Raw genomic sequence first — 72,089 nt, 5'->3', positions numbered from 1 at the left:
CCCAGGAGAAATTAACAAGTGTTCATGAACCGTAAAAATGTCTATTCTATCAATGTGGAGGTGGTGTGTCTCACAGACCGAAGTATCTCACAAGTGACTGCCAAGTTCCCTGGTCCTGTGCATGACTCCTACAGTCTGCGGAACAGCAATGTTCCAAACATGATGGCACCACTACAGGCCTGGCTCATCGGTATGTATCCAATAGTATGTGGGCCCCTGTACACTCAACTCTCTTCACACCCTTCCCTATCTCCCTACCGGTCTTTACAGGGTGCCTACCTCTGTGCACACAGGTGACTCTGGATATCTCAACCTTCCCTGGCTACTGACACCTGTGAAACATCCGACCACAGAATATGGAAACTGTTTCAATGAGGCCCACGGTAGGACAAGGAGTGTGATTGAAAGAACCTTTGGCCTACTACACATCTCCGGAGGTGTGCTACTCTACAAACCACAGAAAGTGTGGCAGATCGTGGTTGCCTGCTGCATGCTACACAATCTGGCCCTGAAACGTCACATTCCATTGCTGGATGTAAAGGTGGTGGCAGCTGGACCAGTGGCTGATAAAGGGGACATGGAGAGTGAAGAAGATGAAGATGATGAGGATGCAGCTGACTCCAGAGCAGAGCTGATACGTCAATACTTCCACTGAGATACAGGTATGTGTCAGATGTATGTTATGTGCCCTCATACTCACGGCTGCCTTGTGACATAGATCTTCCTGGTGTCCATTAGCACTGGTGGAATTGGGTTCAGCTCTGCATCCGGGTGCGTTTAGGGGGGTCACATTTCATCATCAGTGGGGTTGTTACTGTGCACATTTCAGTTCAGTCATCTCCCTGCTGTTGTGTTACTTCACGTGTGACATGTTTGTGCTTTTCCATTGTACTCTGCACTGCCACTTCAACTGCAATATGTGTGCTACACATTGTGGTGTCAACAGTATCGCTACCTCTCCTGAGAGTACACATTGGGAGGCAGCGCAACATTACTGTATTGACTGTAGAACATGCCTTAAATTCAGCTGTGCCTGCTGTGATGGAAGGACCATTGGGGATGGTTGTTCTGGAAATGTGGGTCTAACATGGGCATATGGCCAGAGCTGACAGTTGCCATCTCACCCTTGGGACTTTGTTATTGTGGTGCATGTGTGCTGTGTGGGCATTTTTCAATCCTATAGTAAATGTTCCTGTCTTGTTCTACTTGCAGGGCATTTGTGTGGTGCACTCTGGTTCCTGCATCACCTGTTGCCTCCCTTGACACGTGTCCAGCCTCTGCCTGCCCCACTATCATCCATGCAGCATATTGCTTCCCCTTCTGTCACTTACACAAACTTTGGCAGGACTATGGCTTGACAGTTTAACACGTAATGCCACAGTAAATGGTACTTCTTGCAATAAAGCACGTATAAAGCTCAATAGTGTTTATTTGTGACTGACACGTGCAAGGGGGATTGGTGGGGTCATGGTGGATGAACTCATCAGAGTAGTCTGGCCATCTGTGCGGAGTCTGGGTCCTGTATAGGGGCCATGGGAGAACAGAGACAAGACAGTGGAGAGTCAACAGGGTGTATCAGTGGCACACAAGGGAGAATGTTCAGGAGAGAGTCACTTCCCGACGGTGGTGTTGGTCTTGACATCAGAACCTACAGGATGTCTGGGTGGATGTCCTCACTTGCGTGGGGTCCCTGAGCTTTAGGGGAAGGGGTGCTGGTGGTCTGCGTGTCCTCAGACAGGGCCTCCATTCCACTAGCTGTCGCTGTAGTGGAGGGCTCTGTTGAGATGTGGCTAGTGGAAGGGGTTTGCTGGTGGGGGAGTTCACGCAGGATGCTGGTCAGTTCCTAAAGCACCCCTGCAATGGTGGCCATGGTGGCATTGAGGGCCTGCCACTGCTACATGGCCTCCTGATGGTGTTCCCACTGAAGCCTCTGGTTCTCCTCCACGGTCGTGAGCATCTGGCCCATCGAATCCTGGGTTTGGTGGTATGCACCCACGACTTGGAAGAGAGCCGCCTGGGCAGTCTGTTGTTGTGTCTGCCCCGTCACTTGGATCACAGGTCCCCTCCCACTACTCCTAGCCCCCTGTGCCTGTGCCCCTGGCACAGTGTGCCCACTCCCATTAGCACCTGGACCTTCATTGTCTTGAGTGTGTGCCCTTGACTCTGGCCCCTGTACTGTGGGTCACACTTCTGATTCATCTGTCCCTCAGGCACTGGTTTGGGGAGGAAAGGCTGGTTGAGGTATGGCTGCCACATGGGAAGGGGAGGTGTGTGTGTTTAGGCTGGGGCTGCTGGGTATGGACTGACCAGTCGTCCCTGATGGGCCAGGCAAGTCGTCATTGTCCGGACATCCACTGGGACCTTCATCCTGGGGAGGGCTGTCTGACCCTGGCATCCACTGGCGGGTGGCAGTGGCAGCGGGACATGTGGATGGAAAAGGAGTGAGTTCAATTTTGTAAATGTCTTTGTTGGCCACATCATCTGATGCATGGTGTAGCCTGACTTGCTTCCCAGTGGTGGCAATGACAGCTGCAGTGATGCAGACATTGTTTGGGAGATGCAGATTGTGCCATTGTTTCCATGTGCCATTGAGGGTAGACGATAGTGGATTACATTGGTGTCATTGCCATGTGTTGGAACGCAGTCGAGGCTGCCAGTTAATCTGGCATGTGGTTTGGTTTTCCATGCAGGTGTTCCACGGTGAAGTCTGGCTGTGCTCCTCTGATGTGTAGAGAGTGTTGCATTGTGGGAGTTGTGGTGCTTGGCATTGTGCTTGGTATCCGTGCATTGGGGGGTGACTGTTTGGGGATGGTGGAAGTGGGGTTGGGTGGCATGCTGGGGAGGAGTGTGGGGTGCCTGGGGGTGCAGAGGTGTGAGATGGGGTGGATTGGGGAGTGATGGGTGGTAGGGACGCATGCTGGGCAGGAGTGGCTGATGCCTGGGTGGTGTTGTTGACTTACCAGAGTCGAGCCCTCCGATGATTCCAGATAGGCCCTCAGGATGCATGATGTCCAAGACCTTCTCCTCCCAGAATGTTTGTTCAAGGGGTGGAGGCCCACCGCTAGTCTTGTTCAGGGTGATCTGGTGCCCGGAGACCATGGAACGTACCTTCCCCCGTAGGTCATTCCACCTCTTCTTGATGTCCTCCCTTGTGTGTGGATGTGTGCCGACTGAGTTGACCATGTCAATAAGCCCCTGCCATAACTCAGTTTCCCTTGCCATCGATGTTTGCTGGACCTGGGCTCCAAAAAGGTGTGGCTCTACCCTGACGATATTATCTACCATGACCCTCAACTCATTGTCAGTGAAACGTGGATGCTTGCGACGTGCCATTTTGGTGGGGTGGGGTGTTTGGTCATAGGTGCAGGTGGGTTGTGGTGTTGGTATGTGAGTGTGATGTGTGCCTAGTGCAAAATGTGCAGTTGTGTGGTGTGTGCTGAGTGTGCAGTGTGAATATGGCTGTGGTGTAGGGGATCTGTGTAAATGGGTCGTCGCTATGTGTGCTGCTCTTAGGATTCGCAAGGGATTGTGTGTGTGCGTGGGGGGGGCTCTTTTCTAGTGCCGTGAGCAAGTGTGTGTGGTGTGTGTATGTGTCTCAGGTGTGGGGTATTCAAACTGTCCAATGTGGTGTTGTCTACTATTGGCGGTACCTTTTGGAACCGCGGCGGTGCACACTGCCAATCGTGTTCTGCCGTGCATGGACCACTGGGCAGGGAACAGACACATGGTACAGCGGACGGAATAGTGTCGGCATGGCGGGGCAGGGCTGGTGGTCGGACAGTCATTCTTTCACCGTGGTCGGCCTGGCGGTGTTGCATTTCTGGCTGTTTTGGGGCGTTTTTCACTTTGTGACTCGTAATACGGCCGTCATGGTACCACCAGCACTGACGGTATGGTGGTGGTATTCTGCTCGGTGGTCTTGTCCAAATACCACCAAAGTTGCCTTGGGGGCCTAAATGTCAAATGGTACCCACCATTTGACAGTTAATCTGTGAACCACACATCTCATATAAATGTACATCATACACCTTTCATGCATGGACAGATATATTCAAGGTACAGGACCAAAGTTATGGGGTCTCAAATGATCTTTGACTGGGGAGCACCAATAAGCAGTCTTTCTATAGCGTTACAAGTAACAAAAGGTCTACGCTGCTTCACTATGATCATGTTTTCACTACCAACAGTCACCACATGTTCTACATCAGCAACCTGGTCCCAGAAGATCCAAATAACTATAGAACAATTTCTAATGGACCCTTGCTTAGCAAACTCATTGAAAGAGTGGCATTCCTACTGATCTCAGTTCCTAGAAGACAATCACTTTCTCTCAGATTATCAAAGAGGATTGCAACTGGGATCAGGCACTTAATTTCCTCTAATTGCCATATATAGTATGGCTTAAAAACACAGAATCACTCCACAAACAAAAATGGTTTTGGATTTATTATCACAGAAAACCTACTATCCTCTGCATGCTCTGCTCTCCTTATTGCACTCCTCTTCCAAATTGTATATCTTTCCTCAAATCCTACACAAAGTTGCATGCCCTCCGGCTTACCTTGCCACGTGCACTTTTGTAAACTGCTCATGTTTGAACTATTAGCCCATAACCCCTTCCTTGGCACAAACTGGTAACTACCTGCCTGCAATCTATCAATCCTATAAGTTTCATCTACCTCATTTATTCATTCTGTTGTGCGGTTCCTAATCACATAATAGGTCTGCATATTTAGAATGGCAGAACTTCAGGATGTGGGAGACTGAGTCTGTCCACACCATCAGAACCCCTAAACCTACCAGGGAGGAAAGTGATTATGGCAACCTGAACATGTCACTCTGACTCCCCAGGGAAGTCGTGGGAACATATTGTAGCCTTTTGTTTAATTACTCATGCATGCCAAGGTGGGACACAAAAAGACGCGAGGTATGTTTTCAATGTATTTATTGAAACAATCACAATCTGGCATAAATATAATGAACTGCAATAATTAGGCAGATGAAACAAAACAATCAGCATTATAAACATGCTAAAGAAAATAAAAAAATCCAACTATGATGGATGTGGTTCTAGATGTTATAGAGGTTCCTAACTAACCTAATACTACGGTGAGAGCCTACCGGGTGTACCCTTCTACCTGGCCCGATCTAAGGGATTATGCCCCAAACCCATACCTGAAGACATGTGACAGCTGTGGTGTAGATGGCAATCCTCTCAGGAAGCTGGTAGATGAGTGCCAGCAAAGCTGCATGTCGAACACAGCTTTCGTACCAGGGTGGTTGTGGCTGGAATGCCCTCTGCCTCTTCCAGGTCAGTACACCATTTATATAATAAATCTATACTGTGTTGGAAGCACAGCTCTGATGCAATGCTATGTCTAGATGTAAGAAGCTGTCTCCTGAACAGACAACATAAGAGCAAGGATATCATGTACAGTGTACCTATTCTTGAACAAAAAGTACTGATTACATGTTGTGCAAAGGCTAACTAAACAAACAACTCGTTCCACATTCTCCTAGAAGAATATTATTCAAGAAATGCATGTAAATGTCATTGCTAAAAGCAGCTTAGTTAAAACGAATAAAATATGAAATGTAAAATGAGGCTCAAAACACGGGAGAACCAACTTGGGTCCAGGAGGTCCAAACGACACACTCCCCTTGACAGTAAAAAAGACAGATTTTAAAATATACTATATAAAATACCAAAAAGGAAATACAATGTTTACACCAACAATCAGAGCAAACAAGTAAAAATGAGGCAATTAAAATAAACAATGTGCGTAAAATGAAGGCCGATTTTTTTTTAAGTCAGCCAAGACACCCATATTGTATTTCAAAGCATCAACGGAGATAGTATCTAAAAGGGACCCCGCATTCAGAGATGACATCAAAGGAACAGACATGATTTAAAGCCTCTGCCTCCACTGGGAAAGCAGCATCCTTTGCAATGCTCACAGTTGAAAACACTCTTGGAGCTGTGCCATCCATATCCAATTCTTTCTTCTCTGTAATATTTTCTCAAACTAGATCCCCAAAGTTTGGAATCCTGCCTGTGGGTGCTGCTGTGTCCCTCATTCCCTCAGTAGCAGCATGCATAACAGAACACTTGTCTCAGAAGTGTTAGAGTTCCTATAAGTAAATGAGCTATTCATTTATGTCAAAGGGTGTTTCTGCCACCACTGTTCCAGGACCATCAAGATTTGGGACATACATCTGGATGCCAAACAAGACTTCATATGGGGTAGAGCCACCCAAAGAACTTCTAGGCAGATTATATAATGCTCTCTGGACTCCATCAAGGTGATGGATCCAACTACAACCTCAACCTAATACTCTAGCTGTTAAGGATTGCATTGTCTCAATTTTTCTTCTCAGATATCAAATTTCCCTGAGGATAATATGGAGAAGAATAATGCACAGCTGCACCAAGGATTTCCATGATAATCTTGTATGCTTTGGAGGCAATGGTAGGGCCCTGGTCCGAGTGGAATGCAGCTACTGCCTATGTCCCGATGAAAACTTTAATCATGGTGTGTCAGCCAATCGCTGTGATCACACCCAAAGAAACCTGGAACAAAAATATACAGCAAGTAGGATGTACTTGAATGTTCCATCCAAATTCAGAGGGCCGCAATGGTCTAGGTATACACACTGTACTGGCTTGTGGAAACTAAGAGGGGTGTCTGCAGTGGGCACTTAATGGTGGAATCTTTAATTTGTTGGCAAATGTCACAGCTAAGGACATATAGCTTTGTCTACTTGTGCAGACCATACCACCAGTGCTTTAAATGGGCCGGTACTCTCCGGTACTGAGTACCGGCACTTTTTTATTTTGCGAGGGAGAGTACCGGCATATCTCAAGAAAAACGTAATACTTTTAATTGGAGAGTACCGGAACTTCTCAGAAACAAGCAGGTACTCTGGTACAGAGTACCTGCACTTATATTTTTCCATTTAAAGCACTGCATACCACCAATAGCATCTGTAACAAGGAAACTATAACCGCCACACCAACATGGGCAGATACAACCCCCTCATGTGCTCCGTTAATTAATTCTACCCTATGGTTTTAGTTGGGGATCACCCAATCACGCACCTCTGGAATGGTTACATAAGGAATGTTTTGGGCACTTAAGTGGCAGGAATATTTTGCTGGGCATGCTTTTGGTAAAGAGGTGCTGTTAGCCAAAGCATTCACAGCAGCCAGTATTTATGCACCCCCACTTGGATGCCAACGAGTAATCACAGCCACAGTTGCAGTAATGACTGCAGATTTGGCTGCTTCATCAGCCAGTGAATTTCCTACAATGTCTATTCCAACATGTTTATGACCCAAAGTATGTATTGCATGAGCCAGTGTCATACTGTCTTTGAGTTCTGCCACCCTTCCCCAAAGAACTTCGGCCCTGATTTATACTTTTTGGTGCAAAACTGTACCAACTCAGTTTTGCACCAAAAAGTTTAGCACTGGCTTGCACCATTTCTGTGCACCAGCCGGGCACCATATTTATGGAATGGTGCAAGCCGGTGGAAAGGGTAGGCCAGCGGCAAAATAAAAGTCTTTAGTCGGGTTGGGCTGGCAGTAAGGAAGAAGGGGTTTTTGCACCAAAAAATGACATTAGGCAGGTTAGAGTAAAAAAAATGACTCTAACCTGCCTAGAGTCATTTTCTGATGCAAAACCATCCATACCACATGACTCCTGTCTTAGAAAAGGCAGGAGTCATGCCCACCACCCCAATGGCCAGCACAGGGGACCAGGTTCCCCTGGGCATGGCCAATACACCCAGTGCCATGTGGGGGAGCCCATTTCAGGGCCACCCAATGGCACTTTAAAAAATAAAATAAAATACTCTCCTGTGTACCATTTCTGCACAGGAGTATAAATGTGGCGTTAAGGCCATAGAGTCATTTTTTGCACAGGAACGCCTACCTTGCATCTCATTAAGGCAAGGTAGGTTTCCACTTCCAAAAAATGACTAACTCCATAAATTTGGCTCTAGACGGGTCTAGCACCAAAGTATAAATATGGAATTAGTTGTGCACCGAATTAGAGTTAAAAAAATGACGCTAATTCGATGCAAACAGAGTATAAATATGCCCCTTTGTGCTTAATAGTATTTCCTTTACAGTGTCTGAATTCACTGAGGCGCCAGTAATGTAAATTTTCATTGAAAGACTGGACACAACAATATGAATCACACACTGCAAGTGTTAGGAATTCAGGGTCCGTATATTCCAGTGCCAAGATCAATGCTTTTAGTTCAGCTGACTGTGCTGTGCAATCCCCAATGGACTGCATAAATGTGTGTAGAGGGTAGAACTCACCATCCCTTATTACTCCATAAACAGCTGTGCAAGCCGTGGAGTATTGATGTTTAGTACCTACAGTGGGTTGAGGTGAATCATCAGTGTAAATGATGATTCTTTATTGATCAAGAGGCAGAATGTTAGTGGGCATGGGGTATTCCAGTTTATACTGGAAAAACTCTTGAGTTTGCAATTTAGGGTCAAACACATGGGCCCTCATTATGACACTGGCGGTAAATCCCACTTACCGCCGCAGTGACAGCCGCCAACATACCGTCGCGGAGGCGAACATCTGTTCGCCATATTATGACACACACACACTTAACCGACAGAATACTGCCACAAACACATACCTGCCAGACCAAAGGTTAGTGTTAAACTGTCGGTACGAACCCCCATACCGTTACGCCAACAAAACAATGCCATCCACATTATGACCCACGAATCACCACAGCGGACATTCAACGGTGGTAAACCACTGGCGACGGCGTGGTCAGAATGGGCACCCAAATACAAAACAACACAACATTGGCCAATACTAAAAACACACATCTGACACTGATACACACACCACACCCACCCGCCCACAGCACTATAAAACACACACCCACATTACCCACAACCCTTTCCTAACACGAAACATAACCAAGAGATAGACACGCAAATCATTGATACAACTACACACACCACAAACACCCATTCATCTGTCACGCACCTCAAACCCCACCACATTACTCAACACCCTCTGCACAACAAACACCACACAACACCCATGTCCTCACAAAGGCACCCCGTTTCACTGATGAGGAGTTGTGAGTCATGGTGGAGGAAATAGTCAGGGTAGAGCCACGGCTGATTGAAGCAGAGGTACAGCACATCTCCATTGCAAGGAAGATGGAGCTCTGGTGGAGAATCGTGGACCGGGTGAACGCAATGGGACAGCATCCACAAACAAGGGACGACATCAGGAAGAGGTGGAACGACCTACGGGGAAAGGTACGTTCCATAGCAGCACGGCAGAAGCTTTCTATCCAGAGTGCTGGCAGTCGACCCCCACCGCCTCCCCCACACCTGACAGCATGGGAGGAGCAAGCCTTGGCAATATTGCATCCTGAGGGACTCAATGGATTTGCTGGAGGACTGGACACTGGTGAGTCAATATTTACTACCTATCACCCCCCATACCTGCATGCCACCGCCACCTCTCACCCTGACACAAATCACTCCTCTCCATCCCACACAGTGCGCCACCACAATTAACTAGCCTGAATGCCAAGCCCTACATGCAATACCCACTGCATGCACTTCCCTCCCAGCCCTGCATGTACACCCACCACCAATGCATGCACAGCATGGAGAACTAACAATCCCACAATACATCACCATACACAAAGGTGGCAGGGCAACAGCAACAATATAGGGGAAGCTAGGGATGCAGAATTTGTCTCAGACATGTAGCATAATATACCACTTACATCCCCACAGGTGCCCCAGCCAATCTCAGCGGGGAGGAGGTGCCACGGCTACCCAGTCCCCCACCAGAAGATGTACCCAGTGATGACAGCAACTCTAGACTTCTGGATCTGGATGAATTCCCTGATCCATCAGGGATTATTGGTCAGTCGGGTACCCCGGCCCACACCCAGTCCACCACAGAGCCTCTCCCGTCAGTATCCAACTCCACAGCAGCCACCCAACATTCCCACACCTCTGTCCCTAGGACACATCAATCAGCAGGTTGCCCACCTATACAGGGATCACAGTCCACACCTCACAGGCAAGACAATCAGGGTCCTGGCGTCAGTGGCAGGGGACACAGGCACAGGGGGCCAGGGACACACGGAGGACAGCTGTTTACCAGGGGGAGAACAGGCCCGCGAACCGACTGTCCAGGAGGCACTCACTAATGTCCTGGCGGCTTACCAACAATCCCAGGGCAAGATGGGTCAGGTGACAGACATCATGCAGGAGAACCAGCGGCTGCAGGAGGAACACCACCAAGAGTGTGTGCTGGCAGTGTGTAATTTGAGTGGGGGGGTATGGCTGGTGGTAGTAGTGTAGATGCAGGGCTCTGGGTGAAATGTGTGCCTGATGAGGGGAAATGCTTTTTGTGGGCCATATATATGACAGGCTGGATTGTATGGTTAATGGTGTCCTCCTGTCTGTGTTTCCTCTGCAGGTTAGCGCCCATCAGAAGAAGGGATTGTGGCGTGCCATCGCCAAGGAGTGTGGACCCTGGAGGTCTACAGCAGACAGAGCACCCACTGCAGGAAACGGTGGGAGGACCTGAGACGCTGGGCCCGGAAGACCGTGGAGGCCCAGCCGGGGATGGCCTCTGAACAAGGGAGGGGTGCCCGTCGGAACCTGACCTCCCTGATGGCCCAAATACTGGCAGGGGCCTGCCCAGAGCTGGATGGGTGCTTGAGGGCATCACAGCAGCCAGTCCGGTCCCTGCGACCCAGACAGATACCAGAGACACTTGCCAGGACCAAGACCACCACCAGGAAATGAGACCCTCCTGAATGTTCCCCTTGTGTTCCACTCTGTCACCTTGTCCACTTTCAACTGCCATTGCTTCCCTTCCTATGGCCCCTTGGACACTGGACCTCTGCTACAAACAGACTGGACCAATATCCTCTACCATCACCCCATTCCATTGCACTATTTCTTCATAATTTTCACTTCAATAAACACCCTTGAACACAACTTGAGTAACTTATCTGACAGAAATGTGCAATGTTTTGAACTGTATCATCTTGTGTAATTGTCCTGAACTTTGTGATTCAATCCAAAAAAAGGCCTGTAGCAGTTTGTAGTCATCACATCAGTACACAGCTGTAACCTCACCAACATCTGCAAAATGGGAAGGCATAGGTGACAGTCAGTTGGGATGCAAAGGAAATGACTGTCATCATGCTACAGCCAAACAGAAAAATAATTTATCAGAGCAATGGTCGGTTCTACTGTCTTACCTGTGTGTCATTGGAAGTACTGCTGTACAACTGATGTCCTGTTGTTCACATCCTTATCCTCTTCCTCCTCATCCTCACTGTCCTGAGGGTCCACTGCTGCCACAGGAGCATTTTCACCCTCCTCCTCCTGCACATAGGGCACGTCATCTGATGGCCAGGTTGTGCAGCATGCAGCATATAACAACTATCTAGCAGACCTTTTCAGGGGAGTAGAAGAGAGATAACCCTGTCAGATGGAGGCATCTAAACCTGGCTTTTAGGAGACCGAAGGTCCTTTCACTAATTCTCCTGGTTCAGCCATAAGCATCATTATACCTATTATCAGCCCCTGTCCTCGGATTCCTTACAGGGGTCAAGAGCCAGGACAGTGTTGGGTAGCCAGAGTCACCTGCAAGAGGTGAAGGACAAACATTAGCCTTGCACAATGGCATGGGGATGACTCTTGAAGGCATACACTGCCATGCGTTGGGTGGGGACTCAGGCTCATCTATAAGCCACACCCTGTGCCTCTGTAGTTGTACCATCACATGTGGGATGCTGCTATTCGTCAGGACAAAGGCGTCATGCACCAACCAAGGATACTTGGTACTGACGTGGGAGATGTACTGGTCAGCCAGGCACACTGTTTGAACATTGAATGAGTGGAAGCTCTTCTGATTCCTGAACACCAGCCCATTGGCCCGGGGGAGAGGACAAATGCTATATGTGTTCAATCAATGGCCCCAATAACATTTGGAATGTGTCCCATTGCATAGAAACCAGCCTTCACAGTGGCCAAATCTTCCACTTGGGGAAAGCGATGTAGCTGCACATGTGTTTGAGCAAGGCAGACAAAACCCTTGCCAGCACTATTGAGAACATTGGCAGTGACATTCCTGCAGCCAAGCCCACTGTCACTTGGAAAGAGCCAGTTGCCAGGAAATGGAGCACTGATAGGACCTAGAGAAGAGGGAGAATCCCATTGGGTTGACGGATATCAGATATCAGATCAGGCTCCAATTGTGCACAGAGCTCTGTGATTGTGGCCCCGTCCAATCTATAGGTTAGTATGATATGCCTGTCATCCAGTGTAGCCAAGTCCACAAGGGGTCTGTACACGGAGGGCTTGCCTCCTCCTCCTATTCCTCTGTAGTGGTAGGTACCTAAGGGACACAAGAGTGAGAAGAGAGTGACAAACTGAACAATGGAACCACCACTTCACAGTACATTGACCATGTATGTTACTGGACTATGTAAATGGCAATGTATGTACAATTGACAGTAATGACGCAGTTTTCAATTTAAGATTGTGTACCAGCACCATAAAACGGCAACCGCCAGTCCTGTATTTAAGGACAGGTGGAAGTGATGTAACTCCGCTGGCGTTGGGCGTCATGGCGGAAGGCAGTCTTGCACCGCCGTGCGATTCCTCATTGGCTAAAATGGGGATCCATTGGGTACAGTGTCCAATGAGGATCACCGGCGGAGGTGACGGTGTACACCGCCGCGGACGTGACTGCCATTTTCTGACTATAACCTCACTTGATTACTGACTTTCCACAGGACAACACCGCCACTGCATGTGCTGCAGTGACCTGTGTCTGGAACCTGCCATGGCTCATGTGACAGGGGAAAGGGCCCCTGCCTTCACTTTGGAGGAGTTGGAGCACCTGGTGGATGGGGTCCTACCGCTGTATGGACAGCTGTAAGGGCCTCCAGACCAACAGGTGAGTACACCATGGGAATGATGCATGTGAAAAGGCTGCATGGAGATGTGTGTGTGTGCTGGCAATGTGTAATTTGGTTGGAGGGTATGGCTGGTGGTAGTGCACATGCAGGGCTCCAGGTGATGTGTGTGCCTGATGAGGGGAAATGCTTTTTGTGGGCCATATGTGTGACAGGCTGGTTGTATGGTTAATTGTGTCCTCCTGTCTGTGTTTCCTCTGGCGGTCAGTGCCCATCGGAAGAAGGGATTGTAGTGTGCCATCGCCAAGGACGTGCGGAACCTGGGGGTCTATAGCAGGCAGAGCACCCACTGCAGGAAATGGTGGGAGGACCTGAGACGTTGGGCCCGGAAGACAGTGGAGGCCCAGCTGGGGATTTCCTCCCAGCAAGGGAGGGGTGCACGTCGGAACCTGGCCCCCCTGATGGCCTGCATACTGACTGTGGCCTATCCAGAGCTGGATGGGCGCTTGAGGGCATCACAGCAGCCAGAAGGGGGTGAGTACAGTGTGTGTAACAACCATATTTGTTGCCTGGCATAGGATCTTGGTGGTGGGTTTAAGTCAGTGGGTGCCCCTTAATGTCAGCTCATACATTGCTGCATGGTCCAGCTCAGGGTAAATGGGTGAATAGCAAAATCTGGATAGCCAGCTAGGTGACATTTATGTCAGACAGGGCTTAGTAGGTCCCAGGAGGGGAGCAGATGGCAGGGGTTGGCTCTCATCCTGCTGTGGTACCTAGCCAGGGAAATGCCAGTTGTAGGAATGTACCATCTTGCCTGGCATGTTACCCCCATTTTTACATGTATGTAAGTTTGTTTTTGCCTGTTTCACTGGGATCCTGCTAGCCAGGACCCCAGTGCTCATAGTGTGTGGCCTGAATGTGTATACCTGTGTAGTGACTAACTGTGGCACTGAGGCTCTGCTAACCAGAACCTCAGTGCTTATGCTCTCTCTGCCTTTAAATCTGTCACAATAGGCTAGTGACCACTTTTACCAATTACAATTGGCATACTGGATCACCCTTATAATTCCCTAGTATATGGTATCTAGGTACACAGGGTATTGGGGTTCCAGGAGATCCCTATGGGCTGCAGCATTTATTTTGTCACCCATAGAGAGACAAACCTTCACACAGGACTGCCATTACAGCCTGAGTGAAATAACGCACACAATATTTCACAGCCATTTTCACTGCACTTAAGTAACTTATAAGTCACCTATATGTCTAACCTTCACTTGCTGAACGTTAGGTGCAAAGTTACTAAGTGTGAGGGCACCCTTGCACTAGCAAAGATTCCCCCACATAGTTCAGAGCTATTTCCCCAGACTTTGTGAGTGCGGGGACACCATTACACGTGTGCACTACATATAGGTCAATAGCTTCACAATGGTAACTCGGAATATGGCCATGTAACATGTCTAAGATCATGGAATTGTCCCCCCATTCCAAATCTGGCTTTGGGGAGCCAATTCCATGCATCCCCAGGGCTCCACTATGGGCCCAGGTAATGCCAAACCAGCTCTCTGGTGTTTTCTCTGCAGCTACTGCTGCTGCCACCTCACAGACAGGGTTCTGCCCTCCTGGGGTCTGGGCAGCCCAGTCCCAGGAAGGCAGAACAAAGAATTTCCTCTGAGAGAGGGTGTTACACCCTCTCCCTTTGGAAATAGGTGTTAAAGGCTGGGGAGGGGTAGCCTCTACCAGCCTCTGGAAATGCTTTGAAGAGCACAGATGGTGCCCTCCTTGCATAAGCCAGTCTACACCGGTTCAGGGAACCACCAGTCCCTGCTCTGGTGCGAAACCGGACAAAGGAAAGGGGAGTGACTACTCCACTGTCCATCACCACCCCAGGGGTGGTGCCCAGAGCTCCTCCAGTGTGAGGGCACTCTGGAGGCCTCTGAATGGCCAGTGCCAGCAGGTGATGTCAGAGACCCCTCCTTATAGGTGCTTACCTGACTAGGTGGCCAATCCTCCTCTGAGGGCTATTTAGGGTCTCTCCAGTGGGCTCTTCCTCAGATAACAACTTGCAAGAATTCACCAGAGTTCCTCTGCACGTCTCTCTTCGAATTCTGCCAAGGATCGACCGCTGACTGCTCCAGGACGCCTGCAAAACTGCAACAAAGTAGCAAGAAGACTACCAGCGACATTGTAGCGCCTAATCCTGCTGGCTTTCTCGACTGTTTCCTGGTGGTGCATGCTTTGGGGCTGCCTGCCTTCATCCTGCACTGGAAGCCACGAAGAAATCTCCAGTGGGTCGACGGAATCTTCCCCCTGCTTCAGCAGGCACCAAACTTCAGGGTCACCAGTACTCTGGGACCCCTCTCATCCTGACAAGCGTGGCCCCTGGAACACAGGTGGTGGACCCAAGTGACCCAGACTGTCCAGTGGTCCAGTGGCAGTCAAGGAAGTGACCCCTTGTATTCACCTTGGATGCAAGGCTTTTGCATTTGGAATCCTAGCCATTGTGCCAGTCTCTAAGGCTGGGACGGGGGTGACAGCAATGATCTGCTTTCCCTGAGCCCGTGATCTTTCTTCGATGACAGCCACCTGAACTGCAGTCAGTATCTTTTTGGTGGATGCAAAACGCATTTCAGCATTAGAATATAAATGTGAATTATATGCAATTGGCACTGTGTCACCTTCATTGAATGTAACCTGGGTAAAGCCAATGGCACCTTGAATTCTATTTCAGGACCGGAGGCTCGGATTATGCTTTCTCTTTCTTTTGCTGAAAATCACAGCAGCCAATCAAATTACAATAAATGAAAAAACTATGGTCACTTTTATGAAAAAGTTCGCTAAAGACCCTAAAAAAGGTTTGGATAGGTCATGGAGACTTTGTCAAGACAAGCTTCTCAATTTATCGGGACCTCTTACTAAAATCCTGGATATGGCTATGAATGCGAAAGAGTCAGGGACTCCTGTTGACTGAACTTAATGGGTTGGACGCAACGAGCCATTTGCCAATTGGGTAACACCAATTGTGCCATATCCTCAGAGCGCAGGAAGTCTGTTCTGATGCGCATTGACCCTAAATTAGTGGACCTAGCAACTTCGGAACCTGGCCCTGCAGCTGACGGGATGCTCTTCGGCTCGTCAATCATACAAGAATTAGCAAAATTCTGTTCTACTTTTTCTTCCCTCGACAAAGCCCAGATATCTATCAAAAAAGTGTTCAGAAGGGGCCTTTTTGTCAGGGCCGGTCGTTTTGGTGGACGAATGCCCGGCCGAGGATCCTATTCTAGTCCCCAAAACTGTTACCCCAGAGGTAGAGGTGGATGGTATGGAGAACAAATGGAGCCTACCTTTTATCACACCCGCACCAGAAGTAACCGTCCCAGGTTCCGCAGAGGACAACGCAGAGGTCAACAGGGAGCCATCCAAGATGCTGGCTACTCAGGTAAACATTATCATCACACTCAAGTTCTTCTTGGGGGCAGAGTGGGTCTATTCTCAGACAACTGGAAGAAGATCTCTGGAGACCCCTGGATTCTTCAGACGGTCGCTGGGTTCCATCTAGAGTTTATCAGAACTCCAACCCAGTTCACTCACCCTATCAAAATGACTTTTTCCCGCAACATTCAGACTTTTATAGACGCAGAAGTTCATTCCTTGATAGACAATCTACCGCTCGGTAGAGTACTCTGTTCCTCACCCCTCCGGATTTCGCAGTCCTATTTTTGTAGTCGACAAAAAAGGAGGAGGTCATCGTCTAGTCCTCAATCTGAAAGATTTAAATTCTTGGATTGTTTACAGACATTTCAAGATGGAAGGGATCCACATGTTGAGGGACATTCTATCAGAAGGAGATTGGATGGTACGACTGGACCTGAAAGATGCTTATCTATCAGTCCCAATCTTTCCCCCCCCACAGACGATTTCTTCAGTTTCGGTGGAAAGGCCATTGTTTGGAATACAAAGCTCTCCCCTTTGGCCTGTCATCAGCCCCTTGGTGTTTCATGAAACTGTTGAGACCAGTTGTGGAGTCATTGAGAACCAAGGGGGTCAGACTGATCATATATCTGGATGACATTTTATTGATGGCTCAGGATCCTCGTTCTCTCCTGGTTCATCTGGACTGGACCATCAATTTATTACAAGATTTGGGTTTCTTGATCAATGCGCAGAAGTCGTCATTGAATCCATCTCAAGTGATGGAGTTTCTGGGCTTCAGGATAGACTCAGTACGAGCCCTTCTGGTTCTGCCATCAGCAAAAATTTGCAATATCAAGAGGGAGTTGAGAGCAGCGTTAGCAAACACAGTTATCTCTCTAAGGACCATTGCCAGATTAGTGGGTCTGTTGACCTCCTCTATTCAGGCAATTTTCCCAGCCCCCTTACACTATCGAGCTCTTCAGAGATTAAAGATAAGACACCTACAGCAGGGTCTGAGCTATTCTGAGTTGGTTCCCTTGATGACAGAGGTCAGAGAGGAAATTCATTGGTGGTTGCAACACATGGAGGCTTGGAATGGAAGAGCCATCTTTGGGACGCATCCGGAGGTAGTGATCGAATCGGATGCCAGTCAATGGGGTTGGGGAGCCCGATGCGGGTCCCTAGTGACAGGGGGCAGATGGTCACAGACGGAAAGTTCCCTTCATATCAATTGTCTGGAAATCCTAGCAGGCTCGTTTGCTATAAGGAGCCTTTCTCCTCAAAAGACGAATTGTTGCATACTACTGCAAATGTACAATATTTCAGCAGTTCGGTATGTCAACAAACTGGGAGGGACGAGATCCCGAGTTCTAGCGGAGATAGCCAAGGAATTTTGGCATTATTGTCTGGAACAGCGATGAGTAGTGGTGGCGGAGTACCTTCCGGGGACTCTGAACACTATTGCATACTGGAACTCCAGATACCTGATGGATTCCAGCAACTGGAAACTGGATCCAGTCATCTTTTCCCAGATAATCAAGGAATGGGGTCTTTACGATGTGGACCTCTTTGCATCCCGACTCAATACTCAGACGTCGAACTTCTTCAGTTGGCGTCCAGACCCTCTTGCTCTAGCAACGGATGCATTCCTACAGGATTGGTCCCTGTTTCAGAGTTATGCGTTTCTTCCGTTTCTATTAATATCCAGAGTATTAGCCCAAATACAGAGACAGAAAACAGATTTGATTCTAGTGACACCATGTTGGAGGTCACAACCCTGGTTCCCAATTGCTCTACAACTGGCGTGTTCCAGTCCCCTTCTCATTCCTCCTCGTCTGAATCTTCTCTTGAGCCCGGAGGGCCATCAACATCCACTGATACTTTCAGGGAAGTTGACGTTTATGGCGTGGTTAGTTTCAGGTCGAGATGGGATGTCTCAGGCCTTTCGCAACAAGCTACGAATTTTATCAAACAAGCTTGGGCCCCTAGCACTCACAAAAGATATACGTCAGCCTGGCGTAGATGGAATAGTTGGTGCAGTGGAAGAAATTGTTATCCTGTGGAGTCGAGTATTGACATGATAGTTAACTTTTTTGATGAATTGGCTTCATCAGATTTAGCTTACAGGACCATCAACAATTTTAGATCTGCTATTTCAGCTGGACATTCCAATGTTGATGGTAAACCAGTGGGATAACATCCATTAGTATGTAAGCTTCTGAGGGGTATTTGTTTAAGTAATCCTCCACAGGCTAAATATTCTCAATTGTGGGATGTGAGTATTATTTTGAAGTTCCTGGAAGACTGGCCATCCAATAGGTATTTATCCCGTAAATAGATTTCTGCAAAATTAACTATGCTACTTTGTCTGATATCTTGTAAGAGAGTCTCAGATGTCAAGGCCTTAGACCTTGCATGTAGAGTATATTCTCCAGACGGAGTATCATTTAACATTACCAAAAGAACGAAGACAAAATGCAGGTCAGTAACGTATCCTAAATTTCCAGAAAATTCTAAATTATGTGTTGTTCAATGCTTAAAAGATTATGAGGCAGTTACTGAAGAATTTAGACAGAATTTAAATGGTCAATTACTTATTTCCTTACAGAAACCCTTTAAACCTGTCTCCTCAGACACTCTTTCTAGGTGGATGAGATGGTTGATGAGTGAAGCGGGTATAGATATAAATCTCTTTGGAGCTCACTCTGTTAGAGGAGCGATGGCATCAAAAACCTTTGCTTTGGGTTTGAGACTAGAGGACAATATGAAAGCGGCATATTAATCTTCTGAGTCTACTTTTAAAATATTCTATCATAAACCAGTAGTAGATGTTGCTTCTGTTGTTATTGATCAGCTTTGAACGAGCATAATCCGAGCCTTCGGTCCTGAAATAGAATTAAAAAAATTATAGCTTACGCGTCAAGAATTTTCAATTCTATTAAGGACACGGAGGCGAGGATTATCCCACCCGGAAATGTTTTTCGACATGTTAGAGAAGAATCATAAATGTAAAGCTATTACAGACTTTAGTATTATGCCCACCCTGGGTTATTAAATAAGATGTTTATATTTGTATAAATGTATCAAAATTATAAGATATTACCTTTTATCATTGTTATGTTTTAGGTTCTGATCAGAAGAATACTTGATTATCTGAGTTCTTGGATATCGGTGAAGATATTTTTTCTGATGGATCTTAAAAATTGTTCATCTTCCAGTTTCCAGGGAGTTCGGTTATGTTGGAGAAGAATGGAAGGTGTTGAGTTCTTCAGTTCTTAAAGACGTTTTGATGCAGACGTTTCAAGGTTATCGTTTTATTTTCGCAAAGAAAGAGGAAGTGACGTTTGAGTTCATTCAGGTTGTGGGAAAGGTCACGAACAGTGATTGGTGCATGTGATACTGGACTTTAGCACCATGGGATATGTAGTTTTTTTGTTTATCGTAATTTGATTGGCTGCTGTGATTTTCAGTAAAAGAAAGGGAAAGCATAATCCTCGCCTCTGTGTCCTTAATAGAATTGAAAATTATTGATGCGTAAGCTAGAAAAAATGTTATTATCTGGATAAATAGGTTTGTTTTGTACAATAACCCCCAATATCTCCAGTTAGACTGGAATCTGCACCGGTACCTACATGGCATCTCCAACCAGTGGCCCCAGAAGCCCTGACATTCCGCATATCAGTCAGCCATGTGATAACAGACTATTTTGATAGAAACAAGGGTTCTGTGAGCACAACCGCCCTGGAGTGGATGTGTTTAAGGTGACTCTGCATGGTCATTGTATGGGACTAACCTGGAATATGAACAGGCAGTTAGATAGGGAGGTGACCCTGCTGGAACGGAGACTGATCCACCTAGAAAATGAGGCAATACATGACATTAGAACCGTGCACCACTTGCTGTGGCACAGACGGAGCAATTGTCTCTTCCAGAAAAATTACATTGCAGAAACTATGCAGCACATGCAGCTAGGACCCAGGCCACAGCAGATAGGACTGGTTCTCTTCTCACATGGCTAATAAACAAGACAAACCCCAGCGCCTAATCAAAGTATTATGTAATACCACTGGAGCATTATATTGCACCCAAAGCTAAATTCATACTGAGTTGTCCCATCACTTCACTGAACTATACCATAATACAGGGGCTCCCTCTACGAGTACTATTGACTCATTCTTGTTAGGTCCCCCATTGCCTCAAGCGACATTGGAACAGCATTGGACATTGGAAATAAATTAACCCTTTTCACTGTCTGAAATTCAAAATGCCATCAAAGCCCTGTCTACTAACAAAACCCCTGGCCCAGATTGGCTAACCCAGGAATTTTACAAGGCGTATTCTTCACAGTTAGCGCCCCGCCTACTTCTTCTCTATGAGGAGGCACTGGACATAGCACATCTTCCCACCTCGCTCCGAGACACCTTTTTATTTACCCTACCGAAACCACATAAAGACCCAACACAAACTCATTTGTACAAGCCACTAGCACTCCTAAATTCTGATTATCAGATATTGGCCAAGATCATAGCTAACCATCTGGCACCGCTGATACCCGACTTAGGCCCTGATTTATAATTTTTCACACAAAACTGTGCTAACACAGTTTTGCCTGAAAAAGTATACCGCTGGCTAGTGCCATTCCAAGACACCAGACGGCGTCATATTTATGGAATGACGGTAGCCAGCGGTAAGGCCTGGTGAGGTGTAGGGGGAACAGGAGGTTGTTCGTCAAAGGATGACACTAGTCTGGTTAGAGACATAAAAATGCCTCTAACTAGACTAGGGTCATTCTTTGATGCACAACCCCGATGGACATGACTCCTGCCTTAGTAAGGACATGAGTCATGCCCACCACCCTAATGGCCATGCCCACAGGGCCCAGTGCCATGTAGGGGGGCCCAAGTTAGGCCCCCTATGGCACTTTAAAAATAAAAAAAATACTCACCTGTATTTACCTTACTTACCTGGGATGGGGTCCCCCATCCTCTGGCGTCCCTCTGGTGTGGTTGGGGATGTCCCTGGGGCTAGGGAAGGGCACCTCTGGGACCATTCTATGGTCTCTGACCATGGAAATAGGCCCACAGGTCCCCTAATGCCTGCCCTGACCAAGGTGTTAAAGTAAGCTTAGCGTCATTATTTAAGGCCCCCTTCACCTTGCATTATTTTAGCACGGGGGAATAGATATGGCGCTAATGCCATATCATCATTTTTAGCACAGGAACGTCTATATTTCATCTCGTTGACGCAAGGTAGTTTCCCACAAGCAAAAAATGACTTTAACTCCAAAACTTTGGCATTAAATGGGTCTAGCCCCAAAGTATTAATATGGAGTTAGGTTTGCAACGAATTTGCGTTAAAAAAAAGACACAAATTTGGCGCAAACTACATCATTCAATATCTGCAGATTTTTTCGGCTTTTAAGACGCGCACTGATGCGGTGACCCCTGGCTGGTTGCCTGGTGCTTGCATTAGAGAGGACCCTCAACTCCCTGGAGTGGCCTTATCTCTTTCAGGTTTTACAATAGATGGGGTTGGGCACCCGATTCACGTATATGGTACAACTGCTTTATGCTTCACCAATGACTAGAGTACGCACGGGATCTCTGATTTCCTATTCCATCACCATATAGAGGGGCACGTGTCAGGGCTGCCCCCAAGCCCCCCTCCTTTTTGCCCTAATGGTTAAACCTTTAGCATTAACTCTTAGGGAGTGGGGACAGGAGTGGGGAATCCCTCTGGGGGACAGCATACATGTAGTATCACTTTACACGGATGACATCCTCATTTATTTACGCGATGTCACGCATTTATCCATCACTGCAACATTTCCTACATTTGATAAACTATCTGGATTCTGAGTTAATTGGACTAAGTCCTGTATATTTCCATTTTTGTCTACCACACCAAATCCTGGCCCTTTCCCAGCTGTGACACCACTGGTATGGCAACAGCAGACCTTTAGATATCTGGGGATCCAGATATACCGTACAGACAATCATTTGATGGATGGCAACATAACGTGGGCAGTGACCTCTTTAAAATCACAAATGACCTTCTGGAAAACCCTTCCAGTCTCTATGACAGGCCGGGTTGCAATAGTCGCATTACCTTGCTTATTATATTACTTGAAAAATCTTCCAATATATATACCAGCATCATTTTTTCGTTCAATAGAATGCATAATTCTGGAATTATTATGGCATGATTCTCATGCCGGGCAGAGCTCACTAAGTTTTACAGAGTCACTGATCAGGGCAGGCTTCCTAACATTGAACTCTACTACCATGCGTCCCAATTACAGTGGGTGTCATGTTGGTTTACCAGCCGCAGTATGGCAGAGATGGCCACCCTAGCCCTCGCATGGACACTTCCCGACTTACTCCAGTTATTCCACCCATGCACAAAGCATGCTGTACCTGAGGCCCCATTGCTGCGGACGGCGTATTGCTGCTATCGGTGATGTATATGATAGCCATGTTCTCCTTGCATATGATGTCTTAAGGGAAGACACTAATATATATCTCCTGGCTGCCTCTTGCACTGTTCCCTCACTGGTGCACTATGACAGGCTCGGGGGACATAACTCATGAACCTCCCACACACCTGACACTACAATATTTGCATGTGCTTGACACAGGAAGACATCTGATGCATTGGCTAGTGGAACCACTGAGACCCCCCCCCCACTAACGCGTCTACTGGAACACTGGGAGGCCTATAAAGGTACACCATACACAGATAAACAATGGTCTCACATACTGGAGAGTACACTGAAGGTGCAGCGTAATGCTAGATTCCACCTCATCCAATGCTATATCATTCACGAGGCTTATTTGACACCACAGCATATTAACAGTTTCGTTCATAGAACAGATGTAGACTGCCCTCAAAGTCACTTGCTGGACACTGACATTTTACACGTTATGGTCCTGCCCCACCCTGCAGGGCTACTGGGGAGCGATGGTGAACTGGCTGCTGCATTGCACGGGCCGCACAATCACTAGCACGTGGGAAACATGCATATTGAGACTTTTTCACAGAACTAAACATAACCGTGTCACCTCCAGGTTCCTAGATCTAGGACTTATACTAGCCAAACAATTAATTACTCGAAGGTGGAAGAGACCTGAAGCACCTTGTTATGAGGCGTGGTCCCAATCTGTAATGTTTTGGGCACAGGTGGAGAGCATAGCGCTCCACCGGGAAGATGTGCTGGGCCTCCACAAATACCCTATAGTAACCCAATGGGGCACCATACTAGCAAATTTACATACACCTCTAATGGACCATATAGCGTGGGGACAAGATGCTTCCATAAATAAAACACTGGGGCTGAGAGGGCTCTCATCTATGCTCACATAACCATATACAAAATACCAATGCGTGTAGTGTCAGATAATATAAGACAACACTGTCCCCATCTGCACATCAGACAAAGTAATAAATCAATAGAAGCAGAATTGGAGGACTTCACTATATTATCTCCACAGATGTAGCAAAAAGTCTATTAACTAACAGTTAATGTAGTCGCACACTTTCATATCTGGCAGATAATATGTTACATCTGAACTGGCTAGTTGTTTTTTTCTTTCCTTGTGTAATAATATAAATTATTGATCTGTTAACTGAAGACACAGAGTTGGTGGATGCTAAATACTGGCATAGCATGTAATTATACTTGCAGAATATTAATGCCATTGACGGTGAACTACTGCATCTTATTTATTGTGTTGTGCACAGTCCCGACCATTGAAAATGCATGTATCATATTGACAGTTATTAACTAAAACGTGTCATTATGTACACTCTATTGTTACTTTTTCAACCACAAACCTCAAATTCAATGAAAACAGATTCAAACAAAAAATGAATAGGTTTGTTTTGTTTACACCTTTGTGTAAATGTTTTTCTTCAAGCATGTTAATCTGTAGTGATCTGAGCATTTGTGTGAGTTAGGATGTCCAATGTTTGCTGGAATAATCTGGCTGAACTAAATCATATAGTGGTTTTATGCGTCATCTGGTATGCATGTTCTGCCAAAATGTAAAAATCCTAACAAGAATTGCAGTTTTTTTATGGTGTACGGTGGCCATAATTGAGCGCACTTCTGTAGGAAGTGTGCCAGGCTCTTCCCCGCGTTTGATAACTTGTATCCCAGAAACAGGACACTGGGAAAGGCAATTTTTGTTCTCTTAAAATTGAATTTATAGCAATGTTCTGCAAAACTGCGTCTACTCTGGCTAAAGGAGTGTTTAAGTCATCATCCTTCAGATATTTGTCATAGACACAGGACAATGCTCCTGGATCAATATTGTGTAATACTGATTTTACACGGGCAAAGGACAGCCTTGGAACCTATTTATACCCATGGAGGAGCTGGCAAAAATGGCGCTGGGAGCTGAGTGTGGAAAAAGCAGTAAGATCCCTGCTTTCGGGGGATATGTTTTATCAGAAAACCCTGTTGGAAATATCCAGGGTTGTTTTGTACTTTGTTCATTAGTGTTCATTAGTGCTGTACTATAAGCATTTTATTTTGCAAATGCTCCCTCTACGAGCACTATTGACTCATTCTTGTTAGGTCTCCCATTGCCTCAAGCGACATTGGAACAGCATTTGACATTGGTCATCCCTGGGTTGCATTTAGGTACCAGGCTAATTCCCATGGCCCTGAGTAGACAGTCTTCGGTGTCAATGCCCAAGTGGATGACGAATTTGACTGCATCCTGACCATCTTGAATGGTTTGGAGTATTGAAGCTTGAGTGTCTTCTGGGTCCGCAGTTTAGATCTCACCCACCATGTCCCAAAGTCAGTGGGTAAAAAGCCTCAGTACAGCAGCTCACAATGACAGACCTCATGATAAGACTGGCTGCCAAAAGTATCCACTCGTTTTGACTTCCTTATCGGGGGAATGGCTGGAAAAGTGTTGGGGGTCACTCTTCTGGTGGACGCCTATACCACCAAGCTCTTAAGTGTTGGATGCTGAATTTAAAAACCCAGATCAACTGGAGCAATTCTATAGCAACGGGCGACTTGTCGGTTGATTGATGGGGCCATAGAAGTGTTTTGCCCATGTGCCTAACAATGTGTCAGTAAGGGCTTCACTGAATGGTAAAAGAGGTTCTGTCAGACCATGGTCAGGCTGTAGGACCTCTGTGAGTATGTTTGTTGTAACCTCCATAGTGGGAAATTGTGGGTAAATGTCCTGTTACTACCCTTTTGCATACTGCAGTGAAGGAAGGACTCTTGTCTGTTGCTGGGCCTTGGAGGGGAACTAACACAGTGTCAGGTGAGGCGTTTAGTCCACTGGCTTATTGTAATTCTATGCACTGTGGTCTTCATCATAAGCAGAGGCAAATTCTTCTCTGTCCCCTCCAGGGTCATCTCCACATGCTTGGGTCTAATCAGGGCCCGAGCCAAAAATATGATGTAATGTATGTGCATGGCTATGTGGTAATGGAAGTGTGTCAGAGTTCAATGGGTTATGTTGAGGGTCAAGATGTGGATGTGGTCTTGGCACCAAGTAGGGAAAGCCTGGTCAGTTTTTTTCTTAGAATGGAAACCCTAGCGGGACCCAGAGACACAAGCCAACATGGCATAACAAACTGTACTATACTACACCTCCAGTGCGTCAGCCCTGTCACGCGGACACTTTGGGGGGTTACTCTAACTTTGGAGGAGGTGTTAATCCGTCCCAAAAGTGACGGAAAAGTGACGGATTTACCACCAGCCGTATTAAGAGTCCATTATATCCTATGGAACTCGTAATACGTTTGGTGGTATATCCGTCACTTTACCGTCACTTTTGGGACGGATTAACACTCCTCCAAAGTTAGAATAACCCCCTTTATGTACTGTGTCATTGATAGCCTTCATGAAAGAGAAGCAGTTTGGCATAGATAGTGTGTGGACTGAAAACAATAACAATAGATACATTGAACGCCATATTTTTCTAAATCCACGGAACTGCTGGGGACTGCAAAGTGCATCACAGTATGAATGGTTGTCGCACGTCTTCCGTTACCGCGACATGAAGTCAGCACAGTCGTTCTTTATGACAGTCTTGTATGTGCCCTATAAAGATATATGGCAGAAGCAGCCGCATTAGAGCTAGAAGCAGCGCCATTGTATTGTCCTCCGTTGTGATGGTTTCAGTTTAAGGGAAATTCGAGCATCCATGCGCGAGTGTCCACCCTCCAGTAACCGGAATCCGTTTATTCTGTACAGTAAAATTGTTAGGAATTCGCGTACCGAGGTCCGGAAAGCATTGATATCGTTCAGTTTGCGTAGACGAAGCATTAAGGACGAGTACATTGAGGTAAACATTTTGCAGCCCCCCCTTGGAGCTGCGCGCACGCGCAGTAGAGCCTACAACTGGTTTTGCAGGCAGCGGTAGTAGCCATTTTAGGACTGGCTTCAGTGACGCCAGTCCTAACATTTTCTGGAGGGTTGTGCGCATCCGCGGCCTCCATTTTAGCGGCCGAAGAGGCAGACGCAGAGTCTCGGACTTCTACCTGTGCCGCATATTTGCCGCACAAGTGGCACCGCCCGCGCACGTGAGAGTTAGTGGAACTTCTTGACAGGAATGGCACTCATCTGCTGTTGTTATTTAAAAGTCTTCTTACACAAACGTTTTATAAAATCATCTTCGGTACGTAAATAGTACAATTGAAGAAACGCCATATCAAAAAATGGTAACGAATACCGCCACAATTGAAATAAGTCATTTTAAAGTTCATATAGTACTCAGAATATCTGAGTCTGATTTTCAAAACAACAGGACAGTGTCTGCAGCGAGCCTCCGAAATATTCTATAACGCTAGGTTCAAACGTTTTCAGACCGTACACGGAGTGACATGTAAACTGCCCGTCATTATATGGTACGACTTTCACAGCATGCGTGCTCCCTAATAGCGAGCCGAGCAGTCATATGTTTAACTGCTTTCTGTCCTCTTCTTGCAATGTATCACTGCACCGAAAAGAACGTGCCCAGGCAGAGATATATTTTCTGTATCACTGCATGGAATAAAGAACACTCCGTTGATATCTGCCATTCTGTATCGCAGCGTGGCATAAAAATAATTCTCTCTAACTCGCTGCCTGGAAAACAGAACCGTCTACGGCTACACATTTCATTCATTGTGATTGTGTGGAACGAATCACAACGCCCCTTCGTTCTACCTTTCAGCCTGCAATAAAGAACAACCAAGACACGCCTGTCATCGTGTGGAATAAAATAAAATGTCCTGTTCTAACAGAATAAAGAACACCCCCGGGCGCATTGCCCTATTACAATGTACTTCTGCGTGGCATGGAGAGCCCTGCATATCTCTCCTGGGTTACAGTATCACTGCACACCATCGCTGCCGTCTCGATGAATGACTTTACATAATAAACGTGTGAGCCCTGCTATGTTGGCGTGTCACCTGCTGCAGGGAATAAAGAACACGCCGATAAAACTGCGAATAACGCACCCATTCTTCTCTCAGTGCATCACTACACAGGATGAACGGTATCCCAGACCTGTGCTGCTATCTCACTGAAAGTGCACTGGCTAAAGGTTGTCCTGTGGCACTGATGCACTTGTAATTCGCTGTTCCGCTGCACGTACCACAGAACATGCCCGGGCAGGGGTCAGGCGCATCTCAATGACTATCCAGGCTGGCTTCCATTTGCAGTTGGGTGTGAGCTGGCTACTGCCTTAGGCGGCGGAAGGGTTTGGGATGCAGGTGGCCCCATCAACAGTGTTGGAGATATCTCTAGGGAGTAAAGGCTTGTACTTTAGCGAGGTGTCTGCATTCACATCACAAGCACACGCTAGAAGCCCCGCCTTGGTCCCAACAGGCACTTTACTCGACTGTTTGTTTTTAATTGGCGGCAGTGTGGCGTACGGGGTCTTCGTGTGCATAGGTTTGTGCGCCAGGCATGGCAGCACGCAGTGCCCTGGTAATGTATGCACGGAGTACCACAGAGATGGCTGAGGTCATCCCGGGTGTGACTATACAAGGCCCGTCTCTGCACCCCAGATGTGGCTGCATAGTGACTGATTCCTGGAACACAAATATGTTGCCCCTGGCTCTTTGCTGACCCTAGACATATGTGTGTCCCTGAACCACAGGTATGCCAGCTCAGCGCCGTGTCCCTCCACTCCAGACTTGGCTGCACGTATCTTAGATAAGGGTACTCAGACTCCTTCTTCGAACCATACATAAGGCAGATGGGGGTCTGTCCCTTCACCACATATGTGGGTTCACATAGCATGTGTCTGAAACCTAGATCAGGCTTCCCCATTGAGTAGCTTGTGACATATCGGAAACTCTCCAGCTACCTGTTAGAAGCTCTCCTGCTGCAGCCCAATGAACTAGATTAGACGCTTTTGCTTATTTGAATTTGTATAGTTATACCAAGTTTGAAAAGAGTGAATTGGGAGAGAGTGACCAGACCAACACGCGTTCTTATGTGTTTAAAAGGCCGCTTTATTGGAACAGGTGCCCTTAAACCTACCCCGCCTGGCCTTTGCCTTACAAAACTAAAGCCTCACTATACATAAATTCACCTGTCCCCATCCCTCCCCCTCCCCTAACCCGGTCCCTCCCCCCTTTCTTCTCGTCCTGTCTCCTCCTTCCTCTTGTCTCCTTTCTTTCCCTGTCCCATCCGCTTCTTGAACCTGTCCTCTAATGTTCAGTCCCCTGCCTGTCCCTGTCTACTTAATACTCCTTCCCGTCCTAATACCTGACATGCCCTGCCAACTCCGTCCTCCACCCGAGTTTTAACTAGCTGCCCTGCAGCTGTCCCCACCACCAGAAAAGGCCCCCGACTTTTCTGCCCCCCCCAGGGCTCCTTGAACAACTTCGTCAACTGCTCTTTCACCTGCCAAAGGTACAACTCCATCCCTACAAACGATAAGTGGACCCCATCATCCCTAAAAAACTCGGCATCCTCAAACTTCAAATCTAAGTGCTCTAAAAATGTTATTCCTCGTCCGACGCAAAAGCCCTTCATCTCTTTATTCAACTTCCGTCTGGCTCTCTCAATCGCTCCGGGCTTCCTCGCCCCTCTCCATACCCGCCGCGGAACAAATGCTGTCAAAACTAAGTGACAACCTCTCCATTGCTCTAATACCACCTGTAAATCTCCCTTCATCCTTTTCAACAAGCTTAGTCCCGTTGATCGCACTAAATCATTCTCCCCCAAATGAATAAGCAACACATCCGGACAGTGTCCCCTACCCTTCACTATTTGCAGCCTTGGCAACAGCTCCTCCCATAACATGCCTCCTTTTCCTATCCACCTAATCCTATAACGCGACGAATCAAGCCCCAAATTGTCTCCCCTGGATGTCCTCTGTGCCTGCCGTTGGGCCCACTTTACAAATGAGTGTCCAATGACCCATATCTCCAGGTAATCCTCTTCGGGCCCCAGTACCACACCTGCAAAAGAAGAAACAAATATGAAAGCATTCCAATCCATGATAGACTTCAACCCTCCCATCCCCGCACATAGCGCCTAAAACAATCCGATTTCCACCTGCCCAGGGCCATCATCTCCTCCCTATTCCATCCCTTGTTCCCTGCCTCTGTGGCCACACCAATTCTAAAAGAGTGCGTGCCGAAATCCAATGGCTCCAGGCCGATCCTGGCCAGTCCCTTTCGCAAGACTGCTAAGAGTTGGGCTGCGGACACCCACCTGCCATCCGCATGACAGAAAACCGGGCCTTCTAAGGATGTAACCCTCTCCCGCAGCCGGCCCCCCAACGCGACCGGGCAAACACACTTGATCGGATAGGAGCGAAGGAATACCGTAGCCCCTGCACCTTTTTGATCCGTCTTCGACAGCCGTACGTGCAACTCCAGACTTCCTTGCCTTCGCTGCACATCCTTCCATCTAATCCCCGCTCTCCCTTGCAACCCCAGCAACTCTGACACCCGAAAGGCCCCAAAAAACAACCAAGCCATCAATGTTCTAAAAAGTAACGTCTCATAAACATCATAACATATCTCCCCCAACACCGGCAGCAATAACTTCAAAATTACTATAGAAATCGGTTGCCTTACACGTCCCGTCGCTCCCAACGACTTCTCCCAACCCTGTAGGATCCTCAAGCCAAGTTCTCCTGCTGAAGGTGGATAACCCCAGAATAATTTTCCCATGAATCCGAGAGCCGACAACTTACCCGAAATCGTAACCCTGGTCTGCCCTTTCCCAATCAACTCCATAATAAATTGGACCACATCCTCAACTATATCCTCCTGCCTTACCCGTCGACAGGCCCCCGATTGCAAGAACTCCCTCCAAGCTTTCGCATACGCCCGCCGTGTAGACGGGGTCAAGGAATTCATAACCAGCTGCAACATCCGTGATCGCCTACTGTCCAAAGCACCTCCGGCATGCGTATTCTTCTCAATGCGACACCCGTGGTCAATCCATGGAAACGCTGCCACTGCGAACGAGACAAAGCATCAGCTATGTCATTATTCGCCCCCGGCACATGACGCGCTCTAAAATGTATATCATATCGCAAGCACTGAAGAACGAATACCCGCAGCAACTGCAAAACCCCTGCTTCACGCGCCGACTGCCGATTCACCATCTGCACCACCGACATATTGTCAACCCGGAAAAGCACCCGCGAATGCCGAAGCTCCGCACCCCATAGCCAGACCGCCACTATCAGCGGGCAAAACTCCAAAAACGCAATGCTGCGACCCCCATGCTTCCATTCACTCGGCCATTCCTCCGCACACCACCTTCCCTCCCAATAGACTCCAAAACCATAAGCTCCCGCCGCATCTGAAAACAGCTGAACATCCCAGTCGCAATTCCGCCACACCTTCAAAGGAATACCGTTAAACGATTCCAGGAACTTTGCCCACATCCGCAAATCCTCGCGCACCCCCGCCTTCAAACGCACGTGATGATGCGGAAGTGCCTGCCCTGATAATGCCAACGAAAGTCTTCTGCAAAATGTCCGACCCGCGCGCACCACCCTACACGCAAAGTTTAAGTGTCCCAACAGCACCTGAACCTCCCTCACTGTCACCTTGCTCTTGTCCATCATTCCCCGAATCCGCTCCACCATGTCCGCTTTTTTATCAGCTGGCAATCTGGCCATGCCTTTAATCGTGTCCAGTTCTATACCCAAAAACGACAGTGCCGTAGCTGGCCCCACTGTCTTTTCGGGAGCCAGGGGCACTCCCAGGTCACCCATTATACCCACAAAGCCGTTCAGCACTGCCGCACAAAGCGTGCTGTCCGCCGGCGCAGCAAAGAAAAAATCATCCAAATAATGTGTCACCCACTGGTGACCCGTCATCCTCTGAAAAATCCATTGTAGAGCCGTGCTAAATTGCTCAAACAGCGCACACGAGCTGGAGCAACCCATGGGTAAAGCCTTGTCCACATACCAATTTCCTCGGAATTGGATGCCCAACAACTCAAAATCATCCGGGTGAACCGGGAGCAATCTAAAAGCCGACTTCACGTCCGTTTTTGCCATCAGTGCACCCGAGCCCAAATGCTCAATCATCTCAACCGCCACATCCACGGACGCATATGACACTCTAGTGAACTCCTCTGGAATAAAATCATTAACCGATGTGCCTTCGGGCCACGATAAATGATGAATGAGCCTGAACTGCCCTTCCTCTTTTTTGGGCACCACCCCGATAGGGGATACAATGAGATTCTCCAATGGCCAAACCGAAAAGGGGCCCGCCATGCGACCCTCTCGCACTTCCTTGTCCAGCTTATCTTGCACCAGCTCCTCTTTTCCGCGCACCGATTTCAAATTTTCCGCCCATCGCCGCTCTCGGGGACCGCGATAACCCAGCCGAAAACTGACGCGAAAACCCCTCACCAAGAACCGCGCCTCCCTCGGCTTATCATAACCCATCAAATACCTCTCCAAGCAATCCACATTAACCGGCGTACAAGCCTTTACCCGCCACCCCTTGCCGCTGTCGCTGTCCGTCTCGCGCCCCAAAGCTATTGCTTGGACCCCCGCTCTGTACTCCTCCCGAGGCTGTAGCATTTTGCTGGCCTCCACATAACGTGACTGGGTGCCTCCCCGCGCACTTAGAGCATTCGTGCCGGAACTTGCAGTACTCTCTCGTACAAAGTCCCTTATTATAATCCCAGCAAGCTCCTGTCCGACCCGACCCGACGCTAGTGGACCTGCTTGGGCTGGAGCCTCCGGACCCCACCCCTTGGGTGGGGCGGTCCCAAAAGGGCCGATAAATTATAGGCAAGCCACTGGCTGTAAAGACAGTTTTGCCAAACTTTGCGGGCCCCATTGTGTGCTGCCACAGATCAGAGTCAATTTCCCCCCACTGCACTTCTGAGTCCACCGACAAACGCGCCCGGAACTCTTCGTCGTATTGCCGCCAGGCATAACCACCGTAGTTGAGTTGTGCCTTTCGTATAATATCCATATATTTAAACAACGCCACTGACCGCTCTGGAAACCGCTCACAGTAAACACTGGCGAAAATCAAAAAGGCGGCTGTCCAATTCTCAATTGTTACCGGCACTCTCGGCCTCTTTGAAAGCTCCCACTCTTCTTCTTTAGAGCCTTCTTTCGCCCTGACCCTGTGCAGCAATTTAAGAATATCAACATATTCCCCTTTCCAAATCTTGTCTTTCGTGGCCGACGATAAATGCGCCCCAAGCGGCTTCGCCGTACCGATATATGGCAGTCTGACCCGTTTCGATACCGGTTCCTTCTCTTTCTCTTCCTTTGTCTTCCCCTCTTTATCTGCATCCTCCCTTTTTCCTCCCTCACTTGAAACCACTTTACCATCCCGCGCGCCATCTGTAGACACCCCCGTGTCCTGAACATATATCCCTTTCACCAACCGTACTGACTCCTCTCTCGCTTCCGACGCCACCGACACCAATGAAACTGCCGAAATCTTACCTGGAGACAAAAGCGGGGGCCGCTCCTGAACCTTCCGCTGCTCTCCCAATCTCTCCTGCGACGCCTTCGCCCGTCTAGCCACCTGCGGCACCTGCAACGACTTACGGACAGGGTTAGCCACTCCCCGCCCCTGCCGTTCCCACCATTCGCTCTCACTCCCACTAGTACGCAGCTCCCCTTCTTCCAACGTCACCTCAGACATCCTGTCCTCCTCATCCAAACCTTTCCGCAAACCCCTGACACTGCTCCCACTGCAATGCACACAACCCGCAGACTCTCCTTCATACAGCCATTTATTTTCCGAGCCCAGACGTTGCTCCTCCCAAGCCGCGGCGTCAGGGGGCGTAACGCCCTCTCTACCACACAGCCCGCCAGAAGCGTCTGCAGCCCTCCTCCGCCAACTGCGCCGTCCTGTTGATGCCATCCGGCTAGCCGCCCTGGGGCCAGCCTTCTCTTCTTCCCAGGGTAGTAGAGCCGCCCCTTGCTCTCCTGGGTCGTCCTCCTCAAAGTCCAATGGGCCGTGTTCGAAAAGGTCTGGTGTGCCAGGTAAACCCACCCCTCCTATCACCTGCCTCATAACTAAATCCGCACCTGGCGCTTCCTCTTCCTCACTGCTAACTTCCTCGTCCCTGGCCATAGCCCCCCCAAGAGGCCCGCTGACCTGCCCAGGGGCCCCCGACCTCCCTACCGTTGAAGGGCCCTCCCCAGCTGACTCATAATTGCCCTCACCACTCATGGCCCCCTCGTCATCCTCACTGCTCCACACCAACATAGTGGGCCACTTTTTGGAAATGGGGACCAAAGGGTCCCTTTGTTCCCCCGAGGATCCAGCAACCCCTTTACCCCCTCCCCCCCCGCCCGCTGAAGAGAGCACGCGTGCTCTCCCTGCCGCTTTTTTGCCTCCACTCCACCCGCTCGCCTCTGCCCCACCCTTGCCTGTTCCACCCTGGCCAATCTTGGCCGGAACCGCCATTTTATTGAGCGCGGCACCGGGCCGCGCCCCATAGTGCCTCACTGCCGTGCCACGTTGCCGCTCGCGTGGGCCCGCTGACCCAGGCCCGCCTCCAGGGAAGCCCTCGGGGCTTCCCTTACTGCACCGCCAAAACCAACACGCCCCCGGCCCGCCCTGCCAGCCCCAGGCCCCGCCTCCCTCACAGCCCGGCCCCTGCCTGCACTCACCTTACCGCTGCCAGCCGCGCGCGGTGGGGAGCACGCCGCGACTGCCGCGGCCACTCCAGCCGAGGCCCGGCGCACCGGTCGGCCCTGAGCCAGCGCCTCCGGCGCCACTAAGTCCAGGCGGCCTCCTTCCCGAAGCAGCGCCAACGCCTGCTGCACCTTCAAATCCATCGAAACTCACGGTAAGATCACCAACGCTGACTCCGCCCTAAGGCCTCACAATGCCCCAGCCCTGCCTAACGCTCCTGAAACTTCTCTGCCACTAGCGAAAAGTGCCGCAGCTAATCTGAATCCAAGACACCTGACCACCAATATATAATATATAGCTACCAACAATTTGGAAATTATGCCTGCACTAAACGAATTGAAAAACGCCAAACCACAATTGAAAGCAAAAGCAACAAACGGAGCCCAGACTAACGTCCCAGCCACCAGGTCACCTTTACAAAATGGTGGCTGGGAACGTAAAATGTCCGTTTAAATAAACCCCCCGCCCCACCCCTAATTGGCACCCCGGACGCCCAACCGCGTCGCGGGTCATGCCACCTCTCCCAAAATCCCCGGGGGGGAACTCCTCGTGCCTCGTCCTCCCCCCGAGGCCCCATTTGAAAAAAAAAGCATGTAATTCAGAATTCATAGGAGAAAAACTGTTGAGCTCCCAAAACCTATGTAAAGTTGATATTTGAGTGATAAAACTCGAACACAGTAGAGGAGATTATTACTAATTGCATTACCTTGGTGCTAGGGCATTGCAGATATGGTTTATTGTGTATTATCCATGTAGCGGCATTCCACATTGACAAACCATTTCTTACATTGCTGTTGGCAGCCATGCCTGAAGCAGGAGATGATCACTGCTGGTAACCAAGATGCGATAGCAAAAGGCTGTCCCTACACACAAGAGCCTCATTTACAAATAAGTGGTTCCTCATGCCACTGAGTTAAGTTTTGCAGCGCCACGCTGCATCATTTCAGACACGCAGGGATGCGTCATATTTACTACAATAAGGCAAACACCTATGTGGTCCCTAGCACTAAAATTAGCTGCCTATCGCCAGCGCAGGCACCCTTGCACAAAAGTGCAAGGGTGCCTGTGTTGCAGGGAATGATTGTTTATGTGCAGGAAGGTGTTCCTTCCAGCACATGAACAATCAATAATGCCTATTTGTTACTTCTATGTATAAACAATCAAAAATGGCTATTTGTTACTTCTAGGTGTGCTGCAAAATGCAGCACACAGAGAAGTAGCAAATTGTCATTATTTAATGATTGTTTTTGGCGCTGCCTCAGGTTTACTATTTTTTGTAAATCAGCATCAAAATGCAATGGGTGTTATGGTGGAATGCCCACATCAACATCCATTGCATGCAAAGTAACAAATCACTATTATTGATTGTTTATGTGTAGGAAGGGATACCTTCCTACACATAAACAATCATCCTCTGCAATGCTGGCACCCTGCACTATGGTGCAAGGGTGCCTGCTTTGGCACTAGGCAGCTAATTTCAGCGGCAGCGCTAGGGAAAACACAGGGGTGCGCCGTATTGTAGTAAATACAGCACATCCCTGCATTTCTCAAATGACGCAGCACAGTGCTGCAAAATCTACCACAGTGCCATTCTGCGCCAAATCTTTGTAAATGAGACCCTTTGTACCTCATATATGGTTTCCGTAGTTCCGTCCTCTGAACACCAGATATGCATGCAGTGTTCTGTCCCCCCCACCCCAGCTATGGTTGCTACCACTCTGTTTCCTGATGGCTAAACAGTGCTTTACCCAGCAGCCCAGGTATGGTTCCTCGGGATACTTTTTAGCGCCGCATTTGTGCCGCTTTTTAATGCAAAAGTGGCGCAAACTTACAATATAATATTGTATTTTGCAAGTGCGGTTCTAAAAAAGTATAAATATGGGCCTTAGTCTACACATCATATACACCTAAGCATGGATCCATAACTGCTCCTCTGACATGGCAGCTTTGTTAGGATCACAAAATAAAATGAAGGACGGAGTGTTAAAACTTTTCAAACACTCACCCCCAGTCACAGATCTGGGCAGTTCGGACCCAGCTATATGCAAATCAGTCTTGACCCTGCTCCCAATAGGAGCAGTCCAGCCTGGACAGGATTCCAGCATTCTGGGACCGGTTTCAGGGTATCACCCTTCATCAGCCAGGCTAGCTTGAACTCAGTGGCGCAGCAAGGAAGGGACCCACGTCTAGGCATACCCGAGCCACTTAGGGTGCACAAGGCAATATCACAAAATAAAATGATGGACGAAGTGTTGAAACTTTTCAAACACTCACTCCCAGTCACAGATTTGGGTGTAATATATTGTTATTTTGCTTGCCACGTCACCCCAGTTCGGACCCAGCTATATGCAAATCAGTCTTGACCCCGCTCCCAATAGGAGCAGCCCAGCCCGAACTGCCAAGCCAGGTGAGTGTTTGCATTGTTTAGCACTCCGTCCATCATCCTTTTGTGTTGCTAAAGTTGCCCTGTGTGGGAAGGGTATGCCCAGACATGGGTCCCTTGCTCACTGTGCCACTGGATTCAAGCTAGCCTGGCTGATGAAGGGTGATACCCTGAAACCGGTCCCAGGATGCTTGTTTCCGGTCCAGGGAGGACATGGCTTGGCAGTTCGGGCTGGACTGTTCCCATGAGCGACAGGGTCAAGACTGATTTGCATATGGCTGGGTCCAAACTGGGGTGGCATGGTGAGCAAAAGAACAATGGATTAAACCCAGAGCTGTGACTGGGGGTGAGTGTTTGCATTGTTTAGCACTCCGTCTATCATCCTTTTGTGTTGCTAAAGTTGCCCTATGTGGGAAGGGTATGCCCAGACGTGGGTCCCTTGCTCACTGTGCCACTGGATTCAAGCTAGCCTGGCTGATGCCCTGAAACTGGTCCCAGGATGCTTGTTTCCAGTCCGGGGACGACCTGGCTTGGCAGTTTGGGCTGGACTGTTCCCATGAGGAACAGGGTCAAGACTGATTTGCATATGGCTGGGTCCAAACTGTGGTGGCATGGTGAGCAAAAGAATGATGGATTAAACCCAGATCTGTGACTGGGGGTGAGTGTGGGTGAATGTTTGCATTGCTTAGCACTCGACCGGTCCCAGGATGCTTGTTCCGGTCTAGGGAGGACCTGGCTTGGCAGTCCGGGCTGGACTGTTCCCATGAGGAATAGGGTCAAGACTGATTTCCATATGGTGATTTCCTGATGTCCAAACTGGGGTGGCATGGTGAGCAAAAGAACAATGGATTAAACCCAGATCTGTGACTGGGGGTGAGTGTTTGCATTGTTTAGCACTCCGCCCATCATCCTTTTGTGTTGCTAAAGTTGCCCTATGTGGGAAGGGTATGCCCAGACGTGGGTCCCTTGCTCACTGTGCCACTGGATTCACGCTAGCCTGGCTGATGAAGGGTGATTGTTTGGCAGTTCGGGCTGGACTATTCCCATGAGGACTATTCCCATGAGGAACAGGGTCAAGGCTGATTTGCATATGGCTGGTTCAAAACTGGGGTGGCATGGTGAGCAAAAGAATGATGGATTAAACCCAGATCTGTGACTGGGGGTGAGTGTTTGAATTGTTTAGCACTCTGTCCATCATCCTTTTTGTGTGGCTTTGTTAGGATGACCAGATACTTTTTCTCCCCCACCCCCTGTCTACCCTTTGGAGGTGCCAGTGAAAAAAAAGAGCATGCTTTTAAATTCTCCTTACACTTACATGACCTTTGACTCCAAAACCGGGACTGTTTGGGGAAATCCGGCACGTCTGGTCATCCTAAGCATGGTGACGTCTTCCTGCACCGCTATGACCCAGTGCTTAATTTGTGCTTGTTATTTGCGGTGCTGAGCACTAAGGGCCGGCGCTTAGTCTTATGCTTTAAGCATTTGCTGCGAGCAAAAGACACATATGGGAGAGACGGAGGAAGAGAAAAAAGAAAAAGGGTCACAAAGGTAGAAAGCAGAAAGCTGCTAGAGTGAGCTGAAGGGGCAGGGAGTGGTTGTAAATGGAATGAAGAGGCCCGAGATGGCTTCAGGATTACGCTGCTAAAGTATTGTGTTCACACATTTAATTGCAGCATGTTTAAGAGAAATTTAACATAAAACTGAGATGAGTGTGTGTGTGTGTTTTTACCAGTATGTGCGTGCAAAAATCCCAACTGAAATCCATCAAACGCCGCACCATACTGTCAGAAAGCATTGCTACCCAACTATTCATGAGAAAACACATTTACTATGGGGGTGTAACACCCTGACTACCACCCCCTCAAAAAATCACGCCAATTTTTGAAGCAAAATTTATTCTAGTTGTCTCCTGTCTGAAATTTCTTCTGCTCCAATAGAAGCAAGTGGGAAAAACATATCTCCGCACACCCCGTTTTTTAAAAAAATCTCAATTTTTTTACATTCTAAAACGTTGGCACGTTTGTGAAAGCAGTGGGTATATCAGTGAGTGAAGACGGATCCGTGAGTGAGGTGGCCTGCAGCGAGTAGGTCATCTCAAGCAAACAGCAAAGCATCCCCAATATAATACCAATCTTCCCTATCTTGGTAAAGGCCAATAAGCAATTAACTGCGCCAACATCTCCTCGGAATGGATACAGATGTCACCGAGGTTTCTTCAAAGGGCTCGCAGTGCGGGGGCGGGGTTGAATACATTATGTGATTTAGGCGCTGAGCCGTCTGTCTCAGCCGGCCCGAAGCCATGCCTTTAAAGCCGGGTTTTCCCTATTGAGGCGCGCAGGCCCAGAGATAAGATCTGCCAGAGGCGGGAGCCCGGGGCAGGGCGCGGGCTGAGGAGGGAAGGCGCGGAGGCGGGAAAAGTGTTCGTCAGAGAGGGAAGTGGAAAGGGCGGGAGAGCGGGCAGGAAGGGAGACGCAAGAACGCAGGGAGGCAGTAAAACCAGTAATTGAGGAAAGGAAAAGCAAAAAAATGTTACGTTAGAAAGAGGTGTGGAGAAGGTGACTATTTTAAATACCAAAGAGAAAAGGGGGAAAAGAGAAGAAGCGAAATGAACACGAAAAGGGATCGTCGGAGGACGAATAATGGAAGAAACGGAGAGAGCACAGACACACACACAGCGGTAAAAAAAGAACCAAGTTATACAGGGTATAGAAATATACTAGAGGAGAGGAAAGGCAAGAGGGTAGACAGATTATAGAATGATGATGAGAGTTGGACATAAAAAGAACAGAATTATAAAGAGAACGAGAAATAAATCTGAGCAGCAAGAGAAGAAGAGAAAGACGACAGGGGCTGGGTGGAGAAGGGCATCAGACGGAAAAGAAAAGAAAGAAGAAGAGAATAAGAAAGAGTGAGATAAAGACAACGGAAAGAAGAACTCAATAATGCAATAAAAAATGTTTAGCAAAAACCCAGAGGGAGGCAATGGAGGTACAGCGGGGGCTTTCCGCGGGCAGCGGTGTCAGCTCCAGTGGGCAGCTGGTAGTGTCCTCAGATCCTTGGATGCGCTGTGGAAAGGTGCCCTCGCCCGATCAGATATCGCTGGAGAGGTATTTGCCCGTCCAGTGCCCTCATGAGGCAGGGACACTGTGATATTTTTGGCTGTAGTCTCCGCTTGGCACTGGCGCTGCTGATGGGGAGCCTTGGCACATAGGGGGTGACATATTGTCAGGCAGTTTTCCTTTTCTTATCTTGCAGACTTATCAAATGTCAAGGTGATACTGCCTTTTGTGAGTGTGGCGTCGATATGTCAGTGCCTTTACCAAGTGCCAAGTATTTATCAGGTATTGGGGTGTGGTGTGGATGTGGTCTAATAGGTGCTCTAGATACATGGCTGTGAACTTACCAAATGCCATCTGCTGTCAGATATTGGGGGTGTGGATGGGGTGCAATAGGTGCACTAGATACATGGCTGTGAACTTACCAAGTTTCTTCTATTATCAGATATTTGGGTGTGGTGTGGATGGGGTGCAATAGGTGCACTAGATACATGGCTGTGAACTTACGAAGTGTCTTCTATTATCAGATATTGAGGGAGTGGTGTTGATGGCCTCTAATAGGAGCATTAGATTCATGGCCGTGAACTTACCAAGTGCCATCTATTATCAGATATTGGGGTGTGGTGTTGATGGGGTGCAATAGGTGCACTAGATACATGACTGTGAACTTACCAAGTGCCATCTATTATCAGATATTAAATACATGATGTTGATGGCCTCTAATAGGTGCACTAGATACATGGCTGTGACCTTACCAAGTGCCATCTATTATCAGATATTGGGGTGTGGTGTGGATGGGGTCCAATAGGAGCACTAGATACATGGCTGTGAGCTTACCAAGTCCCATCTATTATCAGATATTGAGGGAGTGGTGTTGACGGGTATTTTCTCGCTGACGTAATGAACACTGGAGTGGTGAAGCTCCCACTTAAGCAGCTTACGCGGGCTGCCACTGGGACCAGTGGGCTGGTTAACTGTGTTTCCCTAAACATTAATTAAATGTTTATGGGCCTTTTCTGTGCAGGGATGCAGAGAGTGTTCATAAACAATATTGCTAGGCGGTATGATTCCAGGGGCAGCGAGAGGCAGGCTTACCTGCACAGCAAAGAAAACAGAATGAGGAATCATGAAGGGATGAACATGGGGTGGGAATCACAGAAAGGGACAAATGGAAAAAGTGACCAGAAGAGAGAAGACAAAGCAGATGTGAGGTGAAAGGCAAACGATAAGTGGAGAAAAATAAAGGATGGAGAAATGAAGGAAATATGATTGGAATAAGGAAGAGAGGGTGAAAAGTTGCATGAAAGGGCGACAGGAAGTGTAAGAAAGGGTGGATGGAATAGTAAAAGGCCACACAGGTGGAAGGGGGAATGTATCAAAGGATGAAGAATAGAGATCTAAGGGAGAGTGAAAGGATGGATAGATGGTTATATGGAGGTATTGATTGGTGATTGCATGGAAGGATGCATGTATGCATGAAAGGTGGATGGAAAGGGGAAGGGTGGACAAATAAATGAATAAATAGAGAGAAGGGAAAAGGATGGAAGGAGAATGAAATAGTGAAGGGAAATTTCCTGAGGGTCATGTTTGCTTGCTTGACATGCTCGGTTTGAATAGTGGCATGGCTCAAGCGGGAGGTATTTTAATACTCTGGGTACTCCCTTGGTAATGAAGGGGGGATGTTGACAGGTTGGAGTAATATTTTTATTAAATATTCAGCCTCAGAGAGGAAGCTCGGGGAGAGATAGGAGGCTTGGCAGGGGAGCCCGTCGGAGGGGGCTCTGGACAGAAGAGGACACCCCCTTCCCCAGATCAGACCCCCCCCCCATAGTATTTGTGAAAGGATGCAGCTTTCCCTATCCAGCTGGGCTTTGCACGCGTCGCTGGGCTCTCTGATAGGGCACGGCCTGCATCATTGTGCGCCTATGTGCGCCATTGTGCAAGCTGGCTCGGGGTGACAAAGGTCACTATCAATACGAGGCCCCCCTCTAAAGGCATCTGCGCTGACACACACACTGATTTATTTTAAAGTTTAATTTAAATGGCAAGGCAGATTCAGGGCTCTCGGCCTCAAATGCATTCGTTCCATGTATTTATTTCCTTAAATATTTGTATATTTATAGGTTGTTTTAGACCTCCCACTCCCACAACTCCCCCCGTCCCCCTCACTCGGAGTCTGGTGCTCTAGCAGACTAGAAGGGTTCCTACAGTAAAGGGATTTCTTCAAGTTTGGCAGGATGTGCAGTGGGTCCCTTTAGATGGCATAGTGTGCCCGCGTTTGGTGTATGTAAACAAATTGTAAACACAAATCAGACACTGTACACAAATAGACGAATGTGCATTGTTCACCACACGTAAATATCTATATGGCTCCACCTTCAGACACCAAGTCCCATGCATAAATGTAAATATTGGGGTTAATTAGATAAGGTACCACTCACAAAGGATTCCTTAAAATTTCGGATGTTAAGGCACTAAGCAACACACACATGCATAGCAGGACAGACTTTAATCCACTATGCGTTACGGAGACATGCTCATTGTATCCAGTTTAAGGCATAAGGATCATGCAGGTGCTTATCCATATCCTTTATATAAGCAGTACCACTGGAACTATGCAGCCAGGGAGGTCCAACTTATGTTGCAGGGTTGACTAAATTATGCGGCAAGAAAGCCCAAATTTTGTGGCATATAGCAGCACATTTTGTGATAGTATTAACTCATTATTTTGTCATTTTGCATGTCACTACTATCTAGGCAAAGGGTTCACCTCATTAGGACCCGTTTGACACCCAACTACAGCAATAAGCAACAGAAAGGTGACCAGTCAGCCTTTGCGAATGGCCTTCTACTGCACAGCAAACACGTGTTGTCACATTTTTAGTAACTTTTGATCGGCTTGAACTAGAAACATTTTTTTGTTAAAATCAGCAGATTATGCAGAATGGATTATGTGGTAAATGTGGCAAATCCATATTTGTGTGGAAAAGCCACAGCCACAAAACAGACAATTCCAGTGGCCCGGATTATAACTTGTGCACAGTTGGGGTTATGCATTCAGTTAAACTTTTCTATAATTCATCTGTCTATTTCGAAACACAACATTTAAGGAGATGTTGCTTAGATACATATTGCAAAAAGAACAGATGATGGACGGAATGCTGAACAATGCAAACATTCACCCCAGTCACAAAGATCTGGGTTTAATCCATCCTTTTTTGCTCACCACGGCATGCCAGTTTGGACCCAGCCATATGCAAATCAGTCTTGACCATGTTCCCTGTGGGAATAGGCCAGCCCGAACTGCCAAGCTAGATCCTCCCTGGACCGGAAACAAGCATCCTAGGACCAGCTTACAGGGTATCACCCTTCATCAGCCAGGCTAGCTTGAATCCAGTGGCGCAGTGAGCACGGCATATCCTTCCCACTTAGGGCGACAAAAGCAAAAAAACAAGAAGATGATGGACGGAATGCTGAACAATGCAAACATTCACCCTCAGTCACAAAGATCTCGGTTTAATCCATCGTTTTTTTGGTCACCACGCCATCAAAGTTTGGACCCAGCCAAATGCAAATCAGTCTGGACCCTGTTCCCCGTAGGAACAGTCCAGCCCGAACTGCCAACCCCGCCTGTGACTGGGGGTGAGTGTTTGAAATGTTTCACCCCTCCGTCCATCATCCTTTTGTGTTCCTAGATACATATTGCTTCATCCAAAAATAGCCATCCACCCTCAATGTAAGGATGTAAGGGCTTTTGTATCATCCGCAAACAGTTTTATGCTTCCCATTGAAGACACTCTTCACACATACATGATTGTTAAGCATCAAGCATTAGTGGTCAAACTGCCACTACGGTGACAACAGAGAATGTTTCAGTATTTGGAAATCCAGATACACCATAAGGGTGAGGACACACTGAAGGGCAATCTGGAAAAAATGATCGCCCATATTGGGGAGTCTATCCGATTCTGGAACAAGTTCCTATTGTCAGAAATTGGAAAAGTGGCCCTCTCCGTTGCCTTGATTGCTTACATCTTTGTAAATGTGTCAGTGGTAATACCCAGTCCTTTCTTAAAACATTAAGTGCCACCCTCCTACAACATAATAGGGAATGCAGCAGACACAGGGTAGCGCTAGGCAAGCTCCAGGTACCTACAGCTGAGGGGAGCCCTATTGTACCAAATTTTGAAAATTACTCTGTGACTGGCCACTTACAGTAGGTGCCTCGATGGTGTGTACTGGAGGGACAGGGGAACCTGCCGGGGTCTTTGGGGCATGTATGGAGGGAGCACTGCCCTTTTTGGTGATGGTGGGCAGAGCCCTGCTTCCAGGGTCCTCGTGGATGGGTGGGGTTGCACAACACTGTTGGAGACTTTGGGGCATATTTATGAGCCCCTTGCGCTACCATTGCGTCACATTTTGTGATGCAATGGTAACACAAACCATGAACCCATATCCATGAGGCCATGCAAAGCCACTATGGGTGGCTTTGAATGGCCTCACAGATATGGAGTAAGGCAAGGCAGCTCAAATCGCTGCGTTGCCTTACTCTGCGCAAGGGAGACGTTCCATGGGCGTTGCAGTGGGTGTTCCCATGCAACACTCATGGATTTTGAAGCATCCTCAGATTTACAAGAGCTTGTAAACCTGGGGATGCGCCAAAACATTACCCTTCTCCGGAGGAGGCGCAACAAGGAGGAATATCTTTATTTTTCCTCCTTTTTTCCTCTCTCTGTGTGTGCTGCGTTCCGCCTCAAGCCCGTCCTGACTGTAGGTGTAGTTGGCAGAAATGGTAAAACAAGCAGAAGCGATCTTTTTTACTAAAATGAGAAGAAGGGGCAATCGACAATCAGAAATTAACATGTGGGATGTGATGATGGTGGCTTTGCAAAATAAAAATGATGAACTGCCTCCATAGACGGTACCGGACAGTGCGGCAACGGTATGGGATTTGATGGGATGAAGTGAGAGAGTGGGTTCTCTAGAGGAGTGGTGTTGTTGGCCACCAACTATTGGGGGGGGCTGGGTCATGCCCTTTGTGGATGAATGGGGATCAGCATGGGTACATTTTGAAAAATTACCTGTTTGATGGTGTGTACCACTTCATGAAAACATGCGTTGTGCATGGAGAAATTATTGTGACGCAATTTCTAGATGTATTTGGGGTTTTAGGGCTATAGTATATAGGTTAATTGTCAATAGGTCATAGATGTATACAAATGTGGTTACTATTGACGAATTGATTTTGTGTTGACGTTATTCTTTGTAAATTTGAATAAAGATTTTTTTTAAATGTTCAAATACCTTTATTTTAAGGCACCATGCTCCATGGATAAGTATTTAATTTGATGAAAAGAATAAGTGGTATCCATTTCACATGGCAGTATACTTAACTATTTAAATCAAGGCCTACATTCCAAGTGATGATCTAAAACGCTCCCCGCCACATCGTAGCCTTGTGCCCTTAAAAAGCCTCTCTTTGAAGGTGGTCACAAAGTCTTATCAGCAGAACTACAGAGAACTTTAGAGCTGGATCTATGATACCTCGGTAACAACTTTGGGCCATATTTACAAGAGGCTTGCGCCATCTGTGCATCACTTTTTTGATGCACTGACTGCTCAGGCTGCAGGCCCAATTGTACAAGGTCATGCAAAGCCACTTTGCGTGGCTTTACATGGCCTTGTAGATATGGAGTAAGGCAACGCAGCGCAAATCAGTACGTTGCCTTACTCTGCGTCAAAGAGGTATTTCATGGGTGTTGCAGTGGGTGTTCCCAGGCAACACCCATGGACTTTGATGCATTCCCAGATTTACAAAGATTTGTAAACCTGGGAATGCGTCAAAAGCCCACGCCTCTCCAAGGGAGGCATAAGGGAGGCGCAACAAGCAGAAATACCTTTATTTCTCCTTGTTTTTCCTTTTTCTCTGTGTGCTGCGTTCTGCAGGACACATAGAATGAGGAAAATGCCTTTCATGATTGTTTCTGTGCAGGAAGGTGCCCCTTCCCGCACAAAAACAATCATCCCCACAACACAGACACCCTTGCACCAATGTGCAAGGGTGCGTGCGTTGGCACATAACACCCAATTGTGCGCCAGAACAGGGGATAAGGAAAGGAATGAGCTGTATCTTGTAGATACAATACATTCCTGCCCTTTTGAGGCAGGGTGGCACAGCAAGAAGGCTCGTGGCGCTACCCTGCGTGGAAAGATTGTAAATATGCTCCTGGGCCTCAGAAGTAAGCTAGAGCGAGGTTTGTGCTGTACAGATTTCCACAATAATTTACACTTGTGGGTGACATTAGGAATCATAAAACTGAACATGGCAAGTATCCTAATGCTATATTACACCCGGTAGCATAATGTGGGTATTACACAAACTAGTGACATATTTAGGCCCACATTTCTACTTTTTTAGCGCCGCATTTGCAGCACTTTTTGACGCAAAAGCGGTGCAAACTTACAAAATACGCTTGTATTTTGTAAGTTTGCTCCGCTTTTGCGTCAAAAAGCGGTGCAAATGCGGCGCTAAAAAAGTATAAATGTGGGCCTTAGTGTATTATGTTGTGTGCCATGACCCGTTAATTAAGGCAGGCATGAAACATACTGATTACACATAGCACTGATCTCTTTAAGAGTCTCAACCTGAAAATAAATATTGGCTTAAAAAAATGTGACTCCATAGGTAGGATGCTGCACTAGCTAAAAGTAAATACACGTATGCCAATCTACGTAGTATTCTGAGGTTCCTAATCTGAGGCTATACCGAGCATCCTAATATGAGAAATATAACTTGTTACTTATCATCATAAAATGAAAATTATACAGATTATCATAGTCCTGTGTTAAAATCATGTGTACCCATTCTGAGTAGTAATATAATGGATATCCTAATCTGAGGGTATGATGAGCATCATGGTTTAAGGAATATATACTTTTATATTATAAAAAACGAACATTAAACCAATTTTCATAGTCCTGGTTAAAAACTGTTTGTGCCAGTCTGGGTTGCAGTATATTGGGTACCCTAATTTGAGAGTACATTGAGTACTCGGATAGGAAGAATATAATTTTACTATTTTATAATGGGAGGATTATATCGATTATCCTAGCCCTGGGTTAACACGAAGTGTACATACTGTGGATAGTATTTTATCGGGTATCCTAATCTGAGGGGATAATAGTGATATAGGCGGTCATTCCAACCGCGGCGGGCGGCGGTCGCCGCCCGCCATGCGGTTACCGCCGAATGACCGCACCGCGGTCAAAAGACCGCGGCGGCCATTCTTGCTTTCCCGCTGGGCCGGCGGGCGACCGCCAAAAGGCCGCACGCCGGCCCAGCGGGAAAGACCCAGCAACGATGAAGCCGGCTCCGAATGGAGCCGGCGGAGTTGCTGGGGTGCGACGGGTGCAGTGGCACCCGTCGCGATTTTCAGTGTCTGCACGGCAGACACTGAAAATCATTATGGGGCCCTGTGAGGTGGCCCCTGCACTGCCCATGCCACTGGCATGGGCAGTGCAGGGGCCCCCAGGGGCCCCACGACACCCGTTCCCGCCATCCTGTTCCTGGTGGTTTTTACCGCCAGGACCAGGATGGCGGGAAGGGGGTCGGAATCCCCATGGGGTGGTGCGAGCAGCGCCGCCATGGAGGATTCTTTGGGGCAGGGGTAAACCGGCGGAAAACCGCCGGTTGCCCTTTTCTGACCGCGGCTTTACCGCCGCGGTCAGAATTGCCCATGAAGTACCGCCAGCCTGTTGGCGGTGCTTCCGCGGCCCTCTGCGAACCACCAGGGTCAGAATGACCGCCATAATGTTTTAATATATCATAATATGAGGTTTATACCAGTGATCACAGTCTTGGGTTAGAATCATGTAGCCTCATTCAGGGTAGTTTGATGGATATGCTGATCTGGTGGTACCCACCATCCTCATTTGAAGATAATCTGCTGCATGTGCAGCAAAGTGAGAATGACACCAAGGCCCATATTTATACTTTTTGACGCAAACCAGCGCTGGCTTGCGTCAAAAAATGTACCGCCGGCTAACGCCATTCCTACGCACCATGCAGGCGCCATATTTAAGGATTGACGTTAGCCAGCGCTGCAGGCTGGTCAGAGTAAAAACAAATGACTCAAACCAGGCAGCGCCGGAGTAGGGGAAAATGGGGGTTGTGTGTCAAAAAATGGTGCAAGTCAGGTTTGAGTCAAAAATCATGGCTCAAACCGGACTTGTGACATTTTTTTACGCACAACTCCCACTGAAATGACTCCTGTTTTAGCAAAGACAGGAGTCATGCCCCCTTGCCCAATGGCCATGCCCAGGGGACTTCTGTCTTTGGGCACAGTGGCATGTAGGGGGGCCCAAATTAGGCTTAATACTTACCTGAATTTACCTGTACTTACCTGGGATGGGTCCCCCCATCCATGGGTGTCCTCCAGGGGTGGGCAAGAGTGGCAGGGGGTGTCCCTAAGGGCAGGGAAGGGCACCACTGGACTGCTTCCATGGTCAGAGACCATGGAAGTGAGCCCACAGGTCCCTTAACGCCTGCCCTCACCCAGGCGTTAAAAAACATTTTTTAAGGCCCGCCCCCCCTCCTGTGTGTCAAAATGACGCGGAGTATAAATAAGGCGCAGAAGCCTTAGAGTCATTTTTTGAGCGGGAACGCCTACCTTGCATGTCATTAACGCAAGGCAGTTTCCCACATCCCAAAAAATGGCGCACATGGAGGAATTTTGACGTCCGCGGGATCGGGCGTCATTGTATAAATATGGTGCACAGTTTGCGCCGAATGTGTGTCAAAATTTTTGACGCACATTCGGCACAAATGGAGTATAAATATGCCCCCAAGTATCATAGTATTGATTTCAAACCACGTATCCTATCCAGGGTACTGTACTGGGTATCCTAACCCAGGGTATACTGAGTATCGCAATTTAGGAAACATACACAGCACTTTAAATGGAAATAAAGAGGTGCTGGTACTCACTGTCCACTGTACCCGAGAGGCGCCTGTGCTCTCCCCTTTGATGTATTGCAGCAGCGGTGAGCAGAACAGGTGCTTTCCCTTTAACCGGAGAGGACCTGCACATTTAGGCCCCTATTTATACTTTATTAGCACTGCATTTGAGTAATTTTTTACGCTAAAGCAGCGCAAACTTGCAAAATATAATTGTATTTTTGTAAGTTTGCGTCGTTTTTTGCGTCAAAAAGCAGCGCAAATGCGGCGCTCAAAAAGTATAAATATGGGCATTAAAGCACTGAACGTACAGATATTATCTAAGCAGGGACAGCCTTGAGCTTGGGAGATCTGGGCTCAGGCCCGCCTGGATTTAGAGGGCGCACAATGACCTGACATTTCTTTTTCAGGGCGCCTGTTCATTTTCACTATAAATCTTCCACTTGTATTCATTTCACTCCTTTCCTCCTCTCACCAACTTAAGGCGACTGACGTGAATACAAAGGACCCCCACTAATATCATGTGCAGTGGCAAGGGGAAAGAAAGGGCCAGGAGAAGTGAATGTGACAGACTGGGCACATACCTTATATACATGACTAAACCAGGGCCACTGGATTAATGCAGCAGGGGCACCAAATTATGTGGCAAGGGTGAAAATATTATACAGCAGGAAACTGCAAATTATGTGGCATAATGTGGTACTTTTATACAGTATTACTTCATTATTTTATAATATTTACACATGGTAACACTGACTGGGCACAAATTTCACTTCCTTAATACTAATGAAACACTAAATAGAGAAATAAGCAATTGAAAGACGACCTTTTAACCTTTATTTAGGGCTGTCTACTGCGTGTGAACACATCACAACATGTTTAGTAACTCTTGATACCTTTGAGCCAGAAACATGTTTTTTTTCAAATCTACAGATTATGCAGCAGATGATGGATTATGAGGCAAATGCGGCAAAGACATAATTATGCGTTAAAAGCTGCAGAATCCGGGGTATTAGAAAGGCGCCAGATATGATTTTATCCAGGACGTTATCTGAGCAAAGGCCAGCCCTGCACTGAATATTATTCCGAATGTCATAGCCAGGGGAGTGCACTAGATATTAAAGTCAAAATTAAAACATATCGAAAATGTAGGATGACGGCAGGTGCCATAAAGTTAAATACCCATCGATGCACTGTCGGTTATAGCAGATATTGCAATAAGGGATAACGTTCGGTAATATGGCACAGATTTCAACATTTTGCGCATGAAAATAGAACACAGTGTCAGTGGCACGTGGGAGTGTTTTAGCAGCACTGTAGCACAGACTCATTTGGCCCCCATGAGATCCCAGGAAGCCCCTCCGCACCCCAGCGCGGGCTATGAATCCGATTTCCCGGGTGCCCAGGGGTGTTCCCACTACTTTCAAGGGAGGAGGGTCCCCTCGCAGAATCCCTTTTGGCGCCATTCCCCTGGCAGTGAATGCCGTAGTTCGGAGCTGCTGACACCTTGTGGCAGAGCCTGGTCCCACCGGAGATGGCCTGCATGCGGACAGTCCCCGGACAGGCTGGAGCCGCGGCTTTGTTGTGTTAATTCGTGTTTGTAGGGCGCTGCAGGCCGAAGGACTTGGGCTGGCGAGAAATAGAAGCCTCTTTGAAGTACAGCGTTTTAACTTCGGTCACAACGGGATATGGCAGTTCTTTGCACTGGTCACTTGTTTTCGATAGAATTCCCGGTAGATCTGAGGGTTTCTACATTTGCTGCAGTTACAGTATGCTTTTGGGAGCATTAAACAGTTGTTTTTTCTAGTGTACAGTTTTAAATAACGCTAACTCGGCCGAACAGCATGAAAGCGCTTTTCACGAGCACTAGATTAAATCACACAGAGAAATATATTTTTTTTTAGGCACGGGGAAATTAAGGCCCATTTTTATACTTTTTAGCGTCCTATTTGCGTCATTTATTTATTTTTACTCCAAAGCAGGGCAAACTTACACAATTCAATTATATTTTGTAAGTTTGCGCCACTTTCCGTCAATAAATGGCGCAAATGCGGCGCTAAAAAAGTATAAATATAGGCCTAAGCGAACTGCCTAGAATCACACGATGTGCAGTCTGCGCCGGACTCGAAAGTGGGTCCCAAGCTCCAGAATTGGCAGCTTTTGCCGTTTGGCCACTTTTCTTCCGCCTTGAAAATTAGAAAGTGAGAGCTACATTCTGCTCCTAAATTGCACTGGAATTGGTATTTTTGGAAGGGAGGGCAGCGGTGGACGTTGAGAAAGTCCGAAACATTTATTATTTTGGCTAGTCAACACGAGCTTCATGATGACAAATGTACGCGTCATTCTTAGATTTTAGAGCCATTCTCTGTTCTGCCCACCGCTCCCTACGTCACTGCGGTGCATTTCTGCACCGTAATAGCCTTTATCGGGCGTGTATTCGCTCCTTTGCTTCGCCTTCTCTATTGAAATCTTCATATTTGGGGCTTTTGTCCAGAAAAGTTAATTGAAGGCATCTTAGGAGAGTATATATGCATGATTCAACCTTTTACAAAGTTAAACCTCAATCTTGACAGGTACCTTATGATTACATACGATTTTGGCCTTATTGCCGTTAGCCAATCACAGAGAAGAGATGTGTGACTCATCGGTTAATCACACGCTACTCATTTAAGCACATTGCGAAATTACTTATCTGTCACTCTGGGCTCCTACCTTCTTACCTGTAACAGCGGAAAATACTTAAAACATGCCACAGGGCATTGATCGCATAATTGACTGGAGACAGGGCTGATGGGTCCCACATTTTAAGAGGTTACAGTGCTTGTGACGTCACAGTTACATTTTGAAACAAATGTTTATGATGATTCAAACCTGATTCCAAGGTTTATCAATGCCTGAAATGGGAATGTCCGGCACCCAGTTGCCAGATAAGGTTGTAGGAAAAGGATATTAATTCTGTCAGGCATACAACCATTCTTTCCACTTTAAGGCCACATAAGTAACCATTTAGAAGAGGTACAGAATTGATTTACAATACAGCAGTAGTAACCTCAGCCATGGGCCCGCTGTGGAGGCATATTGAGGGGTTTTACAGGATTAGCACTATAAAATAGCGATGGAGAAATCTAAGGGGAACAGAGCCACCTAAAGCCAGCAGAGAAGTCATGGGAGATAAGAACCTCTCACAGCCTGTGAGGCCTGTGTGGGAATGCCTTAGATCCAGGCCACCAGCAGCCTGTGGAGGCGCCTGAGAAGATCTGGCGACCAGGAGGCGTTGGAGAGATCTTAGATCCATGGGGTAGTTATGCAGGGGCCTAAGGGGATCAGATCCACCCGGGGTCAGCAGCGAGGTCCACGACAATAAGAACCTCTTGAAGTTTGTGAATGTGCACGACCAGGGACACCAAGAGGCACATGGAGAGCTCTCAGCTGGTCGAAGCCACAGGCTACCTATGCAGATGTCTATGGGGATCAGAGACAAGAAACAATGAAGCGGTCTTGGAGTGGTGCGGGGGTCAGAGCCGCCTGAAGCCTACAGAGGATTAGAACCTCTGGAGGCCTGTGAGTATGGCTAAGAAGATCAGAGCGACTAGGAAGCATGTGGCGAGGTCTCATACGATCGGGGCAACCAGGAGGCCTGTGGCTGGATCAGAGGATCAGAGCCATGGAATAGCTGTGCAGAGGTCTAAGGGGCTCAGAACCCCCAGAAGCCTACAGAGAGGTCCAGAAGGATAAGAACCTCTGCAGGCCTGTGAGGTCTGTGAATGTGCCTTCGAGCTTCAGGGATACTAGGAGCTCGTGGGTCTCACAAGATTAGGGCGACCAGGAGACATGTGGTGAGTCTCCGATGAGCAGAGCCATGAGCTAGCTCTAAAGGGATCAGTACGGCAGTCCTGGTAAATGTGAACCCTCTGGAGGTGCATGAATATGTAGGATTAGGGCCACCCGAAGGAATAAGGGGATCTGATTTACCCAAGGTCTGTGAAAAGGTTTAGAAGGATCATACCCAGCGAAAGCTTTATATAACGCAGACCACTTCAGACAGACATCCGAGTACTGTACAGCAGGTATAGACAGCAAACAACGTTCTAGATGCGCTGCTACAGTATCTATGCAATATATGCATGCAAAGTTACAAAGTCGCACTGAAAGAACTTTCTTTTATAATGGTAAGAAGAATACGTTAGATTCTTAGTGATTCCCATGAAGAGAAGGCAACATTGGTGTGCGAAGTGATCCGATAACATATACACAGATCTTCATATAGTCAGACTGGGAGTATATTCACACATAGAAGACAGTATGTCTGTGGGTTTTATCATAACCATAAGGTTCTGTGAGTAAGCTTACAAAGTAGGCATTTCCACTGAGGAGGGATGTTGGTACAGGTAAAAATCACAAGATAGGGGCATACACTATATCCATTTTATATTTGTAGATCGTGTGATGGAATTTATTGTGTTAGGTCAAAGCATTTGAGACTTGTTTGGAGCTATAAAAAGAATGGGTCTGCCAGGACGACTGTGGAGAAGCAGAGAATAATGGAACCCACTGGAGGTCTGTGAAGAAGTCTAAGTGGATCATAAGAGCAGTTTAGAAGTATAGGAGGATCAGGTCGGTGGCACCAATTTAGTCCTGTGGAGAATTCTAAGAGGATTTGGCCACAGGAGGCCTGTGGAGAGGTGTAGAGGGGTAAAACAACCTGGACACCAATGGAGCGGTCTAAGATGACCAGGACCATGACATGGTTTGTGGAAAGGTGCAAGACGTTCAGAACCACTGCAGCCACATGGCGGGGGGAGGGGGTACAGGACTTCGAAGGTCACCAGTCTCCCCTGTTTTGTTTTCAGTATTTTATTGCTACTAGCCAGCCACTTTGTGGCTGCTTTAAATAGACTGAGATGCAATGCTGGTCAGAAACGCCACACTCAAAGTAGTATTTAGAGGTCACAGCATGAGTGTTAAGGGTATATACTGGAATAAAAAGACTCACCTTGATAGCTAGCAAAGCCACCTGAGATAGCTAGTAATGTGATGTGGTACAGAGCCACTGAGGTGGCTCAGTACCTTTGAATGAACCCAAAAAGCAGGTATTATAGGTAGTCTAGCTGTGTGGGCCAAGAGGCAGTCTCACATAAGGACGAGCTTTAGTTTGTGAGTCCTCTGACTAATAATGGTGTAACCATGTGTCCTTCCAGTGCACAAATGCTACTGGTTTCTGATGGCTGTAGACTTCGTGAGGACAGGGCCTTTCTTAAGTCTTATTGTAGTTACTTGCTTAAATTAACCCTTTCCTACTCACTACCTATAATGCCTTCACAGTATTCTCTAAATTCCATAGGTGGTAGATCTGCATACAGAGGAACCTATTTACAATGATGTCTTCTTGATTTATAGTGTAGGTTGCTGCTATGGTTCAGGCACTCTGATGAGACTGAGAGCCACCAATATACCTGCAGAGAGAGGTCGAAGGAGGCTGAAGGCAAGCCAAGATTCATGCGGAGAGCTCATGGATGATCCTGTATGTATAACGTATGGTTATTGCCAAGGCTACTGGAATTATCGGGCAGAGGAGGACCAAATTATGTGACAGGTTGACTAAATCATGTGGCAAGAAAAGGCAAATTATGTGGAGTAATGCAATACATTTTCTAATAGTATTACTTAATTATTTTTTAGATAGGTAAACACAGTCTGAGCAATGGTTTTACCTCATTAGTACCACTTTAACATCAAAATCAAGCTATAGGCAACAGAAAGGTGACCAGTTAATATTCGCAAATTGCCTTCCAATGTGTGCCACCAAGTGTCACTACGTTTTTAGTAACTTTTGGCCCGTTTAAGCTATAAACATTGTTTTGACGTTGAAATCTGAAGATTGTGCAGCAAATAATGGGTTTTGTGGCAAATGCAGCAAATCTATAATTATGCAGAAAAAGCCATGGCTGCAAAATCTCATAATCCCAGTGGCCCTGGTTATTATACAGAACAAACCAAGCTGGGGAGCATCAGAGCACTGTACATGATGGTGGTTCTAAGGAGATGATGCAAGATTGTGTGTTTCTATTGTAGTGCACGTATTTAGAATTGCGCTTCACATATTTACATTTTAAGCACAGAATCAAACAATGATGCGTCAAGGGCTGAGGTCAGGATTCAAACCTGGGTTTTATAGTTGGCAACATAGCCACTAAAGCGCAACTCATCCATTTACTAGACTTGCAAAAATGCCTATGAGAAACTGGACTACCAGGGGTCCTGTGAAGAGATGCACAAGGACCAGAGCCACTGGAGGTCTGTGGATAGGCGTAGGTAAATCATGGCTACAAAGTAGCCTGTCTAGAGCTCTAGGAGGGATTGAGCTGCTGGTGAAGAGGTCCAACCAGATCAGGGTCACCAGGAGGCTTGTGGAAAATTGAAAAGGGTGATAGTCACTGGAAACCTAAGGAGAAGTCTACAGAATCTCGACCACCAGGAGGCCTGTAGAAAGGTGTAGCAGCGCCATAGCCACTGAGGCCGATGAGAGGTCTAGAGACTTTCACCCACCAAGAGGCCAGTGGCGAGGTCCAGAAGGGCTGGTGGCAATTGGAGCCTGTGAGGAGATCAGGACAATCTGCACCACTAGGAGGCCTGTGGAGAGATATATGATGATCTCCCAGGCGGAGTGCAGGGAAGCATGGGCCGATCGTGGAATCAGGAGGCCATTGGAAAGCTCTAAGATCAGGGCCCTTCACATGCCTCCAAGGTAACAACATGATGTTCATGGGTCTTCATGATGGGAAGATTCCAACATGTGAGAGCTGACCCCTTCACACGGTCGTGGTTCTCTTGAACTGAGCAATGTACCACTCACGTCTGTGGAGTCAGTGATGCAGATGGGATCTGTGGTCGCTTTGGGCATCTTTTGGATTGAGTGATGTAATTAGCTCTTACTTCTGTAATGGAGTGTGGGCTCCTAGTGTTAGTTAAGGAGATAGGGCACAAATCGATTTTGGGGGTAATTGTTCTGTGGAGTCGAGTGTGTGTATTGGAGTTAGGTCTGTGACGAGCAGAGCGTCTGGAGTGAATAATGTAGGTAGTGCACACGTCTTTAGAGTGTGACAGTAGTGTCCTACTCAGTAGAATGGTGATCTCTTTGGAAATCAGTGATGTAGCTAGAGTAGACTGTGACGTCACTGATGCTGATAGTGCATAGATCTGTAGAGAAAATACGAGGACTCTTGCTGGAGTGCAGCGCTAATGCCCAGGCCTGGGGGGTGGTGGGTCCTTGGGAAACCAGCAATAAAAGTAGCGTGAGGATCAGAATTGAGATCAAACATTTTACTTTCAGAAAGATGAGGGCCAACATATTGTAATTATATAGCGCTTACCATCCCTGACGAGGCATTGAAGCACTTTTTGGCAAGTAGCACGCCACTCCGGAACCCAAAGTGGATTAGTGGTGGATTACTATAGGGACACATAAGATGTTAATTGGAGCAGTGGACACTGGAGTCTCTTTGTTGGACTGAATGGGATAGAGGAGGGAAGAGTCTAGAAAGGGTTATTTGGGAGATCATACTAGCAGTGACGGCCCGTCCTTTAGGGCGGAGGGGCCACGCCCCCCCACCTTTTGCCCCTCATGAAGAGTGTTCATAGACACTCTCCATGTTCAGGTCAGGCAGCCAGGAAAAGACATGCGTGATTTGCGCACACTCCTGGCTGCCTGAGCTGAACTTTGCTGGGCTGAGGAGATCACAGCTCCTATGCGTGTGACCTGGAGGCCCTCCCCTGGGTGACGAGGAAAGCATCACCAATTGACAATCTCCCTGGGAGCTTCAGTTTAAGCCCTGAAGTGCCCAGGGCGAGTGTCAATCAGTGACACTCCGTCACAGAGTAGGGTGGGGTCAGCAGTCTCACTCTGTGAGGAGGCTGGGACTGTGATGTTTTAAATTGAATGTTTGGTGCGCGCGTGCATGTTTGAGTGTTTTGAGTGTTGTTAATGGATGTGCGTGCGTGTGTGTGTGTGTGAAAAAATGAGTGTGTTTGATCCTTTAAAATGAATGTTTGGTGCGTGCGTGCATGTTTGAATGGTATGAGTGTTGTTAATGGATGAGCGTGTCTGTGTGAAAGAATGAGTGTGTGTGTGTGTGTGTTTGTGTGTCCCGCCCGCCCCCCTCCCTCCTAAAGCGGCCGGCCGCCACTGCATACTAGTAAAATGAAGTTTGGGATGAGTCAGAGAGTAGGGGTATAGGAAATATTGAAGGAGGTATAGGATGAGACATAGAATAGTGAGTTGGCGAGAGGTATATGCCCTGCTGCTGTGCCTCCACAAAACAGTTGCCTGACCCTTACTGGTGGCCAGACTGAGCCCGTCTCACCATTCCCCTGCTTACTGTTCACAGATGGACCCTACACGGTCTCCAGATTTGCCCTTTCTGTGCATCACTGACATTCCTACGTACCCAGATGTATCCAGTCTGCCCATGCCTTGCCTACATGTAGGTGAAATCATACTACTCCCTCCTTAATGTTATATGTTGACTGCTGTAGCCACCCTTTCCCAAAAACCCACTGGCATTATTGCCACAACACTGACGCCACTGATTGCAGACTCGTTGGTGGGCAGTGTATGAGGGTGGCACGCGTTGGCATGGGCGAGATGGCAGCACGGTGGGGTGGTATAAGGAGCTTGCAGTCGAGCATGGAAAGCAGGTACTGCTGGACGCTGTAAGAAGACAGCTGAGCCAATGACTTTAGGCCGCTGAATCGTGCTTTAAATGGGCCGGTACTCTCCGGTACTGAGTACCGGCACTTTTTTATTTTGAGAGGGAGTGAACCGGCACATCTCAAGAAAAACGTAATACTTTGAATTGGAGAGTACCGGCACTTCTCAGAAACAAGCAGGTACTCTGGTGCAAAGTACCTGCACTTCTATTTTTCCATTTAAAGCACTGATAAAGTCACCCAGCGCATAGAAGTGATACCACTCGCGCTTTCGAGTATCTCCAGCTGGGCACAGAGCCTGCCTGGTCTCCAGCTTTGTCCCTGCTCTCACAGTGCTCCGCTCCCTTACGTTTGTCCCGGAACTTAAAAAAAAATCATTTTTTTCTGCACACTCCTGCTTTGGGACATGTGCGGCGAGCGGACTTGTTCTCCTGTGATGTCACTGCAATTGGATTTACATAGCGCTTACTGTCCTTGACGAGTCACTTGTACATCATTTCTATCGTGTACGGGGAGGCTGAGAAAGGCAGAAAGAGAGATGCCGTGGGTAGAGCCCCCACTAACACCCTTCCACGCAGCGACACACGGGCTAATCTCTACTGCGAGGCTGCAGGCCCTGCTAGGGTGATGACGGGGGGAGGAGGTGTAAATACTTAGTGGATGCCCTCCTGGTCTGGTGTTAACTAGTTGTCCGTGGTAGAAGGCGGCGCTAAGGGACCAGCACCTGCCAAGCATCCCTGTCCCTAAAAGAAATACAAAGTTGTCATGCAGACACGACACTTGGTGCGTCAGTTCTGTCGCCCCTCTTTAGAATAGGAAAATTAACCATTAGGGCTTGAAAGCGGCTCGGAACGTATTCAGCATTTCCAAGTGTTAGGTTAAAAAATATACAACACCGTAACTTGTTCTTAGTGAGGAGAACCGGTGCCAGCCATTCTTAGCAGTTAGGGGCGGGGGGTGCTGGACTGCCAGGCCCCGGGGAGAGAAAATCCGCTCGGAGGGAACATTGTGTTACAAGGAACAAACTGTCCCGAGGGATCCGACTTCTCAGAAGCAAAACAAGGGCTCCGCCTTCTGAAACAGTTAAACATGATGGATCTGCGCCTCTGCTCCCGCCTGGGCACAGGGGGCACCTCGAAGGACGCATTCTTTTCTATTATGTTAACTGTAGGAGGCGTTTATCTGCCCCCTCGGCTGTAGCCCCAGCCATGCGGGGCAAATGACAGATTTTTTTTTTCTTAGAGAAGCCATGCCTGCCTTGTTTTCCTAAAGGGTTGCTGTTTTTGCACTGGATTGAAGAAGGAGGGGGGAGACCCCGTGCTCACGTCTGAGGTTGTGGGGAGGGGCCAGGCCCCACGTGACGGCTAGAGGAAGAGGGTGGGAGGTACCAGCCCCCGTGTGGTGGCTGAGATTGTGGGAGTGGCCACGCGTACTGTTGTTTTCCCCTCCGGCTCTCCCTGTTGGTATATAAACCCAGGGACGGTTGCCCAGGCAGGTTCTCAGCCAACTCAGTGTCCTGACAGCACAGCGGCCTCTGTGTGCTTGACACCTTCCTGCCATCATGTCCACCTCAGCCAACAACATCGCCACACCTCTGAGGGAGGAGAGGCCGGCGCCCATCAGCCGGGTGGGCATCGTGCCCCCGCGAGGAGCCTGCCGGAGTCTCTTCGGCCCCATTGACCACGAGGAGCTACGGGGGGAACTGAAGCGCCAGCTGAAGGAGATACAGGCCCGGGATTGCCAGAGGTGGAACTTCGACTTCCAGGCGGACACCCCCCTCCGTGGCACCTACTGCTGGGAGGCCCAGGAGAGCCGGGACGTGCCCACCTTCTACCGAGAGACCCCGACGGAGGAGAGCCGGAAAGAGAACGGGAGTGGACGAGCCTCCCCCGTAGCCGTGGCCAAGAAGGGCAGCGGTGCTAGGGCGGTGGTGCCAGGAGGCAAGAAGAAGCAGAGCAAGAGTATCATCACAGGTAAGGGCATTATACGAGGCTCACGGGGGCATGGGTACCACGAGGCGAGAAAGTGCTGCAGAAGGCTGGGCAAGAAGAAGTGGCACGTGGGAACACGCTTACAAACCTCATGACCTGTAAAGCGGTGGTGGAGTGATGGGGGTGGACATCTCGGAGTGGAAGGACCACCCTCCCCCCCCCAGTCTGACAGGAGGCTGTCATTTGCCTAATCGAGGAAATATTGATAACTCTTAAGATTGTGGGTGGGGGGGGAGGGGTCATAGTAGACTGCCTGGGAGCTTGTGACACCCCCCCAGCACCAAGCCTACAAGCATTAACACTGTCTCCTTGTCTTTTCCACAGATTTCTTTCCCAAACGGAAGCGCACTTCTGGCAGCAAGGTGCCCGGAGATGTCTGTGGCGCGCACATACCCCTGCTGAGCATCGAACAGACGCCCAGGAAGAAGATCCGGTAACAGCACGGTACGTTTGGCACCCTACTCTAATCGACCCGAGACAGCAGCGCGGTGCGCGTTTGGGTTGACGTGAGAGGCGCTAAATTCCCGTTAGATGACCGCGTGCACACGTACTTCGCTGGTGCAGTATTTGTGTACGGACAGGACACGTGTCCTGCGGTTGTAGTAGTAATAGTAGTGGGTGTTGGCTGCATGTGACCAGCTTGGAGCGGTGTTGCGCAACGCACAGGCCACTCCCAGGGAGGGACTTTAAAAAAAGCTGCAAAACAAGTTGTATTGGCGGGAAAAAAAGAGGCTGGCGATTGGACGGGGGGTGGGTGGTGCGTACAGGGCAAGGATGCGGAGGGGCTGAGCCATGGTGCGAAGGGGAGTGGGAGGAGGGATTCCAGGCGCACGTGAGCGCTTTTGCGCAGGAGTGGAGGAGGGGCTGTCCCTTTGGGTATCTTGATGTGCTGACATTCTTTACTTGGGGGAGGGGGTGCTGCTGGGAGTCCGTAAACGGCAGAAGAGAAATGCCCGAAAAGAGCTTGTTTTTTAATACGTTTTCTTCCTCTCTGTAGGGTGGCTTCATGAGAAACCAGTTCCGATAACCAAAGAGCGGAGAGCGCCGGGGTCACGGTGGCCCCCCGAAAGAAGCGGAGGGCGCTTTTGCAGGATGGACCGACGTGGCGTTTGTAACCGGAGAGACTGCCCTGCGACGGCCCTTATACCCCTAAAGACTATTTGCCGATCCATCTGACTTTCGGCACCCTCGCGAGGGACGTGTGGGGGGGCCCTGCCGGCTGTGGTCTTTCGAGAGCAGTGCTCCTTTCTTGCTTTAGGTGATAGCCTCTTGGCAGCAGAGCCCCCCACGGACAGTGCTCCCCATCTGTGCCCAGTTACTGTGAATGTTTAGTACTGTAAACTGAGCCCCCGCCACCCCCGGGGGTCGTACGGCCACTGTATGTAGCATTTCATCGAGTACGTTTTACCCTTGCACTGTTTCTATCCCCAGTTAAAGCCTTGTATTGTAGGCCTAGTATGCTTTGTACAGTTACAATGTAAAATAACCAGACTAAGTATATCTTTAAGTTATATATATGTATTTATATAACGAGCATGTTGCGCCGGTAGGCGCTATAAGCCATAGTATGGCTATGATTAAAAAAAATACCCTGTCAGGATGTCACACGTTCATCTCCTTTCGGAGAGAAATGCATGTCAAGTGCTTTTTTACGTTTATAAATTGTACAGAAAGTGAATATATACAGAGAAATATATGATTTTATACTTTTTCAAGACTGGATCGTTTTGTGCTGTTCTTTTCGTGCGTGGGTGGGGTACGTTTGACACGATGTTTCAACGCGCTGTCATTTTAACGCACATGGTGGTCTGTGTGTGTATTTGGAGTGCAATGATGTGTGTGGTTGTTTGTATTCGTGCTGTGACAGGTGTATGGTTGTCTGTGTGACGCTTGTACCTAGGCACGCTTGGGATGACTTGACAGCGTCCTTGGACAGACGAGTCTCTACCATAAACAGGCGATGGCTTGGCAGTGCCTGTGCGCGCGCGCACACATACACCCACCCACATACCTACCATCTGGACTCTGCAGTCCGGGCAGTGTTGTACCGCCATTCCCCGCAGAAATTTATAAGGGACCCCAAGTCTCCGATATCTGACAAATATCCTTGGGCTGAATGTGGAGGTAGGTGGCTCAACGGCTGGGTGCACCCAGCGCTGCCGGGGTCTGCGTTACGCCCCCGAGGCAGTGCCATAATTAAGGGTTTACGATGCCAAGCCTATTAAGTTAATAGTGTAGACCCGGACTGTGTCAGTCCTGTATTGATACACATGAAGTTGCTTTCCGAGCCTGTTTGTACATAGATGCGGGCACTCGTGTGTAAGTGGATTATCAGGCTAGTGCCCAGAAGCAAGCTGGTCTCTGCATCATCCAGAGCTTAATACACACATTGTCACTGGGCTCTGCCAGTACGCGAACTATGATAACGCAGAGTGTGCAGCTGAGCTGTGCCAAGCTTGTGCAAGAATAAAGGAATGTTTGGGACCTGTAGGTTTCCGGATTCATGCAGGGGTGCAGCTTCCATTGGTGTGCAGTGGCACCGGGACACGACGGGGCCCACTGGACTCGGATTTCTGCTGTAGTTCTCAGTTCTGTCACCAGCTGGGGGCCTCTAGCCATTGCTCTAGAGCGCAGGGCAGAGAGGCTACCCCGCCAGTTGGGTGCCATTTTTTGTGCACGTTAGTTAGGTGTCGGGACTCCCGTCTGCGCCAAGCCGCTTTGTGGAGGAGACGGGAAGACCGAGATAGCTGTGCACTGTGGCGGGCACAGAGGATGGCGGAGGGCACAGAGCGGCCAGTTAAGCAGCTGCTGGAGGGAGAGAAGGAACTGCAGAGGGAGAGGGGTAATTGCTCGGGGAGAAGTGCAACGTTGGAAAAAAAAGAAAATAAACGGACGTCATATGTCATGAAGCCCACTCGCAATAACACGTGTTAGGGTTTGAAAGCTTCCCCCCCCCCCCTCCATCCAGTCCCAAATCTGAGCCCTGGCGGGTTTGCACAGCTGTGAGGAGGCCGACCCCTCCAGGAAAACGCCCCCCGCCATGGTGTCACCGAGCTGGGTGATGCATGACGCCTGAGAAAGGAAATTAACCCGAGCCCCCTCTCCATCTGGAGGGGTGGAGGGGCAGACAGCTGATATTTTGAGGACTGGGAGAATGCAATAAGGGCACAAATACAGTTACAATAAAATGCAAACTGGGATAGGAGTACTCATGGGAAACAGAAATATGCAAATGGGGTACACAACATGCTGATATGATCGTGCATTAAAGAGCATTTTTGGGGACGTATACGACTAATGACGTGGAACGGAAGTCAATAGTTAACCTAAGTGGAAGGAGTCCAGTGTGGCCCGCAAACAAGTAATTGGACGAGCCCAAGCTGACACGGAGGAGAAAAAACACCGCGAAATACCAATTAAAGAAAACTTTTAACCCTCCTAGCCCCCACCCCCAAAGCGCTTGACACTATATACAATATTTTACAAAATACTGGCAGTTGAGATGACCTATTATACATACTTATGGGCTGGAATAAGGCTAAACCAAAGTGTTGCGTTGTAAGGCTGCACGTGTACAGCATCCATTTCAGGACATCCTCATTTCTCACTCCTCTTCCATACTTCTCATCCCTACTTCTCTTCCATCATCCCTACTTCTCATCCATCATATATTATCCCTACTTCTCATCCATCATCCCTACTTCTCTTCCATCATCCCTATTTCTCATCCCTGCTTCTCATCCATCATCCCTACTTCTCATCCATCATCCCTACTTCTCATCCATCATCCCTACTTCTCATCCACCATACATCATCCCTACTTCTCACTTCTCATTCATCATCCCTACTTCTCATCCATCATACATCATCCCTATTCCTCATCCCTGCTTCTCATCCATCATACATCATCCCTACTTCTCACTTCTCATCCATCATCCCTACTTCCCATCCATCATACATCATCCCTACTTCTCATCCATCATTTCTACTTCTCATCCATCATCCCTGCTTCTCATCCATCATACATCATCCCTACTTCTCATCCATCATCCCTACTTCTCTTCCATCATCCCTACTCCTCATCCCTGCTTCTCATCCCTACTTCTCTTCCATCATCCCTACTTCTCATCCCTCATCCGTGCTTCTCATCCCTACTTCTCATCCATCATTCCTACTTCTCATGCCTGAGCCATCATCCCTACTCCTCATCCATCATCCCTACTCCTCATCCATCATCCCTACTTCTCATCCGTCGTATATTATCCCTACTTCTCATCCATCATCCCTACTTCTCTTCCATCATCCCTACTTCTCATCCATCATCCCTACTTCTCATCCATCATCCCTACTTCTCATCCATCATCCCTACTTCTCGTCCACCATACATCATCCCTACTTCTCATCTATCATACCTACTCCTCATCCCTGCTTCTCATCCATCCTACATCATCCCTACTTCTCATCCATCATCCCTGCTTCTCATCCATCATTTCTACTTCTCATCCATCATCCCTGCTTCTCATCCATCATACATCATCCCTACTTCTCATCCCTACTTCTCTTCCATCATAACCTCATCCCTGCTGCTCATCCCTACCTCTCATCCATCATTCCTACTTCTCATGCCTCCGCCATCATCCCTACTCCTCATCCATCATCCCTACTCCTCATCCCTCAGTCATACCCACACATTTTCAGTTTTGTGAAACGCACCTTTACACTGATTGGTTAGGAACAGCCAATCAGAGTTGTGAGAGAGAGCTGCATTCTTACAGCTCTGCTGGTTTGGGAAATACAAGGAGCCCACAGCCAGGGCCATAAATCAGCTCTTGGAGAAAGGGTTATACAGTTCATTGAAAATCTTTTTGGTTTCAGAAAAAAAAACACAGCTCTCAGGGATAAAAGCAGCCTCAGATGTAAATATGTAACTTGTTACAAATAAAAAGCAGGCTCAGATTTGAACATTTTATTTGTTACAAATAAAAATGAAACCAGAAAAGGTTTGAATGAATTGGATTGCACTGTCACCAGAGTTGATTTTTAAACATTTTGTTTCTACATATGAAACTGAAACCAGAAAGGTTTTCAGTTGAACTGTAGATGACCTGTATAACCCTTTCTCCAAGAGCTGATTTATGGCCCAGGCTGTGGCTCCTGGTATTTCCCAAACCAGCAGAGCTTTCTGCAGAGGCCTGTGCAAACAGAAAAACACTGAGTTAAATAAAATGAAATATTGTGTAGCCTTGAATTCACTGGAAACAAACACACAGTTGCATTTCCTCTCCTCCCTCTTCACCCACCATGTGCAATGAGGAGGTTGCTTTTCATTGAAATAGAATGCAGCTCTCTCTCATAACTCTGATTGGCTGTTCCCAACCAATCAGTGTGAAGGTGTGTTTCACAAAACTGAAAATGTGTTGGTATGACTGAGGAATGAGGAGTAGGGATGATGGATGAGGAGTAGGGATGATGGCTGAGGCATGAGAAGTAGGAATGATGGAAGATGGATGAGAAGTAGGGATGAGAAGCAGGGATAAGGGATGAGAAGCAGGGATGAGGGATTAGAAGCAGGGATGAGGGATTAGAAATAGGGATGATGGATGAGAAGTAGGGATGATGGAAGAGAAGTAGGGATGAGGAGTAGGGATGAGGAGTAGGGATGATGGATGAGAAGTGAGAAGTAGGGATAATGTATGATGGATGAGAAGCAGGGATGATGTATGATGGATGAGAAGCAGGGATGATGGATGAGAATCAGGGGTGATGGATGAGAAGTAGGGATGATGGATGAGAAGTGAGAAGTAGGGATGATGTATGATGGATGAGAAGCAGGGATGATGTATGAGAGGCAGGGATGATGTATGATGGAAGAGAAGCAGGGATGATGGAAGAGAAGCAGGGATGATGGATGAGAAGTAGGCATGATGAATGAGACGCAGGGATGAAAAGCAGGGATGATGGAAGAGAAGTAGGGATGATGGATGAGAAGTATGGATAATATATGATGAGAAGTAGGGATGATGGAAGAGAAGTAGGAATGATGGATGAGAAGCAGGGTTGAGAAGTAGGGATGAGGAGTGAGGAATGAGGATGTCCTAAAATGGATGCTGTACACGTGGGCTGTTGTGTACTGGGCATTTTTTATGACATTAAAAAAACCAAAAAAAAATGGATTTCAATTTCTCTGTTCTATTTTTAGAACCATTTTTATGGACTTAAATCGACCATAAAAGCTATAATTTAAGCATCGAATGCAGAAATGGACTTTTGATTTTAAGCAAAGGAGTGTTCTGGGTGCACAAGAAAGAAATGGAAAGGGCAGGGCTTTAACTGGGACTGAAAAACTGGGGTGTCTCTAGGAGGCGTGTGGCCTATATAATTAAGGGCGTGGCTGAAAAACATGTATGCTAAGAATCTGCGTTTAGCATAGTGTGCCTCCCTACTGGTGTTTCACTGCTTCTGTCATTTCTTCCAGATATGTAAAACAACAACTGACATTACACCTAAAACAATCCAGGGCTATAGGCTTTGTCAGTGGGTAGTTGCTAGAGGTAAAGAAGTACAACAATGGCTCTTTTATATATATAATATTGAAGATGCTCTGGTTCTGAAATGAGACTGTGAAACAGCTATAAATAGTCTCTTTGAAGTTATATCACAGGCAGTGAGGGGTGGTACTGTTTCCAAGTGAAGTTAGATTTATTTTCATCCCGCGGTTGAGGGCATTAATGGGGAGCCCGGTAGAGACCCGCCTCAGCCCCTGCTTTTTAGAAATATCAGTGCTGAGCACTTGCAAGACCCGGCCCAGTTAAAGCACTGGTGAAGGCATACAATGGGCCAGTAAATTGAATGTTTATACGTGCCGCTGATTACCAAAATCTACCGTGTACCTGAAAAGAGATTTCTAGTTTTAGTAGGGCTCTGGTTTCTGAGTTACTCCAGCGGTGACGTGAACCTTGGACTGGAGACGGACACCTCCCTCCCAGGTTGCTAGTTTGTATTTGTTCTGGACTATGGCGAGGACGAGAAACTGTTGATCTTTTGGGGTGGATTTCTCAATTTTGCCTTAAAATCAGCCCTCATCTGTCCAATGCTGGCAGTAACCAAAGAGAGGAGAGGGCGGGGCACGTCTGTTGTGGGTAATGCCCATCAGGCCCCTCTTCTCAGGAATATATGTTTTATTTATATTTTCTGCTTTATTGATTTTTTTGGGTTACCGCTAATCTTCTAAATCTAACTTTGAGACAATCCTTCTGTCAGTTACCGCCACGGCTGTTTTTTAAGTAACTGGGAGGAATTTTTATTAAACGTATGCATCTGAAAAACGTCTAAAACTGAAGAAGAGATGAGGGGTACAAACAGTGGCTTGGGGAGCCTGACGTGGGCGACGTAGCGGAGAGACATAACGGGGCTGGGTAGGTGAGAAAGAAGAGAGATTTAAGAGAGATTTAAGAGGCGGCGAGCGAAAGGGGACGAGAAAGGGAGGGAGAGCATGAACAGAGAAGAAGGACGAGGAAGATAACAGGTGGCTGAAGAGGCAACACGGGGTGACGCTGAAAAACGGAAGGAAATGAGAAATGTAAAGATGGGATGATGAGGAGACAGAAACCGGATGACATGGGTGAGGACTGTCACTGGATAGACTAGACAAGGGGAGGCGCGAGGGAACTAGGGATGGGCAGACTGGATTTGGGGCAGGGTGAAAGTGGAGAGACGGAAGGGGGCAGAAGATGCAGAGAACAGAAGCAGGAGGCTTGAGAAAATATAGGGGGACACGGGAAAACTGGGGAGGGGGAGGGAGAGGGGAAAGTATATAGGATGGGGGGAGAAGAAGAATAGGGTGCACAGGAGAAACCCTGGGTAACTGGTGATGCAGGCACTCAGAAGGACGTGGGAGAGAAAGGCAAGCAATCGATAAGGAGAACCTGGAGAGAGACACGCGGAGGGCAGGGAGAGATGGGGACAGGAGCCATGTGGGGAAACAACAACTGAAGAGGCACATCAAAGGACCGGGGCGAAATGTAACTAACTAGAGGGGTGTAAAAATGAGAGTAATTAGAAAATGAGCAGGAAAGAAAGAGCCTGCAGGGAGAAGAGGTATAAATACACAGACGGGTGAGATAAGGGAGACCGGGAAGAAGCCGGGGGAGGTGTGGGGGGAGCTGCGAGAGGCGACTTGTGGGAGAGCGGGGTCGAGCAGGGACAGAGTCAGGGAAAGAGGACGAGTGCACAAGTGTGAGGGGGTGTGGTACGGCAGCGGAAGGGAGAAAAGTGGAAAGAAGAGGCAGGAAGATGAGGAGTGAAGGGCCACACGGCTGTGGAAACAGAGAATAATATGGGTGGAATGATGGGGGGTTGGGAGGGGGCAAGACAAGGGAACGAGAAAAGGGAAGCGACAGGGAGGACGAGAGACAGGGAACAAAGAGCATCTGAGTGGGGGTCCAGCACGTGGAGGGGGCTCCGCATTTGCTTACACCCCCCCACACACATATAAACAGAGGGTGCCATGGGGTCAGGAGGCTGCTGTCAGACAATAGGCGAGGACAGTAATTAGCATTTTGGGTAGCAGCTGGCGGAGGAGAGGCTGGCAACCCTTCTCCCCCGAGATGACCCATTGTCCTGCGGGGACAATGCCCAGGGGGTGGAGGGGGGCGCAGAGTGTGCCAGGGGATTGTGCTGCAAAAGAGGGGTCTTTGTGATCGAATTAGCCATGGCAGGAATTAGGTAGATGGGCCGCAGGACACTAATAGCTGGGATGAGGCCGCCTGCCTTCAGAGAGTCGAATGAGACGGTGTCAGAGAGATGGAGTGCCCTTACCCCCCGCCACCCTCCGGCACAGAGTGCCCACAGGGCCATCTGTGTCCGTATGTCTACACTGGTACCAGCGGTAGGCCGCACGTGCATGGTGACTGCCTGCAAGGAGGAGTTATGCCCTCGTCAGGGGTAGTCCGCGCGAAATAAATACACTTTACTGTTCAGTTTTAGTCTCAGTGATCTGTCAGAAGCTCTTCGACCCCCACAGGCTCGCTCCAGCCTTCCAAGTGCACCGTGCGCACCGCAGCCCTCCTGTACATGTCACACCACACGCGTGCATTAACCAGCATCCAAAGGCCTGCTCCCAGCTTCAAAGTGCATGGTGCCAAGTGTGAGGGGGTGTATCAGACCTTCCTGCTTATGTCAACCCTCACGAATCTATGAATCCACCTCACACCACAGCCCGAGCTTCACAGTGTATGGTGCCAGGTGTTTGAGGGGGTATTATGTACCCCCTTGTTTACGTGAAACCTCATGAATACATTAAACCACCCGACCCCAGCCTGAACATCGAAGTGCGGGGGGCTAGGTGTGAGAGGGTGTATGATATACCCTCGAGTGTATGTCGACCCTCACGAATATATCAATGCACCCCTACACCCCACCCTGAGCTTCCAAGTGTACGGTGCCAAGTGTGAGGGGGTGCATTAGGCCTTTCTGTTCGTATCAAAACTCATGAATATATTAATCCACATCACAGCACAGCCTGAGCTTCAAGGTGCATGGTGCAAAGTATTAGGGGGTGTTTTACATACCCCCTGTTTATGCCAACACTCATTAAGATAATAATCCACTCCCACACCCCAGCCGTAGCTTCTAAGTGTATGGTGTGGTGTGAGAGGGTGTATTATAAACCCTCATGTGTACGTCAACCCTCATGAATATATGAATGCACCCGAACATTGCAGCCAGAGCTTTAAAGTGCATGGTGTGAGGTGTGAAAGCGTGTATTATATACCCTCCTGTCAACCCTCATGAATATATTAATTCACTCCCACACCCCTGCCTGAGCTTCTAAGTGTATGGTGCCAAGTGGGAGAGGGTGTTTAATACCTCCCTGCTTATGTCAAACCTCACACATATATTGATCCCCAACCCCACACCTCAGCCTGGACATCAGAGTCTATGGTGCCAGGTGTGAGAGGGTGTAAACTCCCCTGTTTACGTGAACTCTTATGAAAAAATTAACGCCACAGCTTCAAAGTGCGTGGTGCCTTCTGTGAAATTGGGTACATTCCTACGTAAGTGATTGCTTTTAAGGGTATTAAACACTGTCAAAGTGAGCCGTTGATTTACTGTAACAGAAATCACAGCTTCCATGTTTTGTTGCTCTTGCTAACAATACCTAAAGGAAGTGCCCATTGATGACATTCAAGCCTCTTTTCTGCATTTTGGTTTCCATGATGAGAAAACATTGAGTGAATTTCTCAGCTGGTAAAGTTTACATTCTTGTTACAACTGAAGGTCGTCTTCTTCCTTTCTTATGATCTCAGAACCAAGCAGGCTCCCTTTGTTTCCTGAAATCATGTGATTCTCAAAGACATCCTTTATGTGAAACATTCTATATTTGTGCTTGTCTTTTGCCAACAGAATTCGTTCCATACAGCTTGCCAGGGGACCTTCTGTCTGACAGAATCTGTGATCAGGGCTGGTTTTAGCACTGGTGGAGCCCTGTGTGACATTTTTTTTTGCACCCACCACCCCATTTCCACCTCCTCGGATTCCCTCGCTACCACCCGGTAAATGTGCCCCTAATCACTCCATAGCCCCCCTTTCACATACATTCATTTGTTTTAAAGCTCTTGTAAGGTTGACTTTACTAATCTACTCAGCTATCCGCATAAAATATAGTTCTGTTCTTTGCAGCAGAAATATTAACCCTCCACGCTACTGATGAATGCCCAAGACCAGTTAGGCTAACCATTAGGGCAGAAATATGTTGGCTTAGCGAGATGGCTTGAGGGATTGTTCTCATTGACCATCTCAGTGAAGTTTTTAGATATACCTGGGGTCCGATTATTAAAGGTGATATCCCTGGGTACACCCCAGGTATAAGGTATTTTAAATTCATCTGGATCCCGTCTCCCTCCTTCTTTGTAATCCACCAGTAGGTTGAGTCCACCCTGGTGGCACTGCTCTACCTAGTCGCCAACAGCAAAAGAAATTGGTGAAACCAAGCTTCCAGGTGAATCCTACCAGGGTGGGGAGAGGTTGCCGATGATGAAGCATGACACAAACACTGTGTGAAGCTTCCTCTCCCAAAAACTGAACCTCTGCTCACTCTTCCACCGGAACCAAGCTATACCTGGTTGACGAGCCCTAATCCGGGTGAAACTGGTCCTGGGCTGCTTGTTTTCTGGTTCAAGGAGGACCTGGCCTGGAAGTTTGACCTGGACTCTTCCCATTGGAGCAGGGCCAAGACTGATATCTTTATGTATGGCTGGGCCCAACATGGATTGGCATGGTGGGTGATAAACGACGGACCGGGATGCGACGTCCACTTGTTGTTGTACCGAAAGGCGAGCAACTTTACTAAGAATGTGTCTGTGTAGACTGCAGTCACTGGAGACTGGCTGCTTAGGGTGGGCAGCTGTACTCGCAGGGTCTCCAAGAAGTACAGGGAAGTCACTGAGACATTATCCGCCCAGAAGGCTAAATAGCTTTACTCAGCAAGTACAGAGGCTGAACTCACTGGAGGCGGGCTATTCTCACTGTGGGGGCTTATTTACCCAAGAATACTGGTCCATTAATGTACTTGCAGGCCCTGGGCCGCGCTGGGGTGGTTATGACGCCACGGAGTGTGAGGGGAGACTTGAAAGAGGTTTGTTTTGCTGATGGCTGTATGTTTGCCCTGCTGATGGGAGCTGTGCTAGTGTGACCCCTCGCCCCTCCTCTGCCACCTGCCGCCCCCTCTGTCTTGAAGGGGCTCAATTAAAGCCGGTTTGTTCACCCCCCGGCGGGTCGCACCACCGCATCCCTCAGCAAACTGTCCATGCTGGCGGGGGCCCTTCAGCACAGGGGAGCGGTGGGGATGCAGTGCCCACCCAGGGAGGGGGCCTGAGATGCTTTGACCGAACAAGCCCCTTCCGTGGCGAAGAGAGGGAGACCACCTTTAGGCACGTGTGAGACCCACCTGATTCACTGGGGAGCACCTGGGGTCACAGGCAGGGAAGTGGGGGGTAAACAGACGAGTGTGTTTTAAGGTGTTGTGCAAACAGGAACGAGTCACTGGTGGTCTGAAATGGCTGGTGAGTCTGAGTTCACTGGTATGGTTTGAAGTTACTGGAGGGTTTGTGGTTACTGATGCATCTGTAATGGGTGCTGTGTCTAAAGTCACTGGTGGGTTGGGGTGTCTGGTAAGATTTGAAGTCACCCTGTGGGTTTAGATGTTGGTAGGTCTGGGTCACCAGTGCCATTCGCTGGTGTGAAGTCAGTGGTTTGTTTGGAGGTCAGTGGTATGCGCTGGTGCTACTGGTGAGTTTGGTATGCCATCGAGTCATTGGTAACTGCTAGGCCTGAAGTCACTGGTGAGTTTTAGGAGTCAGTAGTGAGCTCTGAGGTGCTTGACTGGCCTTGGGTCACTGGAAGGGTCATGGTTCATTAGGGATGCTGGGGTTTTGGGGTCAGTCTTGTGTCTAGGGTCATGGGTGGGGTATATGATCGAAGGTTTGTCTGGGGTCACGAGTGAGTCAGGGCGCTAGTAAGGT

The 72,089-nt window shown here is 48.1% G+C and overlaps 1 protein-coding gene across 1 annotated transcript; it reads left to right on the top strand.

Annotated features, from left to right (window-relative positions):
• The first annotated feature begins 59,054 nt into the window (after window positions 1-59,054).
• On the top strand, window positions 59,055-61,285 carry LOC138246357 (cyclin-dependent kinase inhibitor 1C-like). The gene is made up of 3 exons (XM_069200881.1): window positions 59,055-59,550; window positions 59,893-60,012; window positions 60,566-61,285. The coding sequence occupies exons 1-2, from the start codon at window positions 59,139-59,141 to the stop codon at window positions 60,003-60,005; spliced, it is 525 nt and encodes a 174-aa protein (XP_069056982.1). The 5' UTR covers window positions 59,055-59,138; the 3' UTR covers window positions 60,006-60,012; window positions 60,566-61,285.
• The last annotated feature ends 10,804 nt before the right edge of the window (window positions 61,286-72,089 follow it).

This window comes from Pleurodeles waltl, chromosome 7, assembly GCF_031143425.1.
Source record: "Pleurodeles waltl isolate 20211129_DDA chromosome 7, aPleWal1.hap1.20221129, whole genome shotgun sequence".
Lineage (NCBI taxonomy): Eukaryota > Metazoa > Chordata > Amphibia > Caudata > Salamandridae > Pleurodeles > Pleurodeles waltl.
Note: the sequence above shows the minus strand (reverse complement) of the source record. Positions and strands in the feature narration are given on the sequence as shown.

What these genes read in the sequence shown, in the direction of transcription:
- LOC138246357 (XM_069200881.1), top strand. Translation starts at nt 59,139, where the DNA reads ATGTCCACCTCAGCCAACAACATCGCCACACCTCTGAGGGAGGAGAGG. An exon ending in GAGCAAGAGTATCATCACAG is followed by an intron (nt 59,551 to 59,892) that starts GTAAGGGCATTA and finishes TCTTTTCCACAG; the next exon opens with ATTTCTTTCCCAAACGGAAG.